The sequence below is a fragment of the Pinus tabuliformis genome, chromosome Q, assembly GCF_031772625.1.
Source record: "Pinus tabuliformis cultivar Carrire ecotype Pingquan chromosome Q, CPIR1, whole genome shotgun sequence".
Taxonomy (NCBI): Eukaryota; Viridiplantae; Streptophyta; class Pinopsida; order Pinales; family Pinaceae; genus Pinus; species Pinus tabuliformis.
Window position 1 is genome coordinate 202,084,069 of NC_142296.1, and position 72,089 is coordinate 202,156,157.

Sequence of the window (72,089 nt, forward strand, 5' to 3'; positions counted from 1 at the left end):
AGAAGATAGGCAAGGATGTCCTCTCTCACCACTGTTATTCCTCATTGTGGTTGAGGATCTGGGCAGTGCTTAACATAGACCAAAAAAAAAGTCTTGCGCATTTTAAAGGGATTTTAGTGGGTAAGAGCTTTGTGTATATCACATTTGTTTTTTGTTGATGCTATCCTTTGTTTTGTGATGGCTCTAGAACGAATGTTCAGAAGTTAAGGAGATTATTGATCTTCATTGTCTTGCAACTGGGATGGTGATCAGTTTGAGTAAATCAACTATTTATTAGATGGGTATTGCTTAAGATGATAAACTATTATTCTTATAGCTATTTCGTTTTAAAAGATAGAGTTGTAGACAAATTTGAAGTATCTGGATTTCTTCTTTAAAGGCCCAAAGAATATGGAAAGTGTGACTAGGATTAGTTGATTTCAAAGGTGGAGAAAAGCCCTGGTATGCAATCGATGGCTATTGCAGGGAGGTATATTCTTTTGGTTCGCTATGTTCTTGAAGCAATTTTGGTTTACTAGACGACTATTGCTTGTATCCCAAAAGGAGTTTTAGAAACTTTTGAGTAGGATATGTTTAAGATTCACCTAGTATGGCGACAAGGGGAAGAAAGGCACAATGTTGGTAAAGTAGCAAAAGTTAGCGATTCCAATGTAGATGGGGGGATGTGGTATAAAATACATTCATATGCGTGCAAAGATTTTGGCCCCGAAGAGTCTGGAAATGAATTTCATATGAGGGGCTTTGGAGTAATGTTAGCTATCAAAAATATTTAGAACCTATGAATATGGAACAGTAGATTCATCATCCTTCAAATCCTTTGTACAGGCGTCTAATTTTTGGAAAGCAATAGTGTTGGTATTCCCATTGATTGGGTGATGACTTATTTGGAGGGTTGGTAATGTACAAAATGTCAGGTCTGGTGAGGATCCCTAGGTGGGGGCTAAAAATGATTACCCATTACTTGAAAATCTCATTATCGCTCTAAGGTTAAAGAATTTGTAATTTTTAAATTAAGTAGCAGACCATGAAAACTCCATGATTTGGATAAAAGAGTGGAAATGCACTAGAGAAATTGCACTGGCTATGAATTCCGCTCAAAGATAGGACCATTATATAGTAAAACTCAAAATGAGCCATGCTAGGCCAAAGGATGAAATGGCAAACTAATATGGTTAAAGAACCCTACTAGGGGTCGCTATTCTCTAAACTTAGTTATAAGGTTTTTTTTGTAGTGATGAAGGAGATAGAGAGCCTTGTTACTGGTGGAAGTAGGTATGGTCTTTTAAGTTCCCTTTGAAAGTCAAGTTGTGCATGTGATTTTTTCTTAATGGCAAAGTTCTAACAAGGGAAAATAGACAAAGAGAGGCGTATTAGGGCCAAATAGATGCAAGTTGTGGGACAGTGGGACTAATAGTGACATTGTTTCCCATTTATTCGTTTTCTGCTCCTTTTTTGTGCAAGTATTGAAGGAATTACAAACCCCAGTTGGATTTAAAATATCTTGGAGTGGTCAAACAATGGAAGAATTCCTCAGACGTTGGTGTGGATCTTTAACAGTGAAACCCCTCAAACTTAACCTCTCCTTATTATATGAGACACTTGCTTGGATAGGAATAGGGTCACCTTTGAGTGCAGAGATATCACGCATTTACAATGTGTTGTTCAAAGCTTTTTTATCTTAAAATTTTTAAACAAGATGGAAGTGGAAATGTATCTAGGTAGAGCATAGATGAAGACATTGTTGATAAGTCAAATGCGAGTAGATATTTTGATGGCTAGCTCAAGGAGAACCCAAGGTCTATGGGGTAAGAGGGATTTTGTATCTTGACTACCATGTAATGAGGTTCAGAAGTGAGCTTGGGAGAGGGTCAAATAATTATGCAGAGCTCTTGGTTTTAAAGCTAATTCTAGAGCTAGCCTTCGAAAAAAGGAGTTAATAAAGTGCAAATTTTAGTGATACACAACTAGTAATGAAATGGATGCAAAGGTTCTATTCAATGGATAATTTCTCTCTCGCCCAAAGGGGTTGGATCCAATGGTGGAAAGTGAGGAGTTTTTCACTATTGGCAAGGTTCAATTCCCATGAGGGCTTACTTAGAGCCATGGGGAGGTAGTGGTCGAACGTGTGTTTGCACCCAGAGAGACCATATTAAATGGTTTTGTGACTTGTGCAAATATAAGTGAACCAAAGCCCACCCTCACGTCCTGTAAAAATTGGGTAAGGTTAGGGCTTCCTTGGAGCCATGGGGTCATCTGGAGGTAGTGGTCGAACATGCAGTTGCACCCAAAGAGACCATATTAAATGGTTTCGTGACCCATGCACATGGAAGTGGATCAAAGCCCACCCCCATGTCCTCCTTTAGAGATCAAAGGATCTTAGCTCAAGTTATTTGTTGAATAATTTGTTTTTCCAACTGCATGGGTTCAAGTCTCTAGAGACATGTTGTATCTGGTCAGTTAGTGGCATTTATGAAATAATTGTATTTGGTGTAATAGTGGCAGTCAATCTTTTGAAGTTATCAATTCTCCATAAATTCTCATTATTGTTATAAGAAATGGATAAAGTTTGTCTTAGGGCCTTTCTCAAGGAGATTTGCACTATCAAGAACTTGGATACACCTTTTCAACATATATAGGGAGAAATGTCATAGTTGATGGCATCCCCAAGGTGGGGCTTTCTATGGTCACTAGACGTTGTTTTGTATGGGAGGAGTTAGATGGGCAATCCTTTGGATCCCCACATGCTCCTTTCTTTTAGTTCATTGTTTTCTTACATATGTAGATGAGTTGTTGTAAATACTAAGGGGATATTTTATACCTTACAATCTTGTAGATCCTTTTGCGAACTTGTTCTATATTAATTTAGATATTATTCATCAAGACACGAGGGATTGGCCAATACTACTTAGTAGGGTTGGGTTGCTTTGATCAGATGTCCTTTTTGTTGGCATTATGATGCATGTGTTGTACTTGATGGCAACCCCTTGTATAAGAGCAACTCACTTATATATAACTAGATGAATTTGCAGAAGAGATATCAGATGTGACAGAATACATGGGATGCAGGGCAGCTCAAAGGAATCAATTCAGATGTAATGAACAATGGCAACTCATTAAGATGACAATTCTCAGTATGGCAAGTTAGTTTTGCCATCAAGTCCAAAGGGGGAGATTGTTGGCATTATGATACAAGTGTTGTCCTTGATGGCAACTCACACAGATGACAGATCATAGTGCAGCAGGTCAGTAGCAAAGAATTGATAATCAGACTACAAAAATGAAGAAAGAAAAGTATATACGCAGGTTCACTATATACCAAGTCGCATACATACGTAGGTTCACTATATACCAAGTCGTGTACACACGCACTTTCACGCAATGAAAGGCGCGTACATGTCGGAAAACTAAGTTTTGGGTCTATGGTATTTGGTCCATGATATTTGGTCCGAGGTATTGACCCCAGGTATTGATTCTAAGTGGTTTTGGACCATGGTATTGAGTAAGGCCTAAGACTATAAAAGGAGAAGAAGATCATTAGGCAAAGGCATTCAAAAAGTCTTCAATATCTGATGAAGTATGAGATCTAATATGCAGGTTAAGGGTTCATAATGATTTGTTTGATCTGAGCTAAGGAGGAATCTCAGCAGTTGATGGAGAACAAGATCTAAGGATAGATCAGGATCTAATGGCATGGAATGACTCATCTCTATACGGTTTGATCACGCTTATTCTAGATCTGTATACTGACGTATGTAATGTTCTGTAAATATTATGGTCTGGGTATAACTCAAGTTTGGAATAGTTGCAAATCATGAATAAATATTTACAGATGTATACGCTGGTTGACTATGTTAAAAGCGCGTACATACGTAGATTAGATACATCTAAGCAGTGTATACCATATGAATTATGATGTTTGAAGTTACAGGTGGTTCTGGTTGTTGATGAATTCTGGTGACTACTGATGTCAATATTCTAGATATTCAAATTGGTTGATTGTGTTTAGTTTCAGTGTTGATGGATGAAATCTAACAATGGATCAGGATCATAATGACCTATCTTTATGTGATATTATGGACTAAGATATGGTTGCTAACACACGTATTATCCTTGTATATGTAATGATCTGGGTATGTCTGAAGTCAAGAAGTGCAGCGAAGTTACGAGTAAGTAATTGTTGACATATACACTGGTTCACTTTGGTGAAGTTGCGTATACACGCTGGTTCAGCTCTTCTAAGTAGCGTATGCACTCTGATGCATGGTTTCTGATGATATAGTTGGTTTTGAATATTGTTGCAGAGTTCTGTGTTCTGCTTTGTGTTCTGTTGACTGCAATTTGTTGACAGGGTTTCAGTGATTCAGTGTTGGGTGATTCAGAGATTGATGATGCTAGTATTGATTGATTGTGTGCTTCAATGATATTGATGGGTCTAGTATGAAAATTGGAAGAAATGTGGCCTTCAGATTATGATGTTGTGTTCCATGAGTATCCAGTGTGAAAATTTATGAAACGTGGTACCTGGGGGAAGAAAGAGAAGGTTATAGTCTTCTGTAGGTCAGCACCTACGTACTAGTACATCAGCGAGTACAAGAGCTAAAGGGGTGGTAGCTCCTTTCCAGTAGTAGCTGGAAAACGAGTGAAAGTTGGAGCATTCAATAAGCCGGCACCTACGTACTAGTAAAAGGATCCGCTAGTACAACAGCTAAGGGGATTGCAGCTCCCTTCCAGGAGAAGCTGGAGAACGAGAGAAAGTTGTAGCCTTCTGCAGGTAGAAGCCTGTGTACTGGTATAAGACTGCACCAGTACAGAAATATTGTAAAAAGAAGTTTCTTATTAAAAGAAGATAGAAACGACTTGTAACAAGTGGTTTTCACCCACATTGGGTTTCCACCTTACATCATGGTGTTCATGTGTGCTTCTTGTGTGTGATGATCTGTTCTGTTTTACTACACATGTTTACTGTTCATATGGTTAATAAGAGTTCTAATGCACTAACTAAATATCAACATTTAATGGATTAACTGAATCATAAGTTTACTGGATATACACTAGTTGCATGAGACAGTTGCATGTACACGCAGGTTCCCTTCACTGAAGTAACATATATGAATCTGAGTATGGAAATGAAAAAGAAATTTATTTGATAATACTGATTCCCCCTCCCCCTCCCGCCTCAGTATTATTTCCAACACTTTTATGACCACTAAAAATGGAGGCTATTAGCATAGATATTTTGTTGGAGAAAAGAGGCATACATCTTTTGATGGAGTTTTTTAATAGATTATGGGAGTTAGAAGTGCATTATTTTTGGCATGGAGGAACATTGTAAAAGCATTATGTAGTATGCAATTTCAATATTTTATAAAATGGAATTTTGAATTTTATTTTTTTTGTAGAAAAAAGAATTGTATATATATATCCTCTAGGGGTAACTAAGGTAGCTAACCCAGTTCAAGTACAACATCTTACAATTTACATAGGTTTGATTCCTCTAGTAAGGATTGCCAACTATCTACATGGACGATGGGGAGAAAATTCCATGATTGGGTCCCAAAGGGTGAGGCATGCTAGTGCACATCAACAGATTTACTATGGACATTGTCCATAAAATGTTGGGAAGCTATAGCAAGGACTGACATCGCCACAGGGCATATGGAGGCTGCAGATTACTATGGACAACTTCACCTGCCAGATCCAAGATTTCTCCATGACGGTTTCTCAATTCACTATTTTGTGATGACAACCAGATAAGATTTTGGTTCCCCAACTTATATCTCATACATATGTGGTTTTTCATACAATACATTGGCTCATTGAAATCTATTTGAAGATAGGTCCGATGTTATTTTTCTCCTCATACTCTCTATGTAACAGTTTTTTTATCAGGATACACATATCCTTCATGAGGTTTATGGTTTGATTTTTCTCCAACCAGAACAGAAGCCATATCTATAATGATGTAATTTTTTATGTTTTGATTAATACAAAATATCTATATAGCTTTTTTTCGTGCTAAAAAAAAAGCATAGCACACACATACACATGGATTCTTTAGTTATCCTACTTTCCAGTACATGAAGGATAATCCATGACGTATTTAATCAACAACATAATAACATGAAACAACAACCAACATTCAAGTAATGTAACTTGCCTTCTAGTACTCATCAAAAACACTACTTTTGTTGATATGACACATGATCGTCTCTTCCAACAACGAAAGTGTCCCTGTAGGATACAACACCAATGGAAGCATCACACTTGCCAACATTTGCATCACATGCATTCACGTTACTTTTCTTCCTCGCATTCACGTTACTTTCCTTCCTCTCATAAACTTTCAAATTTGTTTTTAATAGAGAAAGCCACACACTTGTATTCAACCCAAAACCCACCATGCCATTGTCTTTTACATCATTAATAATATTGAATTGAACAAATGAGTTGGATTGATGTTGTATACGCATGAAGTTTTCTAGTGTCCTGTGACTCCTTCACAACATGCTCATCCATCTCTATCAGAAATTTTACAAAATCAAGAGAGTGATCTTAACAAGTAGTACATCTTATCAAAGGACAATAGCTCAAGTGGTAGCTAGTGAGTTTAACTCCCCCTCCACCTGGGTTCTATTCTCCAAAGACATGTTAACTTGTGTAGCAAAAATTTGAACATGTTGAAAATCATGAGCAATTCCTATAAACCCGAAGGGACGAAAAATTTTGAATATCTTGGTTTGAAATGAATAGTGGCAACCATTGTGATTCAATCATAGGTCTTGCCCAAAATAGTTCTCAAGTTACCGATTCACCAATTACCATTAAGAAAAACAAATACCTCATCTTGTGTAAGAAGTTCATTGTCATGATTATGATTTCTTTCATCTTTTGTATTACAAAGGGCCTCTATAATTGCCTTTGTAGTCACAAAGGCATGCCTGGAGTGTGAAATTTTAATTTTAACTTGTACTCTAATTTATCGCTTATAATTTGTGTTTTGATTATCCATTAAGCTCATTTGAATGCCAACATACTCTCTCTTCTTGTCTCTTTTCCTTCTTCACTCCCTAATCTTCAACATGCCACAATTCAAAACTAAATGTCATGTTTAATTTAACCGTGTACACAAAGTTTTGGGAATAAATATTGGCTGAAAGCTCTACAATGCATTTATGACACTTGAAATAGAATTAACAACATCCCTAAATAGCTCTTGTCATTAACATATTCCTGGCAAAAATTATCAAAAATTATACTCCACAAATAGAACAATATCATCTTCAAACTAGAAAAAATTGTCTATTATACTCCACCTAAGAGAGCATTCAATGTTTACCTTCCAAGACTTGCCTAACTACAACAATGTCTACAACATCCTTGTAGGAGGATGTCCACAAAATTCATACCATTATTACATACATCAACCTTTTCCAATACATTTAATTATTTAAGATTAAATACAAGAGAGACTAACTCTATCAAATTGAAGAGAACGAATGTTTTTGTTTCCATTGATAGTACATCAAGGCCTACAAAGTGGAGAGAAACAGTACCCGTCTATAAAAATGTGTTTATTCTAAAATGAAATTATGAATTAAATGGTCAGACTAGTGGATTTTATGATCCAAAGTGGCATTTTCTAAAAATCTATCTCAATCTTTGATTGCATGAGCTCAACACAGTGTTACACAACACACCCCACACTTTTAGGATGTGAGGGGCACTTGGGGAAGCAATTCCTCACGTCCTCCTTTGCGTGAAGCTTAGGGAAACACAGAGGGAAATATTTCCCCAGTGTGGACACATTTCCCCAAATGGGAGATCCCTAGGTGTCCCCCTCCCCCACAAGGGGGCCTCTAAGGGTGTCCACCAAAATTTTATGTCCAAAAACCCTTGTAAATAGAACAAAAATGGGGGTCGGACTAAATTTTATGTCCACCCAAATTTTATGAATTAAATGGTCAGAGTAATGGATTTTATGATCAAAAGGGGCATTTTCTAAAATTCTATCTCAATTTGTGATTGCATGAGCTCAACACAGTGTTCCACAACACAACCCACACTTTTAGGATGTGAGGGGCACCTGGGAAGCAATTCCCCACATCCTCCTTTGGGAGAAGCTTAGGGAAATATTTCCCCAGTGTAGACACATTTCCCCAAATGGGAGATCCCTAGGTGCCCCCCTCCCCCAAAGCAAGGGGGGGGAGGGGGGCTCTAAGGGTGTCCACCAAAATTTTATGTCCAAAAACCCTTGTAAATAGAACAAAGATGGGGGTTAGATCTTTGTCGAGTCTATGATCCTAGTAATTAATGGTAATATTAAAATTTTAAAGTAGAATGATAGAAAAGCTAAGATAGAGGAGAATGTCACTTTTGGTTGAACTTTTAACATTACAGTTAATTATTTCGAGATATTTGGGAGTGGTTTTAAGCTCATCAAACTTCATATATAGAGAGTAAAATTTCATGTCCCATTTATGATTTTACAAACTTCATAGTTTTTAAAATTTCAAGATTCTTAGGATCACAGCCTTTCTACTAGATTGCACGATGATGAATTTATATGAGATTAATTAAATTTCTTCGAATTTTATCATTACTATTATTTTTTGTAATTTTAGAAATGCAGGACCCTATGCAAGTGACCTTGACACCCCATTCTCCCTGATTTTCCCTAAAATTTGGGGGTGCTTCCACATCCTTGTGCATCTCCCTGCTCTCTCCCCCATCGTGTATATATGATATTACATTTTGATACCAAAATATGTTGCATGCAATTTTCTATTAACGTTCTTGTTTTATAGTTTATGAAAACAAAATTTAAAACATTTTTATTAATAAATAGAATTAGAGAAGTCTAAGCATTCATCCTTAAAACGTTGAGCAAATAGAAAAATTGAAAAGCAATACTTCATATTTCAATTTGTATCATTTATGATAACACCATCTTGACATTTTTGACCTACAAATTTCTTAAAGATGCCATTCCCAGTCCATCCCATTTCTCATTTTCCTTTTCTATTGAAGCATATAGCCCAAAATAAATATTTTATGGTAGTATCATGTCTTTTGATTACAACGTTGTCTTCATTAATTTATCTTTTTAAGTATGAACTTCAAATAATAATTTGAATTATTTCTCTTACAGAGTTCCAAGGATTTTTAAATACCTAATCATTAAATTGGACAATATCCATATCCATAGCCCTTTCTCCAAACAGGCCAATATATGGATCAATCATATTAGATATGGCACTTCACAGAAAATTGCTATCCTAATCATGACATAATTCTATCACAGCCCTGAACTAACACAAAGCGAAAGAAAAAGCAAAAGCAAAAGTCCAAACTCATGAACCTCAATAGACCAATCTGAGATGTAATCCAAATTATGACGATCCTATTATAGATATAACATTCTTGGGAAGGATGACTAAAACACTCAAGCAATATTTTAAACTTAAGAAACTCATTAACAATTTTGGATTTATCATAAAAAAATAAACATAATCATTAAAAATATCACTATCTCACTCAGGACCAGACCACACCCACAGCATGCTCATGTGGAGGATTTCACCCAGATTTGAACCCAAATTGTGCCAAGCACCCACACCGGGCAATTCAAAGTTTGTTTTCATTTCAGTAGTCACAAAAAATCTCTGCATTTTTAAGCTTTTAAAGTTGGAAATAATATGTGTGTGTAACAAAAATAGAATTTTAGCAGAATACTTTATATCCCTTTCATAACCCCACTAAGGCAACTACTCTAGAATTAAAAAGAAAAAAAAAAATCACAAACATATTTTTACGAAGGTGAAAAGCAAACCCAAAATTGAAAAGAGCATAGGTTTTCTTACAGCGAGCTAAGTATATTTTCTTCGACATTCACAAGTTCAAACCCTATTTAGAGTATTTCCCATTTTAATCAATTTCCGAAGAAGCCAGCCCCAAGTTTTCCACCCTGAATAGACCCTGGCAATTCAGGAAAAAGCTCATTTCCTATATCCAGTTTTACACTTTTAAGACTTCAGGCGTATTGGTTTGAAAATGTATATATGCTTTAGGAGCCAGTACAGTTTAACATACTTCACTGCAATTTTTCTTTGCTAGTTCCCTATGAAGACTCTTACAAGTATAAAACAGTATAGGACCAAATAAAAGCGTTGAAATAATGTCCCAAACTGTGCTTAAACACGACCATTCTTGCAATCCTGATATTATTGCTATACACTGGCCATAACAGCAAGATTTCCTTAAAATTGAAATCAAATCTCTTAAAGTTTTACCCATGAGAACAATCTACAGTGGTTCACCGCGACACTCTGGTAAAACCTTTTCATGAATGATATCAAGTGAAAACTTGGTCCTCTTGATATGTTTGATCGCATCCTCGTTACCATAGAAAGTAATAGAAATTTATTGGAGAACCTAGAGAAAATTAGTGTATTAGGATGCATTTTTTATTATTTTCTTAGAGCTCTTAGATAATTTCTCCATAGTCCAGATTTCTTACGAGGAGAAGTCAAAATAAATGAATTACCAAAGATCGCGAATTTCTTCTAGTATGGATTATGCCGCAAAGCACACTCACACGTGAGCGTATAGTTTGACACTATATTTACCATATTGCTATTTTCCAATCATCAGAATTAGCTCCTAAAATCATTCTACCAAAAATCAATCAAATTCCATATCAAACCAAAACTAAATAAAACCTGGTAGAGACCAACTCCCAATCATCACTCGTCCCAAATATCAAACACGATTCCAGATCAAATCAAAATTTAATGATTGTTTACATGGTGGGTAAAATTTAAATGATCGCTTACTAGTATGAAAAAATGAACCCAGCTAAGTTTTAGCCTGGCTCTCAGAACTCACTTCTCTATGCCCATAGAATTAATCTACAATATTTGATATTTGTTAATCATCAAAGTATTTGTGCAACAGTGTTCAGCTTCTCTGCCAAACAGAGTTGGGTCCTTGTGAGCCCAGCTAAATAGTTCACTAGTAGCAGATCCTGCCACATTATTTTAAGACCAATTTAGAAATTATGAACTGTAAGCTGGGAGTAATGCGAAAAAGAAAATAACAATGAAACCAACAAGCAGGCTACAAGAAGTGTTTATCGAGGGAACTATGAAGATACTGTACCTGTATGCTGTCACTAAATAGTTTATCAAAAGCATCTGGTGACATCTTTGGTATGGTAGCCAGTGTGTCCATAAGATATCTTCCAACTGTCTGATCGGGAGCAACTTGACCTCGCTGAAAATTTTGAAGAAATAGTAAAAACTTAAAATAGGATGAGAACATTATACAGACTAACCTAGGCATAATGATCAACTTTTAACAAAATTAGCTACTCTACATGAGAGCACCCTCACCACTACGTCATCAACATATTTAAAGACATCCTCTATGAGAGCATGTAAACCCTGCATGGAAGCCTCTAGCCCCTCTAAATCATTTGGAAGTTTGTCCACAATTGTCTTCTTCAGAACATCATCTGCCATACAAATTTTCATCTAACTTCAGCACTGGCCCTCTTAAATAACACAAAGAGAGATTCAGAGGACAAGAATTGAATTACAAAGTTACATCAAATAGATGTATGTAAAAGATATGATATTTACTGAACAAAATTTTAAATTTAAGCCAAGCTTTGTGGATGACCACCTCTGTGTAATTAACACAAAAACGTAATAAAAAATAACAGTAAACTTACGTAAGGAATATAAGTGAGCATGTTATAACTTTTCGTTAAATGTAAATATATTAAGTACACAATGATCAATTAGCATAACAGCCAACCAAAACTACATAAGCTACAAATGCAAAAGTACTATCTCATCAATAAGCAACTTTATGATGTAGTTGATGTTAAAGAATTTCATGCATCACACAGAAATGGGGAATGCGTACCTTAAATCTGGACTCAGCATACAAGTTCAACTCAAAAAAAATTCAAATATGCAGTATAACTTTGTGATATAAAACAACGAAAATTCAAAGACTTTCCAGTCAATCCCTGGCACTAACAATCTCTTCATATTAATAAGAAATTCAGTGGAAAAGGAAATTTTGAAAGATGACCGTTTTTTAAATAAATTGGAAAGAACAAATCAGTGTATTGAAGAAAAAAATCCAAATCTATAAAATAACAATCAAATATAAGATTAAAAAATTATGTTGTTATGAAGAAAACTGGGTTGGCTATTTTTATTGCAGTTTGAATCCAATTAGATATTCAAACAAAACACTTTCATACAAGAATATATATGCCCACCCCTCTCAAATAGATTGTTCCAAATGAGATATAGGTTCACTATTAACCAATAAACTTGTAGCCTAATGCTGAGACTAAAACCAGCCTAGATCCAACTTAACTCCAGATCTACCAAGCACCGAGAGGGATCAAATCTCTTGAGATGCAAACCTCTTTTAAAGTGAGACAAGATTTGATCCCTCTCGGCGCTTAGTAGATGCGGAGTTAAGATGGCTCTAGGCTGGTTTAATTTCCCCCTTTAAATAGGCTACATTCCACATGAATACCATGGCTTCCCATAAACCTCGAGCTCAAAACCATTGGTAATTTGACCAAGTAATTATAAACATAATTATTAATTTTTTATTTTTTATTTTATTTGTATATAATATTACCCAATTAAAACGTTTTATTGATAATTATAATCATTAATTATTTTATTTTATTTTATTTTAACCTAGTTCAAATGTTTACCGGACATTACATTACATCTCTATCATACTGGGCTGGAGAGCACCTCTCGGTGCAATAAGCCATTCTAATTTACTTTAACTAAAAATGCAGGGAAAGATGTCATGGTAAGCAGTATTCCCATAAAAATAGCAGCTTAAGAGTGTCATAGGCAATATTTAGAGAGGCTGCTACAGCCAAACAAAATGGTCTAAGTGGCAATTGTTTCTACTCTAAGTAATGTTAATAAACCATGATAGAACATAATACCTAATAATTGTATGTCTTTGTACCCTGAGTCTTACCAACTGAAAATCAGAAAACAATACTCGGATACTAGGAAAACGATTATTCCAGTTAATACCCAATCAGCCTCTAAAACTGCCAAAAACCTTAGTACCAAAAATGGCTAAAAGAATATGCAAGTTTTACAAAACAAACAGCACAAGCAAGAAAAGAAGCCTAGTAGTTCAATGTCAAACTCTGAACAAACAGCATTATTCAGGTTACAGTAGGGGTATAGAAGGTGCATAAGGGTGTTGATTAGAAAAACAAACACCATGTAGTTCATCATTAAAAGACTTACATCCAACTCTTTCAGCTTCAACCATCCGGAGATCAAGTGGAATTTCATGAAACTGTGCTGCAAGCTGCCGATCTCCAAGAGATAGGGTGGTTGAAACATAAGCTTTAATGGTTGCTTGTTCATTTAGAAAACTTGTATCCACCGTCAAATGAACTGGATTTGTTACTTCCCTTGCATAGAAATCTTGAATCAAAGCACTACTACCACTCACTCCTGCACCTGTGGAATACCTGCACAAATAAACCATAGTTATCATAAAAGAAACACTTACTCCGCAAGGCAACAACATTTATCTTTACATAAACAATTACCTACACAAATCAGCAATGCATATCTTCAGAAAAAGAATTTCCCAAATATCTTTGCACACAAAATAAACAAAGTATTACAAAATAAACAGAAGTATATGTCAAAAAATAAACTCCTAATCTATTTTGTAAGGCGCATGTCCTTCCTGTATTTCCAGGCCCAGAAATGCACCAAAACACTGAAACACACACAAAACAGCCCTAAACACAGGCCTGCATTTCGTACATGATTCCACCTGGACTGAGTATGTTTCAGACCCACAAACTCTCTTACACGCTGCATGCAATCCACAGGCACAAAACACTATTTAACCCTTGAGCAATGACAACTTAACATTAATCTCATTTCTAATACCCACTAATCCATTTTTATATTGCACTAAAAAAGAAAACAAAAGACACCTTTTAAAAACCCCAACAGCCCCTAATTTCATAAAAGAAGAGCCAGTTCTCGCTTTCTTCAAGAGCAAGGCCTTTTTACAGAAACAGCATTTTTATTGAGTTGTGGACATCAGGACAAAGTCTTGGTGTAGCTCCTTGGGTACTTGTAATGACATACAGCTATTTGATACATGAAACTAAAAGCTATAATACTAACTAGTTGTTTTAAATACTTTACAGCAAGTATTGGACCATAGACTACAATACTAACATTATTCCTTTTCAAATACTTGAACAGGCTGAATTTGTGGCTTCAGTTGCAATATATGGGATAGCAGGAACCAAAACTCTTCCTTGTCTCTCCACATGTGATGTTATTTTTTCCTCATCTGAAAGAGGAATCCAAATAAATTTTCAAGAATCAGCATTCAAAACTCTTCTCTGTTAAGAGAAAAGTAATGCCTATCCTCATATGTCTACTAGGTCTTAATACGCTGCTAATTACAAAGCAAGTACTTATCATTTCACTAGGAACTAGCAACACTAGATGGTCGAAAATGTTTCAACTTTCACCCAATGATATACAAGAAGACTGCAAAACATGTGTTGTTTCCTGACATCCATGTGAAAATTTCAGTGAATGCATGCATTCAAATTTTCAAATTTTGATAGTTATACTTTCCTTGCATGCACTAAAGCATCAAACAAGAGTGTTTCGGTTCAATAATAATATTTGATCTGATTCCTGTTATTTCAGCTATAGCAACAGTAAATTTAGGTTATGCACAAGTATACACAATGCCAGTCAACAGTGCAAGGAGTGAACTCCTCGACAGTATTTTGATATATTGAGGAGGAATAGTCATTAAAATTCAGCCTGCTTCAAAATTAAATCAGAAAGTACAAGCATGCTTGAAGAGAACATTTATACAATCTCGGTATACATTAGTTGTATGGGACCAGAAGGGATTGTCTACTAGAAGAATTTGAGCTAAGTTCAAAAATCAAAGGACCTCCAATTCAAGGATTGCACCTTTTCCTTGATGCTACCTGCAAAATGAGATAGGTACTTCATCCAAATTGATACCAATTAAAATCCCCGTAGATTCTTCTTTAATAAGAGCAAAATATCAACCTTTTTTTGTCTGTGTTTGGGTTCCAGATGCTCTCAATCCCCATAACATGACCAATGTTTTACAACTCGGAATCAGCTTTGGGTCAGACCGGACTCAGATCAGAGTCAGCTGATGACTCCACTTATAAACCAGTTCACTAAAACATTCCATAAAATATAAAAAATTTAATCAATAAATCATTCAATGTGAATCCAAACCATTAGAGACCAAATATGCAAAGTTTGTTCATGTATATACCATGTAAGGGTGAATATAACAAAATAGCACCGAGAGCAATGCATATCCAAAACAAAATACATAAATAGTGAGGCTCTAAATGGCCTCTAGAGTCCAAAAAAAAAAAAGCATGCTACTCATCTATATGCCCATTGCCATGTAAGGGTGAATATTGCATAATGGCACCAAGTGCAATACAAATCTGAAACGCAATACAGAAGCAGTGAGGCTCTAAGTGTCCTCTAGAGTCCAAAACACAACATGCTACAAGCTGCTACATAGCAATGTTTTAGGGTTTCAAAGAGCTGAGGGGTTTTGGTTTTTCTTTTTTTAAATTGCTTCATGTTCCATATTTTGCAGCAACCACACCCAGAGTGGTTTGGTGCAGAACCAGAACCAGTTAATCTGACAGAATCAGTTGCCAAACTGGCCATTTCAGTTTGGAAAAGATCATCGAACCAGTCAAAGGGCCAGTTTAAAGGGTTCTAGTGTCAAACCAACCCATTACAGTTCCAGTCTTGGCCAGTTTTCAAAACGCTGAACACGACCCAATGTTAGAAATAAAATAGAGCCTGAATGCTTTAGAATCAGTCGGGGAGAATGAAAAAAGGGAATGAGGAAAAAATACAGGCCCATCACCTAACATGATTAGACATTAAGTCGGCTGAAATGTGAAAGCATCTGAAACTTCTGAAATAATTATAATAAATATACTAGTATGTACTAAATAAAGGTAGAGAAGGTAATACTTCAACTTTCAATAATCTCATTAGATGACTAAACAGTTATGTTGCATATTGCCTCCAAATGACTAATGACATTTATTTGATGGCAATTGTAGTCCATCATGTTTCATAGTTATAACTAATGATCCACACAGAGATTTTCATCTTCACCCTTTCAGTGTAGGATTGTCATGTCAATATGTAAGTGGTAAGTAAATTCATATATCTATAGTCTTTAGTTAAATTGTCGCCATTTTAGTTCTACATATTCGAATTATTTAGATTTTTGTCACAATTTCTTATAGTAAGTAATAAATATATAAACAATGATTTAACACTTGCATTTTCGTATTTTCCCTGGAAGAGTGGTTATAAATTCCTAAGACAATAGTAAACCTATTATTATATGATTATTAAAAGACAATACAAGTGTTCAGACAATAAGCCAAAAAAAAGGAAGAAAATTACCATCCAATAATAACTTCTTTTGGATTCACCCGCTGGTGCAAGTCATACATAGTACGATGGTAGTCAATATCCACTGCAACCTGAGTTCCAAATATATTATTAGCAAACAGTAGAGAAAATTACCAAAATGTGAAAGCAAATAACAGTAATAGTTTGGTGTGCACACACAGGAATTATATGAATAGTAAATTAGCTATTTTTAGATTCTACCAAAGTTAGTCACAGCAATGGCTTAGTAGTAGCTTAATGGCTTGCAAAAGAGGAAAAATAGTCAGTAGAGAATGTATAGAGACTACACAAGACTTGCAAGGGTTAGAGCACAGGTTGTTATTATTGTCAGAGTGGCAGTTCAAATAGAAACAAGCACAACAATTAAAGCAATAATTACATTCATGGAACAATTCACCTTTTCTCATAGGATACATGCAAATATAAAGATGTGACGACCTTTCATTTTCTGTTACCAACTCGACACATTGGATACAAGAGAAGTTTCTAATTTGTTTAATACTATATTAAAAAAACACAGGTACACACTTTATTTGAACTTTGTATATAATAGCTATGTGCATTACATGAGTATTCCAACACTACCAACATAAAACACTGCCTAGAGACCACAAAAACCAAGCTAATACTAGAGCCATGGTACCATGCATGTGCACCTTCGACATGCTCCCTTATACATGATGCTCTGTCCATGCCATGTACTTCTCCACAATACCCTTCACCCTTATCTAGCACGTAACCTTTACCAACAACTGTGCCCTGTAGCAACAGATGTAACCATTTATCGTACTACAATCATTCTAGGTATCTTCTTGTGGTGGTCAATATCCAATCAACTATGACTGCTCCTTGGGGACTATGCAACCTCAAGTCGTGATTTCATCCTGAGAAAAGCAAAACATAAATGCCTCTCCATTGTCTTTATTGTCATTCTCTGCGACCTTAGATTTGATTCTTCTCAGCAAAATCCCTCTTTAGCTTCTCACAACCCCAACTGAAGTTGATTCTGCTGAGCTAAATTCCTCTTATAGTAACCTAGATCCCCGCAGTGGTAGATAATCTTTGGCTTCTTGCTACCCAAGCCACTTTCTTATTTTGCCCCTTGCCCTCACTTGGCACTTTGTGTTTCATCTAAAGCTTATCCTTCTCCAAACTTTAATGAGCTTGTTCCATCAACAACTCCTTGGTTAGATGGTAAATCTGGGAAATTTCATACCCCACCCCCCCCCACCCACCCCACCACCAAGATTCAATCCTCCCAAAGATATGTTTCACCCTTCACAGGCCATCTCACTTGTGCAAGGGAGGCGTTTCAAGTGGTTGGGATATAGGTGCAAGCCTTCGGAGAATTTAGCGGAATGGATAACGTCACACCACATCAAAGGAATCTCTCAAGAGTGTTGCAAGCAAGATGTAAAAGCCTTCAATAAACCTCTTAAATTTACTAAGAAATTGGACAATATCCTAAAGCTTGAGCTCTCTTCTAGAGGTCCAAAGAGAAAATCACCATTATTTGTGGAGCAAGTTCTGGTAGGAAAGCTCATGAAGCCATGGTCATATCATTAAACCCTCAACTCTTTTATCCACAAATGCAATGGGCTCCCAACTTAAAAGGAAAACTCAATTTTAATTCTATGGCAAGGGTTTTTATGGTTTTCATTTCCAAACAGAGAAAGATAGAGATATTTTCTTTTGTAACAGGGCCCAGCTTTTAGGAGGTAGTGGACAAAATATGAATTGAAAGTCTTTAGACTTCAATTCGAAGGAGACTCCTATTGTTTTTCTGGTGTGGATCAGGCTCTCAAATCTCCCTCTTAACCTCTAAGAAAACGATTTGCTTGAAGCAATAGGAAACAAGTGAGGTAGATATCTAGATAGGGCTAAACCATGTTCAGACATGTTCACTTGTGCCTATATTTTGTAGAATTCACCCTCAAAGAAAGCCTCACTCAAACAATAGGTCTTCAAATAGACCACTAGACTTCTGAGCTTTAGTCATCACCTTCGCCAAGCAAGTAAAAGCCTTCAATAACCCTATTAAATTTATTAAGAAATTGGATGAGATCCCCAAGCTTGAGCTTTCTTCTAGAGGTCCAAAGAGAAAATTCCCATTGTTTGTCGAGCAAGTTCTGGTAGGAAAGTTCATGAAAGGATGGTCATATTATTAAACGGCTTCCACCTTAAAAGGCAAACTTCAATTTTACTTTCTATGGAAAAGGTTTTTATGGTTTTCATTTCCAAATAGAGAAAGAGATATTTTCTTTTGTAACAAGCGCTAGCTTTTAGGAGCTAGTGGACTATATATGAATTGATGGTCTCTGGACTTTGATTCAGAGGAAGAAACTCCTATTGTTGTACTAGTGTGAATCAAGCTCCCAAATCTCCTCCTTAAACTCTAAGAAAATGATTTGCTTGAAGCAACAGGAAACAAGTGAGGGAAATATCTAGATAGGGCTAAACCATTTTCAGACATGTTCACCTGTGCCCGAATTGTTTAGAAATCACCCTGGAACAAGGCCTTCATCAAGCAATAGAACTTCAAATAGGCCACTAGACTTGTGTACAACAATTGAATTATGGGCACCTTCCCTTCAAGTATAGCAGTTTCAATCAACATATACACTTCCCTCCGGAATGCCCAAAGAAGACCTCTCACTCCACCACCCAACAGAAAGAAGAGTTTCCAAAAGTAGACTCTAAATCCTCAAGTAAAAGAATGTAGCCCCACCTCTTGGAAGAGCCAAGGCCCCAAACTAAAGTGTGGAAAGTAGCTTCAAAGTGTTAAAAATTGATTATAGAAGAGGAGGCCCTCAAAAAGAACAATGAAGGTTTAACATGTTCTTGATTCATATTCTAGAGAGAAGTTTGTACAACAATTGAATTATGGGCACCTTCCCTTCAAGTATAGCAGTTTCAATCAACATATACACTTCCCTCCGGAATGCCCAAAGAAGACCTCTCACTCCACCACCCAACAGAAAGAAGAGTTTCCAAAAGTAGACTCCAAATCCTCAAGTAAAAGAATGTAGCCCCACCTCTTGGAAGAGCCAAGGCCCCAAACTAAAGTGTGGAAAGTAGCTTCAAAGTGTTAAAAATTGATTATAGAAGAGGAGGCCCTCAAAAAGAACAATGAAGGTTTAACATGTTCTTGATTCATATTCTAGAGAGAAGTTGACTCAATGGATTAGGAAAGGCAAGGAGTTCAAAGAGGTGAGAATGAGGAAATAGTAGTGTCTAGCAAGGAAGAAGTGAGCTAAGAGTTCAAACACAAAATAAACAAGAAGACCAAGATCATCAAAAATAGACCAAGGAGGAAGATCTAGCATAAGTCAAGCTGAAAATCCCACAACATCAAGAAGTAGTTAGTCCAACAAAAGAAAATACGAACAATTTTTGGCCAAAAAATAACAAGTACCTATAGAAACATCATATGCAAGAACGTTGAAAGCCACCTCTTTTAGCTCCCTAGCACTCATGAGAGGATGGAAAACCCAAAAGAGAGCTCAAAGGAAAATAGGCAAATCTAAACAAAGCCATGCGCTCCAATCTATGTTTCCAAATATGGCTATACATTTGGAATTCCAAACAAAGTCCAAATATGTTTGTAGATGCATCTTAATGTGTGAACAATTTGTTAAACAATATACATATGGACAAATTAGTAGTAGTTGGAAATATGGGAGTGGGCCGTGGCATCTCCACTATACTCCTATGTCGATTTGAAATTGGAGTATAATTAGATAGAAGACCAAATAGAGCCTCCTACAAAGGACTAAAGGTGTTAAAACCTATGTCACAAGGTTCGTCGAACTTTAACCTTGAGGTTCGAATTTTGGCAAGCCTTAAGAAAATTTTGAGGTTCGGCGAACCTCATCGAAACTCATAGCCAATGACCAAGTTCATAGATCAAAACTCATAACCTCATGTCACAACTCAACCTTGTAATTTATCCTTGCAGTTTCCATGTCCGTGATAACATTTTTTTATGTTTACTGATGTTGATTTCTTACTATTTTATTATATATATATATATAGATAGATAGATAGATAGAGAGAGAGAGAGAGAGAGAGAGATAAACAAACCTAATGGCGAACCTCATCTGAACCTCATCAAAAAATTCGAACCCAAATCGAACCTAATCATTGTCGAACCCAAACTCAAACACGAACCATGTGACATTGGTTAAAACTATGCCTTGGCCAAAACAAGTTTGTCAATGATGATGAAACATATAAAACAATGAAGGTCAATATTGTTACATACAATGTTGCAATAATTGTCCCCCCCCACGGATTCAGGGGGCAGATTTGTGTCCTGAATGGCTCTGTTAGTGATCCTCGAGCGAAACCGGGGTTCCACCTTTTTTCAGCGGTTCTTGAGCTTTTGGAACCATGTCGGTTCTGAAACGCAATTCCACCACGGTTCCAAAACCATTCACACAGTCTCGCGGGGCTTTCTTTTTTGGAATTGTCGAACTGTTATGTAAGGAACTACGCTTCCCGAACACTCCCAAGGTATCACCTTGATGCTCCCTAGACACTTCTTGGATGCTCCCTCATGGTAATGGCATTCTCCTTTATCTTTCATTTTCACCCTTTTACTTAAATTTTTAAAGTTACCATGAAATGACTCAAGATGTTTGAGAGTGGTTTCAACCTCATCAGACTTCATATGCAGAAAATATAATTTCATATCCCATTCAAAATTCAATGAACTTAATAGTTTTCAAGATTTCAAGATCAATGGGATTGTGGCATTTCATTAGATTAATATCATGTATGAGGGTATGTTATTGGCATTTAATCAAGAGCACCAAGCCCTATATGTACCCCAATGTTGGTGGTGTTGATTGTTGAACTCCTTTGTCATGGCCTTAGCAAAAATGTACCCTTCACTCAAGTCAAAATCATTGATCGAGCATGTTAAAATTGGCAACAAAGGCCAAACTCCACATGGGTCATCTTATTTATGACCAGCTTATATTTTTCTTGGATTCCCCTCTCCAAGAGGTGTAGGATAGATCTAAAGATCATCCGATTCCGACATGTAAAAATGAAGATATGAATTTATTTGTATTATTGACAAATTGTCAAGGTCAACTAGCAAACAAAACAGGCATTTTTACCCCGCAGCTCATCATCAACGTTGCATATAAAAGGAGGAGACCTCTCAAGGCATTATTTCATCATCTCATCTTCACTCATCTCTCTCTCCTCACTTGATTGGGTACGCAGATTAGGGCAGCCATCTCTTGCACGTGCGAAGAAAGAACGAGTTGATTGTGTTGACCAGCATTGACCGAGCTGCAAGAAGATTGTCTGATGCGTTGACTTGTTTTGATTGTAGATTGGGTGAGGCAGCTTCTCCTTGGCTGGCCACAAATCTGGGCACAGAAACCGAGGTGATCTGACCTCTGGTTTGACCAACGTTGACTACCCTAATTGTTGGCTGCAGTTTGACTTCAGTTGACCAAACTTGAAATGATTTTTTCGCACTGTTTTATACTGTTTGGGTTTGTTGTTGGACGTCGAAGTTGGCTATGTTTGACCGAGTTGCCTAGAGATTTTCTGTTGTTGTCATAAATTATCAGATTTGTAAATTTTTACTATCTCTCTCTACTGAACTATTGAAGAATATAAGAAGAATTGATCAAGGGTTTCCCCACATTGGGGTTTGTCCCTAGTTAGTGCCACATCTTGTGTCCTCTTGTCTTGGCTTGTCTTCTACTGTTTATGTTTATGCTCTATCTGCATTTTACTATCATGCCGATGTGATTGCTAAACTGGATATTGATATTGGGCTAATAAATAAATTGAAGTAAATTGCTCTTAAGCATAGAACATACCAAAATTAGCATGGTATCAGAGCTGAGGTGAAGACAAAGCCCAAGCAAGAGTGAAAGCGCAATTACCGAAGCTAGTTGGACAAGGACAAAAGGCTCAATGGATTCCTCATCCCACTTCCCGGTTGAAGACAAGCTCCGTGAAAAGTCTGACTATCATGGATGGCAGATGTCTCTTGATCTGACATTGGAAGAACAAGAAGTGTTGGATTATGTGAAGGGGAAAATCCCTAAGCCTTATTCAAATGCATCGGCTACTGCGAAGAACAAGTACAGTAAGGCTGAAGGAAGAAGATTATCAGAGATTCCATTGACAAGCGTCTAGCGGCGTACATCTTTGATTTGAACACCTCCAAGGAGATATACGACAAGTTGGTAACATGTTCAAGGTTAGTGATGCAAATCAAATTTTGTTTCTCAAAAATAAGTTGAAGGATATTAAGAAGGGCAAGGACGAGGATATTCAATCCTACTTCTTAAGGATCCTGAGATAAGAATGATCTTTTGTCGATTGGAGAGGTCATTCCTAACAGGGAACTTACTATCACTACCCTTGGAGGAATCCCACCCGAGTGGTATATATTTAGAACCACTATTCTCAATAATGATTGAATTCCAAGGTTTGAAGAATTAATGTCGAGATGCATTCAAGAAGAAACAAGAATGGTGGAACAAGAAATGCCTTCTAATAGAGGCAACCCCACTGCTTTCTCCGCTCATGCCAAAAGGAGAAATAATGCAAGGTCTAAAGGTCATTTCAATGGAAAGCCTGGATCTAAGGGTGGAAGGAAGGGCAGGTGCTTTGTTTGTAATAAGCTTGGCCACTATGCAAGGTAGTGTCCAAATAGAAGGGACACATCACATGATGATGATCACAATCATTCCAGGGACGACTTCAACAAGAACGATCAAAGGAATGGCGGGTTCAATGGCAAAGGAAAAAGGAATGCGGGACATCAAGGAAATGGTCAACCCTCCAAGAAAGCAAGGAACCCTAGGAATGAAGAATCAAATTTTGTTAACAATAAGCAAAAGGAGTACTATCTTATATCGGCCCTCTCCACAAAGTACATATACCTTTAAATCCGCGCCATTTAAAAAAAAACATCTAAACAACGAAGTGTCAGTTTAGAAAGAATGTCACCAATTGATAAAAAGGTCAAAAAGTTCAAAGAGAAGAAAAATAAAAATAAAAAAAGTAATCATTTTTTTTTGCAGGGGTTAATTTCACTCAACACAAAGTTGAAGGATTGAAGATGCACCCTAAAAAAAATAATAAACATTTTTGGAAGGTAATAACCTTATGCTAATCAATACTGAAGTTGTGGGTTCCTACGACTCTTACATTAAGTTGTGGTTTCCTACAGTAAACCCCAACTGCTCTTACATTAAGTTGTGGTTTCCTACGGAAAACCCCAACTGCTCTGACATTAAGTTGTGGTTTCCTACGGAAAACCACAACGGCTCATACATTAACAATTCCCAAATAAAAACTACACGCAATAAGGAACGAGCACACGAAGTTGAGGTTAGGGAGCCAGGGGGCAGCGTTGCCTCAGTTGTTGTGGTGCCACTCGTCCAGGTGATACAACGGTGGACCTGAGGGGACTAACTTGACTCCCAGTCCTTCCTTGATGATTAGGGTGTCCCAGGTTAGGGAGTCAAGCTGTCGTGCCTCTCGTATGTGGTACCACTCACTTCAGGATGGTGGGCCAGAGGGGACAACCTGGAACCCAAGCCCATGGTGTGTCCCAAGTTAGGGAGTCGAGCGCATTGCATCAACGATGTGGTTGCCACCACATGGACAAGATCATGGGCGGGCCTGATGGTGCCTACCAGCTCCCAGCCCAATCGGAGGATGGAGTGTCTCTCAACAGGGTCCTGACTAGGGTTAGGGAGCAAGGCTGCCTTGCCTGAGTCTCATGGAGGCCACGTACCAGAGTGGTCCCTCAGGGGACAACCAGGTCTTATCTCCCAACCCATCCTTGTGGGATGGGATGTTCCTAGCCTAACCTTGAATATGATGTGTTCACTTTCATCTCTATCCCTAAAGGGTCACACATTTGCCGGGGACCCGAACACTTTGGGGAAATAGCTAATTGACAGTGGTGCCTCAAGGCACTTCACCGGATACAAGGAAGCTCTCTCTAATCTGATAGAGAAGGAGACAAACTTGGAGATTATTCTTGGAGACGATGCCACCTATCCCGTGAAGGGAGTAGGAAATGTTACCCTTCAATTGAATCAAGGTAACACGATTCATTTACAAGAAGTTCTATATGTACCTGATCTCAAGAAGAACCTGTTGTCCATTTTGGCAATGGAAGACAAAGGATACAAGGTGGCATTCATCGATGGAAAGGTAAGTCTTTGGAAAAGAAATTTTAAAGATGCTTTTACTCTTGGGTTCAGGGTTGACACTTTGTAACAAGTTGGAGGAAGTCCATTGGGAGCCATGTCTTGAGACGCATCTCTACAATCTGAACTATGGCACCAGAGGTTTGCCCATCTTCACTATAAGGCTCTACCCGATGTGAGACAAATGGTGACAAGTATGCCTAAGTTCAAAGTAGAGCATGAAGGTGTATGTCTAGGATGCGCCGAAGGAAAACTTACACAGGGGCCATTCCCCTCTAGTAATAGCAAGACCACAGATATATTGCAGTTGATCCACTCCGACATATCTGGTATGATGCCTGCAAACTCTTTGGGATGATACTTATATTATCTCACCTTTACGAATGATTATTCTCGCAAGACTTGGTTCTACTTCTTGAAAAAGAAGGATGAAGTGTTCAACTGGTTCGTCACTTCAAAGCCATGATCGAAAACCAATCCGAGAAGAGAATCAAGATATTGAAGACTGATAATGGGACTAAGTACAAATCAAATGAATTCCACGATTATTGCAGAGAAGCTAGCATTAAGAGGGAGACTACAACACCATACACTCCCAAGCATAATGGTGTGGCTGAAAGGAAGAACCGTACTATTGTGGAAGTTGTTCGTGCCATGCTTCGATCAAGGGCTTCTGAAGTTTCTATGGGCCTAAGTTGCAAATATTGCCGTGTATGTTCAAAAACAATGCCCTCATCAAGCATTGGAGTCCAAGACTCCCAAAGAAATGTTCACTGGTAAGAAACTTGATGTCTCCCATTTTAGAATTTTTGGAAGTCCCATATATTTTCATGTGCCGAAAGAGAAAAGAAGCAAAATGGGTGCATCAGGGAAGAAAGGAATATTTGTGGTGTATAGAAAAAATTCTAAGGGCTATAGAATTTATGTAGCTGGTCAAAGGGAAGTTGATCATGATGTCACCTTTGACGAAGATATGGCCCTCATCAAGATCAACAACCTTCCTATCCCAAGGAAGGACAAAGAAGCTGACACCGGAAAACAGGATAAAAAAGAAGACGAAACGATGCCTGATATTGATGAAACTATGGATCATATTGATCCTCCTCCTCATGAGCCCTCCTCCTCCAAAAGGAGACCCTCATGACTTAGGGAGACTCTCGAAGATGTCGAGAGACAATGCACCAAGGGGGACTTTCCGTGAGAGTAAGAAGCCAAATAAGTATCAAGGATACTTGACCATCATGACCACTATCATTCAAAATGAGCCTTCATCATTTGAAGAAGTCGTGAAGCAAGTATGGAAGGATGCTATGAATGAAGAATACGAGTCTATTATGAAGAATGATGTCTGGGATGTGGTTCCTAGACCCCAGGACAAATCGGTTGTCACCTTTAAGTGGCTCTACAAAATCAAACATGGAGCTGATGGAAATACTAAAAAGTTCAAGGCTCGTTTTGTTGCTCGAGGCTTCTCTCAAAAGGAAGGTGTAGATTACGATGAGATATTTGCACCTGTTGCCCGATACACCACCATCCGCTCGATCATAGCCCTTGCTGCCTCGCAAGGATGGAACCTACATCAAATGGATGTCAAGACCGCTTTCTTACATGGTTCAATTAAAGAGGAAGTCTATGTGGAACACCCTAAGGGGTTTGAGGTTCATGACCAAGAATCTCATGTATGCAGGTTGAAGAAAGATCTCTATGGCTTGAAGCAAGCACCCTGAGCTTAGATGAGAGGATTAATAGCTATCTGATGAAGCTGAGATTCACTAGAAGTAAAGTCGATCTAAACCTCTACTTTAAGGTTGAAGATGATAAACCTCTCACACTGGTACTTTATGTGGACAACCTCTTTCTGACAAGTGCAGACCCTCTCATTCACAAATGTAAGAGGGAGTTGGCTTTTAAAATTGAAAAGAAGGACCTAGGACTAATGCACTACTTCCTAGGGTTGGAGTTCTAGCAAAAGCCAGGAGATATTTTCCTATCTCAAGGAAAGTATGTCGTGAAGATATTCGAAAGATTTGGGATGGTGAACTGCAAGCCTGTGACTACCACGATGGAACTTAACTTCAAGAAGTTATGTGGTAGTGTTGCCGAACCTGAATTGGGAAATGCTTCTGAGTATCGTCAACTCATAGAGCGCTGATATTCTTAGTGAACTCTAGTCCGGACATGTTTCGCAGTGAATACGTTGAGCCAATATATGGTTGCGCCTCACCATATACATTGGATTGGTGCCTAGAACCTTTTGAGATATCTTCGGGGCACAACCACTCATGGATTGAGATACATTGTCGGAGATGTGAGGCTACATGGTTATTCTGATGCTGATTGGGCCGACAGTGTGGTGGATCGCAAGAGCACTTTTGGGTGTTGTTTCTCTTTGAGTTCTGCTTCAATATCCTGGATGAGCAAGAAGCAGAAGTCAGTTGCCTTGAGCACTGCCGAGGCCGAATACATAGCTACAAGTATGGCCTCTTGTGAAGTTATCTGGTTATGGAAGCTCTTCAGTGAGTTGTTTGGACAAGTGTTGGATACAACCGTGATCCTCTGCGACAACTAGAGTGGGATCTGATTATCAGAGAATCTTGTATTTCATGATCACTCCAAGCACATAGATATCAGGTACCACTTTATCTGGGATATGGTACAACGAGGAGCAATAAGGCCCCATCACATTGGGACTAATGAGCAGGTCACCGATATTCTAACAAAGCCCCTAGGGAAGGTCAAGTTCTTAGCATTCCAAGAACGACCTGGAGTCGTGGAGAGACCCTCTTATGAAGGTCCTGTATGATATGGACATTAAGCTCTGGGAGCTCCGGGGGGGCTTGGGGTACTTCTTGGAGCAATGAGCAACCATAGGGTGAGTAGTTCAGCCTTCCCCTAGTGGTTTGTTGTGTATAGGGTGAGTGGTTCAGCCTTCCCCTATGATACCCCATGGTGACATGTAGGCAGGATGAGAAGTTCATCCTTCTCCGGCTACGACATCCTACCCATGCAGTCTGGGACTCATAGGAAGTACCTCTCATCTGGCCAATGAGTAGGGAAATGAGGATAGGGACCATAGTATTACCGATGGACGCATCATGTACTACCGTACTCCCTATGCTAGGATGACCGATATTGATCTGGGATCAATTGGAACTGACTTTGGGTCAGTAAGAGTGGTATGACACACTCTCTTTTGATTGGAATTGACTTCGAGTCAGTAAGAGTGGTATGAGACACTCTCTTTTATCTGGGACTGACTTCGGGTTAGTAGAGAATGGTATGCTACATTCTCAATCACTTCTTCTTCATAGTTCAGCGGAGCAAAGCAGAGTAGTGCATTGATGGCAGAGAGAGTACTGACTGGCAAATTGATTAGCATATGGAGTTCTCCCTACTTGAGAAGGAGTGTTAAAATTGGCAACTAGGGCCAAACTCCACATGAGTCATCTTATTTATGACAACTGATATTTTTCTTGGATTCCTCTCTCCGAGAGGTGTAGGATTGATCTAAAGATCATCTGATTCCAACATGTAAAAATGAAGATATGAATTTATTTGTATTATTGACAAATTGTCAAAGTTGGCCAGCAAACAGAATAGGCATTTTTACCCATCAGTTCATCCTCAAGTTGCATATAAAAAGAGACCTCAAGGCATTATTTCATCATCTCATCTTCACTCACCTCTCTCTCCTCACATGATTGGGTACGCAGACTAGGGCAGCCATCTCTCACATGTGTGAAGGAAGGAGTTGACTATGTCGACCGAGCTGCAGGGAGACTGTTTGGCTTCATTTACTACTTGTGTTGACCTATTTTGACTGTGGATTGGGTGAGGCAACTTCTCCTTGGGCTGGCCACAAATCTGGGCACTGAAACTGAGGTCAACTGACCTCTGGTTTGACTAGCGTTGACTACCCTAGTTGCTGGCTGCAATTTACTTTAGTTGACCAAACTTTGCCTGAATTTTTCGGACTATTTGGGTTTGATTTTGGAGGCTGAAGTTGACTATGTTTGACCGAGCTGCCTAGAGGAAGGATTCTGCCTTGTTTGACCAATGTTGACTTTTCTGGTTAGGGCTTTTTTGCTATTGTCATAAATTATCAGATTTGTAAATTTGTACTATCTCTCCTACTGAACTATCGAAGAATATAAGAAGAATTGATCAAGAGTTTCCCCACATTGGGGTTTGTCCCTAGCTAGTGCCACATCTTGTGTCTTGTCTGGGCTTGTCTTCTACTGTTTATGTTTATGTTCTATCTGCATTTTACTATCATGTTGATGTGATTGCTAAACTGGATATTGATATTGGGCTAATAAAGAAATTGAAGTAAATTGCTCTTAAGCATAGAACATACCAAAATTAACAAGCATGTTAAGCTTTCTCTACCATATATTATAAGGCTTGGATTAGGTCGTTTGATCAAAATTGGGCAATGGTGACTAGTGTCCCTAGAGAATTTAAGTAGTGGCAAACGCTAGACAAGAGTAGAGGAATCTAGATTCTAGATGGTTGATGCTCAAATAATTAATCATTGATGTACAATGGATGCCATATCTATCTTGATTTATGTAAAATTATGCTTGTTTTCATATCTTCTACAACTAATTTTGTATTTTGGATGTTTTCTAAATATAAACGCATGCATATACATATATATATAATAGACGCTTCACTACCAAAAAACGTCCACACTTTGTCTCTGTTTCGTGCAACATTAGTTCCATCTAGCAATGTCAAGTAGGAAAGAGCTAGTCCTCTTTCTCAAAAGTAATAACTATAAAATTATCACCAAGTACCTATTGGAGAATGTCTTTTATAATGTCTCATAAGCTATCATATCAACTTATATCAGTGCATCTCAAAAATATCAACTAGCACTGTCACATAGCAAGGCCTTGACTAACAGCTCTATCTCTCCACAAGATTAGAGCACAATGTTAGGGAGACCAACGATTCATAGACATCTTCATCATTGTCTCTTAAGGAGACCAACGATTCATAGACATCTTCATCATTGTCTCTTAAGGCACATACCCCATTCGAATGTTCACAAGGTATGTCCTTTTAGGACCATTCCTGTCTTGGAATAACACATCCTTACAAAATTTCCTCTTCGACTACTCTTGCCTATTGGATGCCCTACCACATCCTCAAAGATTATCAGAATCAATCTCAAATGCTTACCCAATCCTCTATTATTTCTTCATAACATGAAGACAAGAATGTTGTTTTTATCTCTCCCTCCCAAATAGGGAGGATCTACTCATTCCTATAAAAGGAATATTTTCAAGCTCCCTTTAACAAGGGACTTGCCCAAGCTCCCTCTCAACTAGCAACTTGTTTCCAAAAACAGCGATCTGTTGCTTGGTGGAGATCATGGTACTATCAGTTGCTTGTAGGGCTCCTCTTTTTGCATCATGTCATGAACTTCATCTTCTTCATCATGGAGCCTTCTTCATCATCACTTCTTTGTAGGGCATCAGCCATCATTACTTTCTTTTCAACAAAACATAGTGTTGAACCAATAGTCATGTCATCCTTCTCTTCATTGGAAAGTGATATTCTAGTCCACATTTGATTTTCCTTCCTACTACCTCTTCCAAGTCATGTTTCTTTAACCCTCTTTCGGTAGCCTTGTAACACCCCAACCATATGCTTTCAAAAATCAAAATGAACAATATATTATATTATATTAAAATTTAAAACTTAAAAAATAAAATAAAAACAATAACAAAAATAAAAAAACTTAAAGTATATTAAAACTTAAGACTTAGTATTTATTAATATTATTTAGTACTTTTTGAGAAATTTACTAGTATTGCATTGCTCAGTGCTTTCTAAGTTTACTTTTAGTTTAGTATTCTATGGTGGGGGACGTGCCCCGGGGTGGGGGACGTGCCCCGACGCTCCACCACGCTCTGGGGACAGGGAAACTCCTGGGGAAACGTTTCCTCCACGTCCCCTTTTTGGGGAAACTCCGAGGGGGGATGTTTTTCTGGCAACCAAAAACGACTCCTTTGCAAGGGGGGCGGGGGGGCATCGAGGGGACTCATATGCATCCCCCATTTTTTTGCCTAATAATTTTTATAAAACGTTAAAAATTTTAAAAAATACAAATTTAAATATATGAAAAAATTAAAACACAAGGAATAACAAAAAAAAATGAAACTATATTAAAACTTGATTTTTTTAATAAATAAATAAATTATATTATATTAAAATTTAAAACTTATAAAATAAAATAAAAACAATAACAAAAATAAAAAACTTAAAGTATATTAAAACTTAAGACTTAGTATTTATTAATATTATTTAGTACTTTTTGAAAAATTTACTAGTTAATGCTTTCTAAGTTTACTTTTAGTTTAGTATTCTATGGCTATTTTAGAATTCAACATAATGTCAATGTCATTGTGTTTGACAAGGTCTTGGAGGGTCTTTATGACACTTTTGACTTTACAAGATGCAACATGCCCAAAGGGGTCTTACATGTATGACAATGACTCTTTTGACTTCTTAATCCTATGAAAAACCTAGGAGCACTCAATGGGTGCTTGACCTACAAATAAATTTATCTTGAGCATGAAACCAGAGTTCCACAAGGACACGTCCCCCAGGGTGGGGGACGTGCCCCGGTGCTCCACCACGCTCTGGGGACAGGGAAACACCTAGGGAAACATTTCCTCCACGTCCCCTTTTTAGGGAAACTCCGAGGGGGGATGTTTTTCTGGCAACCAAAAACGACTCCTTTGGAAGGGGGCAAGGGGGCGTCGGGGGGACTCATATGCATCCCCCCATTTTTTGGCCTACTAATTTTTATAAAACATTAAAAAATTTAAAAAATACAAATTTAAATATATGAAAAAATTAAAACACAAGGAATAACAAAAAAAAAAAATGAAGACTATGAAAATACTGCTTTCAGATGCAGGCTTTGCAGACAAACAGGACACCTGCAAAGCACATGCCCAGAAACCAAGAAAGCAAACAGTAAAAGAAAGCAGAAAGGGAAGCAGAGGAAAGGATGGCTATTCTCCCCCCCTATCTCAGAGGATGAAGAATCAGAAGCAGAAGAGGACGATACCCCCACAGAGAATGCTGAGGCACCCCAAGCAATGGGAACTCAGAAGGAAAATACATCAGAAAACAAGATTCCACAGTTCTACCCAAATCAGGCAGAGAAGACAAACGAGGATCAGAGCATGGGAGGGATTAAACGAACTCATCAATCAGATACTTCAGATTCAGACAAGGAATTAGGTCCGCAGAGAGCAGAAACACAGTTAGTCATAGCTTCGATCGAGCCTACTCAAGGAGAGTGGCGCAAGGTCGAAAAGAAAAAGGGAAGGAAAACGTGAAGATCAGAAATTCAGTTTACCTTCCTCTTTTTTCCCTTTCTTTCTCTTCTTCTTCTTTTTCATTTTTTCATTTCTTGCACGCTAGTCGTGTATCGTTACGAAGGGTGCGAAAGCACTTGTGCCCAATGGGCAGCTTAAGGAAATGCTCAATGCATCTGCAATTGTAATTTTTCATTTTTTAATAAAAGGTTACAGATTTTTCCACTAGAAAAAAACAAAAAAAAAAATGAAACTATATTAAAACTTGATTTTTTGTAATAAATAAATAAATTATATTATATTAAAATAAAATAAAAACAATAACAAAAATAAAAAACTTAAAGTATATTAAAACTTAAGACTTAGTATTTATTAATATTATTTAGTACTTTTTGAGAAATTTACTAGTATTGCATTGCTCAGTGCTTTCTATGTTTACTTTTAGTTTAGTATTCTATGGCTATTTTAGAATTCAACATAATGTCAATGTCATTGTCATATGATGAATTTATTTTTTATCGTTTTAGAAAATTTATGTTTACTTTTAGTTTAGTATTCTATGGCTATTTTAGAATTCAACATAATGTCAATGTCATTGTCATATGATGAATTTATTTTTTATCGTTTTAGAAAATTTAGTGAGCATTGCATAATTTCAATTGTCAAATGATGAGTTTATTAAATTAATGTAGATGTACCTTGCATCATGCCAAATGATGAATTTAATAGGAACATTGCATAATGAATGATGGATTCAATTTAGTAATTTACTTTTAGATTTACAATAAAGAAATGTCAAATGATAATTCATAAATGATAATAGTCAAATAAGTAATGATGATCATATTTAGTCTTTAGATGTACATTTCATAATTATTAAGATTTTCTATTTAGTTATTGACGTATTTTTGGGATTTTTTTATTTTATTTTTATATATTAAAGAATTATAGTTTTATAATTTTTATGACTATGATGTCCCCCTGTTTCCCTAAAAATTACCTAAATTTTGGGATTTCTTATATAAGTCCCCCTTGTGCGTATCATCGCTCCCACGTTTCCCCGTCCCGGAAACTCGATGGAACATTGAATGAAACCCATGCATCAAGAATGACAATAATAAATTTCTTTTCTCTTTAATATCAAATATATAAAATCATGATTGCAATAGACATTATGAAGACCGAACCTAGTTACACATTTCAACATAACGAAATTGCTGACTGCCATCTCGTTCTATCGTCAAACTAATGAAGACTCCACTTAACTGAAGCTCCTCTAGGAATGAACTCATGATTATTATTCTCATAACTGGAAATCAACTCACCACAACTGAAGTCTATCTCCTGAGGACAGATCGAGGTCTTCACTGGCTAAGGCATAAGCCAGAAGACCTTGCACGCTATATTTTCAACACAATAATTTACTGCAAGTACTAAATAAAAACACTACTGCAATATTCACTAATTAAAATTCACAGGAACTAAGAAAACCACACACATAAAATAAACACCAATGTTTTTGGACAAATGTTCCTTGAAAAATCCCAATGCGGGGAAAACCAGTTCTGCAAATGAGGATTTTTATTATTCTTCAATAAATATGTGATGGATAAATAATACAACCGCTTATCATAAATTGGCAAAGCTCTGACAATTTATTTTTTCTCCAACTACTAACACATCAAAAATCCTTGGAAGGAACTCAGCCCTGTTGCACAAGTTTACAACCTCCACACATGTGGCCTCTCACGAAGGAAATATGGCCTCACGGCCCCTAGCAAACTCGACCTCCTCCGACAAACAACTCGGCCTGACCTCTCGACCTTCCCTAGAAGAATTTGACCTCTAGAATGGTCTCTCTCCCACACATGCGAACACTGTAAACTCAACCCCCCAGAAAACCCCTACGCACTATAAGAAAATTTCGACCTCTAACAATAAAATCACACTGACAATCTCTCCTCCTCCAGACCTAAGAAACTGGAAGAGAATTGATGAAGAAATTCTCCAAAAATGCTTCTCGCTCAATCATTGTTGAACCCTTGTCAGTGTCAAACCCCACACTAGCATTGTGCCTCTACTGAATCGAATGGTCTCCAAGATGCCCATCGACTTCCTCTTATAATCTCTCATTGATAATTAAACAACCAAGTTGTAATATCGATCGATGGCTAAGATCATTTTGACTCCATCAAACACTTTTTCTAGAAGTCACTAAAAAAAATCGACTTGTCTCAATTAATATTGATTAATTAACATTTTTCCTTAAGTTAGACTTAAGAAAATAATTATTAATTGCTTAATAATCTAATGAAGACATTTTCCCTTAGAAAAATTAACTGGGCTTGGAGAGAATTAATTTTCTTGTTCTCTTAGCCTCATTGACACCTCCTGAGACTAAAACACCTAAGCAAGCTACAAAATCTAGCAAATCTCTTGGCTTGTATACCCAACAATTGATATTGACTTGGGACAACATCTTATGCTCTCAACGATTTCCTTAAGCCCATTCGAGCACTATTGTACACTTACATAAACAACAAATATGGTTAAAACATCGTGACTTTTCTCTATGCAACCTTACTTGTTTTTCAGATGTATTGTTTGGGATATACATATATATAGTAGTCGACATCATAATGGCTTATTTTAATTTCTCTACAACACATTAGTTATTTTGAATTGGTGACTTTTTTATTGAGAATATATGAGCACCAAGTCTTGGTTCGAAAACAAATTGTAGTTTGAATTTATATCATCTATATTAATGAATAGGGCAAAGCCCTCACACAAAGTGGTCCCATGCTAATAGTTATGTTGGCCCAAGCCCTACTTAGTAATTCTTGCTTGCCATCAATATTTTGAATGGTGTTGTTGCATTGGGATTGTAGAATCAAGAACACAAGGTGTTGTTGCATTGGAATTGTAAAGCGAACAATATAGGGTTGTTCTTACTTTTAGTCCTGTAGCAAGGCAGTTTTGGTCTTAGGATTGGAACTCATAATGGAAACACAACTACACAAAGGTTGGCTTTAGCAAAGCATACACAAAGAAGTAATAAATAGTCCTTTCTATCAACGAGTTGAAGCAGTTAAGGCATAGACTCAACCCACTAGTGAACACAAAGACAATTACATTATTTATCTCTGCAAAGGTTCACGCCGACAAAACATGTGCTCTATAAGCCCCTCACTTATAAACATATTGATATCACAGTAGTTAAATCGTGGCTTTCAAGAAATCGTCATACCTTAAGGAAAAAGCAAACCCATCATGGGAAAATCACTAAAATTAAATGAGGTTATAAGGCCTAAGAGTCACCAATGTGCAAATCCAATAAGAGTAAAAATTTAAGTTACCAGGAAATGGATATTTGTAGGGAAACAATATTCGTATCTAGATACAGATCCACCAAAATTTTGAAAAGTTGAGATCCAAATACATTGGGGAACCACCGTGTACAAAAAAGACAATAATGTTTTTTATTTTAAAAAACATATTCAAAGTTAAAAAATCAAAACCATTCAAGAATAACAACATTAGAACTAAAACCATTAGACAATTTATAAATCTAAAGATCGAAATCATGATGCATCTTTCCTTATACAAAAGGATAACCATAAATACAAAATAGAGTGCCTAATACAGGATCACTCTATGTTGACTTTTCAAGACTTTCTAATCTGATAATTATTTCTAATGATTCTTTAGCCAATTCTTCTTGTGTCAAATTTATCATTAAGCAATTACACATAGAAAATCTCAACAATGAAACAATGATGACAATAGGATCATGAAGAGACAGCAAAACACAAGAGAAAAAAAATATTTACCTTGGGGAAACCCTAACTAAGGAAAAACCTAGCAACCTTTTCTTAGAGAAATTGTACAATTCAACAAGAGATACAATCTGATTCCCAGTTAGAATCAAGGTCAAACTGACCACAAACATACGAAGGACAAACCTAGTCAACTAAAGATAATTTCGGCCTCCTATAACAGCTAGTCAAACATGTCAAATTTCGACCTTTACATCTGCCTCAGAAATTCGATCAACCTACCCATAAAAACCTCAATCAACGTTGGTCAACGCAAGTCAAAATTTGTTTGTCTTGTCTCTCTCTTCCCTTTGCATGTGTGGACAAAAACAGAAGAAATTGAGTGATCTGAATTGCCCTTCGAGTGAGGAAGTTGATTGGCAATATATAGTGGTTTAATGAGCCCGAATAGATGTGTATTTTGGGGTTGGCCAACTTGAACTTTTGTGGGAACAACTTGACTTTTGGAGACAATTTAAAGTCAAAAATTAAATTCAAAATTCTTCTTTTATATTTCTTTTGTGGATCGACTTAGAGTAGCTACGAATATTGACCGTAGCTACCCCGAAAATTCAACACTCCCTCTTAGCTAGGGAGGTATTCTCTTTGACTTCTTCAAATGATCTCTTGTTGAAAAAATTTATCTTTCCCAAGAAAAGGTTGAATGAGCTAGCTATGTTTATGAATCCATCCACCTCATGTTCTATACCAGAACCATGTGGAAAGCATCTCGCATCAGCATCATTCAAAGGAATCTAAATACCCACTATACATATTCCCTTTACAAATGGATCTAGTCACCCACAAGCCAATTACCCATTGGTTAGTTCGGCACCCCCTAACATAAGACTAGTCCTTGTTTTACAATCCACCAAGTCGTCACTTAGAATCGAGCACACCCTGACACATGGTGAAACCATGGGCCTATTTACCATTCCCACATGTCGTCACATGTTATTGAATGGCAAAACACTTTCCAGATGCTATAGGCACTCAGTCAACCTAGTAGCCAAATAACCATTGGCAATATGGTCAGGTAACCGCTGACCGAGGGAGCACTCACGGCCTTGCTACTATTTGGGACCATCTCCCTAGCTGCCTTGCTATTATCTGGGACCATCTCCCTGGCCACATTACATGGCCCCAATCAATATCCATGACTTGTCAATATCCTGACCTAAGGAGAATCTTCATCCCTTGACGCTATAACATCAACACTCCCTTTAACCAAGGGAGGCATTCTCAACCACTCCAGGCTTGTCCCTAAAGTATACAAACTTCATCTGAGGACATAGGCTTTGTGATAATGTTAGCTATCCTGCTCATTTGTAGAAATGCATTGGAGCCTCATTGCTCCCATCTATACCATGTCCCAGTAATTGATCTCAATGTGCTTCAACCAATGTTGCAAACATCAGTATCGAGAATCAAGATTAAATCGGCAAGGGCTCAGCAAACCAAAAAATCGTAAAAATCAGGAGAATATTAGTAAACATCGGCAAAATTAAGATACTATCAAAATATCGGTAAAAATCGACAAACATCAAGTAGGTCAAAAATTTGTTATTTCGTGATAAAATCGGGATGTTCACAACACTAGGTTCGACCTGTCATCACAGTAGTCTCCAGCATCTAATCAAACAATCCAACGAATAGCTTTTGAAGCCACACTGCTTCACAACTCGCTAAACTAGCTGCAATATACTCAACCTCTGCAATCATGAGTAACAGATGTTTGCTTCCTACCCAAAGCAAAATCCAAACTGAATCATCACCCTGTTGTGTTTTTCCTGTCTTCAACACTCTCTGCCCAATCTGAATCTGCATATCCTTACAGTTCTACTTCATTATTTGAGGCATATCTCAATTCACATCCAACAGTACAATGTCGGAAGCATATGTTGTGCCACAACTACCTTTCGATCACCCTGATTGGGTGCTCTTACTAACACTGAAACAGAGCCTGTTGTGGAAATCTTGGTTGCTCCCTCTAAAACTTAGCTTCTTCAAATTGGTAAACATGGGAGTGGCCATGGACTAGTTGTCCATCATCCCAAGGATCGTAATAATATGCTTCCCTTCACCAAGGAATATCTCACCCAACTTCCGCCACACTTCTAGTCCTGAGAAGTAATGTATCCATCCAAGATCTTTCATCTCAATCTCAGATGTCAACTCCCTCTGACATTGAAGAAGGTTTCATGTGATAATCCTATGTTCTAACTGCTCCCTCTATCACAGAAGCAAATTCTCTTACCAATGCCACTAACTTTGTCATGTGATTCCTTCAGCTTCCGTCAGAAATAAGTCATATAAAATCAACAAAGACTCATAAGATATCCATCAATCCAAGAATAACAAGCCCGAGGTTCGCGAAGTGCAGCCAATCATGGGGTATGAGAATCATCGACAGCCTCAAAGAACAAAACTAGCTTGTGCACATGCAACTTTTTCGTCCAGTTTATCAGGTTGCATGGCAGCTGTACTGGATTCTGACATATATGGCTGTTTAGATTACACTATTATTCCAGATTCTAGTATGACATAGCTGCAACTTGCTACAAGATTCTGGCATGATATGTCTGTTCTGGATTCTCCTACAACATTGTTCTTTTTGTTTCAATACAGTATAGCTGTTCCAGATTCTGGCATGACATAGTTGATCCAAATATCAATAAGACATTTCTGTTTCAGGTTCCAGCATGGCAGTTGTTCCAGGTTTCAAAATACTGTTGAAGGAACATAACTATAACAATTGAGCATGGAATCATGGCTATCTGCAAAGAGAAATATGCGACGAGGCACTTGCCGTGTCTCTGAATGAGCCCTCGCTGGTTTTTGTGTCGGTGTCTTTTGCTAAGTCTTAATCTGTTGATCATTATCAAAGTCCTAGTTGCTGAGAATGCTTAACCTTGCAATATCAGGCATGTAAAGACTCGGGAAAAATGTTAGGGACGCAATTTAGTGAACCAGTTTTTCTTTGCACATACTTCAGTCTTGAAATCAATAAAAACCACAATCTAACATTTCCAAAAGAAAACATAGTAGACAGAAGGTATTTAACAGTATGGTATGTAGACACCATCAAAGAGGACAAAAATGATGCCTCGTCTCGGAACCCCTAAAATGCCTGGGTAAGCACAATCATGATTCGGCAATAGAGTGGTAAAGCATATAAACGCTATGTTCACTGTATACTGATTGATCTCGTGAACACCCAATCCCACCCACTACACATTCTACTAAACCCACATCATCCCATTCACACTCACACGAACTACAACAAACCCAGTTCAGCAGCGGCCTGAAAACAGAGTAGATCCACAATCTAACCCATTTGCATAAGATAGTTGCAACACTCAATACGAGCTTCACCAGAGTCACACAAACTCGAAATTTAAAAGAAACCTTGAGAAAAAGTGTGAACAATACTCTAATTGCCGCTATATGTAAATCCTTTTGCGACATAAAAAAACAACATGGACAACATGTATACTCTCCCAAAACAAATAAATGCAGGAAAAGGGGGGACCTGATCAGAGGACTCGTTGTGAGGAACAGAGTAGGAATTGCGAATGTCCACAGTGCCATCTGCAGAGATAGAACCCAGGAGGGTTCCGATGACGCGGTCGGACTGGTCATTACGCCTCACATAGGAATCGCATATATTGAAGAGCACCGTGGGATGCAGCCTCGCCGTCAAGCCTGTTGAAGACGAGGGAATCTGCAGCACCGTTTGCCCATTCGCCATTTCTGGTCGTCTTCCCCCTCTCTTCTTCAGCAAACGTTGGTTTTAGGGTTCCGGAGAATGAGCTGTGAAAACCAAAATTTGAAAGGAGAATGAAAATTGCGGTATGTTATATATACCTACATAAATGCTTTTGAGGATTTTGTTTTGTTATTGTCATGGGTGGCATGTGAGTTGTATGATATCTCCACACACCTAAATGCTCTTCTAACGATTTTGTTATTATCAATGGTGATATGTGAATGAATGATAGATATTTTAATGTTTATTTGATTAAAAAATAGTTTATGGGATTTTAGCTTTTTTGTTTTTTGTTTTGTGTAATTTTTTTAATCAATGATGCACTGGCCCAATTTTCGAACAATTTCTTTGCTGAAAAGACAATGTCAAGGGACTAATGCTAACATATTGCAATAATTGTCCATGGTGTTTTTGAAAGCATCACATTCCAAAATGAAATGTTTTTCTATTCCACTGCCCCAAAAGTGCAAAAAGTACACACCCATTCTTCTCAAATTTCTTTAGGTCTTTTCCACCGTCTTGTTTCACACCGAAGTTGATGTGAGCTAATTCTTAATTGAACAATAAGAATCTTTGCTCCATGAAATGTTAGCTCCAATGTACTCTTTTTGTTGGATATCACAGGTGGGGTTGAATTCTTCAACATAGTACTTCTTCTTTCTACCTAACTATTTTCCCTATATATGCTTACAGAACTTCCCCATAACAAAATTCTTTAACTCCTTGCTACATGAGGAACACGCAATCAGGTAGATATCCCATTTTTGCATCCATTTGTTGTTTTGTCTTATCCATGTTTTCTTTCTTTCACTCATGTCTTCATTAAAGATAACTTTAGGCCATCTACCTACTCCCAGTTGCTAAATTCTTTTTTAGATATCTTATAAGATGCACCATAGCTTTTTAAGAAGTGGTTTGAGTAGGTTAAGTGATAGTTTTTAAAATCAAAATGTTAATTTATGAGTGAGTATATTTAATTATTGTTAAAAACAATTAATACGAAATGTGTTTTGTAATTGTAAATATGGCAAAAACTTTATCTTATAATAAATTTGAATTTTTTTTACAATTGCAAAATTGTATTTTATTTTTTATTAAATTTTAATAAGTTTGTGTTCGTAAAAAAAATCAATTAAAGATTTGTAATTAAATATATTAGTTGCATTTTTTCCTTAAATAAGGTATATTAGTCACGAATTAGAGGAAATTGGTTATACATAGTTTAAATGGTAAAAGAAGCCAGCCATCCATAAAGCATTATGAGTATTAACAATTTTAGAATCATAAACAAAGAGTAAAAAATAATATAAACTTGAGTTTAAGAGTCTAAAAACCATAATGCACAATACCAAATTATAATTGATAAGAGATAATCATGTTTACTATTGGTTGCACTTTATCATGGTTATTAGAGGCAAGGACCCGTCTAATGGCTCAGGTCCCACAAGCTACTCAGTGGCATAATTGTTAAGCTTATCAGTCTTTGGTTCTCTTACATGGTTAGAACCACAGTCATATATTGCCTATATTTCTATTGAAAGTGGGTTGCTAGATATACCCACATTCCCATCACTCTTGAACTTACTTCCCTATCTTGTGCAAGGTTAAAAGGAAGCATATACTTTCTACCATAATCAATGAGAAAATAATATGCATGGACTCTAAATAAATAATTGCAAAAAAAAAATAACATAGAAACATGAAACCGTTACATGGTGATTTTATAGGGAAAACTTTTTTGAGGAAAAAACAAACCTAACTTTAAAGCAAACTCAATGTATTATTCAATAGCCAACTTTAAAGCAAGCTTAATGTACTATTTAATAGCAAGTTATAATACATTTATAGAGTTGTGGTTTTAACTAAAATGATTAACAACATTAAAGTTCTAGGGAATTTTTGATAGCATAATGATGCCTTCAATAACCTCTCTCACTACATACCTCCAACCCAAATACTCAATTTATAAACATTAAGTAACCATAAACCATTTTTTGTTTCTATTTCCACAAGATTGAAACCACCAACATTTTTTGGCTTTTTCTATAAATTATTATTTCATGCATGATTTTTAGATTTTACTAAACATATTACTCCATGCATGTGATAGTTGCCACAACATGGGTTGGAAACCTCCAACAATTTTGGTATCTTCTAAAACTATTAACTTCAAAGTGTACAAGACACCTTTCCTAACTTTCTCTCACTTGTATTGTGCCTTGCAAGAGCATAAGGGAGAATGCACCAAACTGTAAACTAACAGTCAAGGGTCACAAGGTTCATAGACTCGCAACACCACCTCAACTTATCCATACTCGTTAGCTTTGTCAATGCATCTACGACAGTTTGCAAAGTATTGACTTTCTCTAGTATAACCTTTCCATCCTCTACCATGTTTTGAATAAAATGGTATTCGATCTCTATATGCTTTATCTTCACATGGAAAGTCACGTTCTTTGCGGAGCAAACAACACTATTACTAGGGCATCGAATTATAACAGCTCTCTTAGTTGTCCTGACATCTTAACACAATTCCATGAGCCATATGGCTTCCTTACGACCATGAGTAGTTGCAATATACTTTACTTCTACAATGGACAAAGCAAGCACAACCTATCGCTTTTCAATCTAACTCGTTGCTCCACCAACAATTGAAACATATCCACTAGTATATATCCTCCTATTTATGTCCTCAACCCAATTAGAATCCAAGTAACCTTATATATCCATGGAGCATTAGTTCCCTGAAATATCATCGTGGTAACGAGTGGAATACTCCAAAGTACCTTGCAAATACTTGAAGACCCTATTCACTACAACCCAATGCTTATGTCTAGCTTTAGCCACGAATTGGCTCAAGACTTTCACTACTTGGACAATGTTTAATCTAATATTGATCATAGCATAGTCAAACTACCAACTATAGTTTCGTTATTGGACAATGTATTGTCATTGATGACAACCAATGTCATGTCATTGATGTCAAAGGAGATATGACAGCTTGGAGATATTTGAGCATTTGTTGGATCTATGTCAATCAAATGAGTATTCATAAGGTTTGGTTAGATAGCCTTCTCCGAAAACTTTCCAGTGATATACTACACTTCGTTAAACTCCTCTGGAACGAGAAGAAAACTTGACTTGAAAATCAACAATGGTGAAAAGGAGTCAAACACCATATTTGTTAAACATTGTGCAACTCCAAGGTGGATCTATGTCTTTATGGGCAATTTATGGTTGATGGAGTGCTAACATGTACAATGTTTAATAGTGGGTCAAACCCATCGAAAGTCACACTCACATACCACACTCTGACCAATCAAACAAGTGTAATGTCGCAGGTGGACCCTTTGACGACATGAATACCTCTAACAAATCTAACAGTACAACATGGTAAGTGGACCCTCCGACTAATGACATGGATGCATAATGGAATGACACATCGATGTCCAGGTGAATGATGAGGATGATGTAGCATGTTAGGTGGCAACATGAGATTGGTGCACAACTACATGTGGACCAACATGTGGATAATGATGTAGATGATGATGAGGATGACGTAGCATACCAAATTATGGCATGAGATTGGTGCTCAGGTACAGGTGGACCGACACGTGGATGATAATGTGGTAGTACAACTGGCATGTTGATTATCACAATTGGGTGGCTAAGTGGGCCATATTTGAGTAACAGATGGCACCACTCACAAGTGCCACATAACATAATGAGATCATGATTACATCAACACTTGTTTAACCATGGACAATTAAGCTCTCAGTCATCTCACACTGTCACATGAGGAAGAAGGTCAAGCCCCTAGTGCAGACCCACCAATGGTTTCGCGTGTGGTTTTGGGCCTAATGGTTTTGCCCATGGTCTTTTATAGATTTTGTTAAGGGAACTATGGTTATGTTCTAACATTGGGTTAATGGATTGGGGTTTATGAATGCTTCGACATGTCTGTAATGTATTGTAACATTGAAACGAATATAAAAATGAAAAATCAATATGGTTTTACTGGTTTTGGATTCTATAAGAAAAATCTCTATGTATATTTTATGTTCTCGCCATTGTATATTTAATGTTTTTTAATAACTCATTTGCAGTTAATTTATGTACAGGGTTAAAACTTTAAGGCATCGGCTCTAGGTTGAAACCCCAAGTTATGGTTGACCCAATCAGCATGACATTTCAATGTCACATGTATAAATGCATGGATGATGGAGTTGTATGTTTAATAAAATATTGCAATAAGCATATGTATGGCATCGTGGTTAGTGTAGGGCATTAAAGTTGATAGGTTGTGGTTAGTTGTGAGGTCGAAACTGGTAGAGGTCTGCAAAATCGTGTTTGTTTATGGTGTGGCGATATGATTTTGCAAAGGGTATTGAATGCGGAGCACTGTAATAGAGGTTGTGTCAAGCTTGTTTGTTAGTTTTGGTAGCGTCAAAAGTGATATAGCCTTGAAAATTGGTGGAGAGGCTTAAGGCACATGAGTTATAAAGAACCCAAAAACCATTTGGTGAAATTCCACCCAGATTGTATTTTATTAAAATAATTAATATTTTTAATGGAGTTTCTAAGTCTAAAGTTAGGGAAATTAAAATATTAATGGGTATTAATCAAAATATGGGTGAGAATGATCTAGAAGGCGGATCAAGTCATGTTTTAATCTTAGCCATTGATTAGAGACTTAATCTCGGTTGTTGAAGACTCAATGGGAAAAGTATAAAATGGAGGTTTGAGGTTCATTTGGAAATACACAAAAGAGATTGAGGAAATCGGTTTTCTGAGGTGAGAAGTTCTCATGAAAACTAATTGGGGAGATCTTGTAGCAGAGGGGCAGTGAGAAACCAGGAGAAGGAATTTCTAGAGAATATTGATAGAGAAGCATCGCAGTAGTCGGGAGAGTTGACACAAAAAAGTTGCCTGTCACGCAGAATCCAAAACTATTGAAATAGTCGAAACTGTCGGGAATTGTCAGAACAGTCGGGAGTGTTGATGCAAAGGGAAGAGAAGGTGATGTAGAGCCAGCACAAAAATAAGTCAGGGTTAGCCTGTCTTGTGTCAGATCAACCAGAATTATGCCAGGTGAAGTGAGGTAAAACTCACTCAGATTTTGCACCAGCATTTTATCTGTAAAGGATTTCTAGATGAGCATCCTAGATTTGTATTCAGATATTTCTCCTGCATAATAATAAACCCTCATAGATGTTGCACCGATTTTATCGCATTGGGTTTTTCCAGGGACTATTGTGTCCAAAAATAAGTGTGTCCTATGTATCTTGTTCTTTGCTCTGTTTATTGTTTCATGAGATCAAATATTTAATTAGTGTTGGCTACATAAGTAATTTGCTTCAATATTCAGAAGAATAACTTGATGAATGTAGTTTAAAAATCAAGTAGGTGTAGTAGATTCAAATTTGCTGCAGTTGGGATTCCTTCGAGTCTAGGAATTTTCACATGTTATCATAGCATTGATTTTGAAACAGGAAGAGTAGATCCAGTGTTGAGCAGTAGTCCAAAAGCTACACTTGGCAACAACTCGAATCCCCTTGAATGGATTGCGCAGTCCTTGCTAGGAAGCAGATCTGAGGAAATCTCTCTCTGAGAGAGTCAACCGAGAGGTAAAATTTCCGATTCGTGAGCTTGGAGAGGCAGAGGGAGTGACGCAAAGCCTTAGTGCAGTGCTGGAAGGGCGCAGTTTCTGTCGAGGCAGAAATCTGCTGGAAAAGAACGAAGACACAAAGAAGGGGAATTTTCTCCTCATAGAACTTTCCACCAGAAAGTTCAAATTTCTCACTTGCTAAGCAGTGATAAACAGTGACTAAAGGAGTCAATTAGACAATTAGGTGAGATGGCATCGAATGGGGTGAGAGATCATGACAGGTTGGAAGGAGCTTCCAACTATGTCATATGGAAGACCAGAATCTTAGATGTTCTGGAGGAATATGATCTCAAGGCCTACGTCAAAAGTGGTGTAGTTGTTCTTGCTGACAACGATAAAAAGAAGAAGTACAACGCTAAGCAGGGGAAGGCAAAGAGGCCCATCCTCGATGGAGTTCAAGATCACGTAGTCTCACACTTGCAGGGAAAGGATAAAACCTGAGAGATGTGGGAAGCCTTGTATTATTTGTATGAAGGCTCTTCCAAACAACGGAAGATGTATTTAGAGCAGAAGTTGCAGCGGACTTTGATGCAGAAAGGAGAAGGGGTGAACCTCTATATTCAACATCTTCAGGTCACTCGAGACCAACTTGTCGCAGTGGGGTCCACTCCTCAACCAACTGTGATGGTGAGGATAGCCCTGAATGGAGTCTCAAATGAATAGCAAGTTTTTTTCCAAAGCATATTGGGCAGGGAAAAACTACCTTCATGGGATGAGATGTGGGCGGCTCTTCAACAGGATGACTTAAGGAGGGACCTAGTGAAAGTCAACTCAATGGCAGTAGTGGCAGTGGCACAAAGACGAAGGAGGAGGAGGAAAACACAGCACTGACATCAAAGGGACAACAGAAGCCGAAGCGAAAGAAGGACATTTCGAAGGTGAAATGTTTCAATTGTGGCGATATGGGCCACTATGCATCCCAGTGTCCTTTGAAGAAAAAGGATAAGGATGAGAAACATGATCCTAAGGCTGCTTCAACAAAGATTAACAAGGATGAGTTTGTCATGAGCGTCCATGCATCTTCAGGAGAGAGATGGGGTGATATTGAGTTGTAGTCAGGAGGACTACATATGGGCAGGATCCTTGAGGAGTCCACCTCTTGGATCAATTCCTTGTTACGGGAACCCAAGATTCAACAGTAGCGAGATGGAATTAGTGTCAGATGATGCAGTGGAGATTTTGGAGGACATATGTAGTAGCTTGGGACCAGAGGTTGATTAGCAAAGCAAGGTTGGCAACGGTGTAGTTGGCACAGTGCAGGAGTCAACAACAGTGTAGAGGATTCAGAGGGTCAGTAGTAGTCAGATTCCAACATTCATTGTATTATGTTGAACATAGTTAATTTCAACTAATTTTGGATGTTTTTCAGTTGCTTCTTTCAGCAACTGAGTTGCAGTACAGATGCAGTGTTAGCAGTGGCAATGTTAGCAGCATAGCAGATGCAGCGTTTAAGAGGGAGTTGTAGTACAGATGCAACAGTGGCAGTGGTAGTGTCATGGGCAACAGTACATTAGCAGCAATAACACATCGTTGGTGGCGGTAACAGTCCAAAAAGGAGGTGCTTAAGAAACAAAGCAGCATGCAGGTGGACATTGTTGCTAGAACACTTTCCTCGCTAATAGGGAGTGTTAGTTTCTGGTAGCATCGAAAGTGCTCTAGTCTTGAAAATTTATGGAGAGGCTAAGGAACATTAGTTCAAAAGAACCCAGAAACCATTTGGTGAAATTCCACCCCGATTGTATTTTATTAAAATAATTAATATTTTTAATTGAGTTACTAAGTCTAAACTTAGGGAAATTAAAATGTTAATGGGTATTAATCAAAATATGGGTGAGAATGATCTAAAAGGCAAATAAAGTCATGTTTTAATCTTAGCCGTTGATTAGAGACTTAATCTCATTCGTTGAAGACTCAACATGAAAATTATAAATTGGAGGCCTGGGGTTCATTTGAAATAAACATAGAGAGATTGAGGAAATCGATTTTTTGAGGTGAGAAGTTCTTAGAAGGAAAATCAATTAGGGAGATCTTGCAGCGGAGGGCAGTGAGAATCTGGGCGAAGGACTTTCCGGAGAATACTAATAGAGAGGCATTGCAGTAGCCGGGAGAGCTGATCCGAATTGGATCCATGAAGAGAAGTTATCAGCAAACCATAGTTGTATCAGGTCGGGACAGGCTTCAAAGAATTAAGAGCAGCGATCAAAAACACCTCTAAATAGTGGCAGTTAGCAGCCAGCGTGGAACGACGAGGACCTCGGTCAAAGCGCGTTGACCGAGGCCCATGGAGACTGCGCAGGAGGCAAAACTAGCCCCTGGGAGGCCTAGATCGGGAAAAGGAGGCATTTTTTGATGTGCGATTAGTGTGCTGGGCAAAACGCCTCGAGAAGAGAGGCCTCGAGCGCTCGGTCGCATGGGAGCAAAGAAAATCATGGGGAAAAGGCTAAAGGCTAAGGTGAGATCTGCGCTCCAAAAACTGACTGTATTTATTAGGGGCACCCTTGGGCGGTAAGCAGTTTTGGTGAAAATGGAGCAATTCCACTCAATGGTTGACGCATGGCAAGTGGAGGAGAGAGAAAAACGCTACTCATCACGTGCTAACGGTCAATAAGTCAACCGTGCGAAATGTGCGAATGGCGTCGGATCTAGAGGCCCCAGATCTAACGGCTGAGATTGCACCCGATGGGAAAGTCGAAATCGACAAGGGATTAAGCCACGATCTATAAGAATTTGACGTCCGATTTGACCGCCAAGGTGGCAGACGACTCATTCCACGACGTAACGGAAAAACCGAATCGATGAAGCAAGTTGGCGCAGTTGCAAGAGGACAAGTGGCCACTCCCTGTGAGCCTAATGATGACGCCGAAGCAGGGAGCTCCAAGCGAAGCTGCAGTAGGCAATCCGACGGAAGTGGAAGGGGAATCGAACAACCATGGGATCGAATGGCTTTAAAGCCATGAACAGACGAAGTAGAAGACACCGAACACTGAGAGGGAGACAGAGAGGAAAATGAAGAAAGACAGTGAAGCAAAAGAAGCAGAAAGAAGACAGAGGGCTGAGCTGACCAAAGGCAGCCTCGAGCACTAGAGAGCTTGAGAGATTCAAGCTATCCCTAAGAGGATTTGTCAGGACTGAGCACCACACTGGGCTCTTTCCATCAAAGACCAGAGAGGTCAAAGAGTTGGTGAGGAAAAGAGTCTGTGCACTCTAGTGGCTTAGGGAATCCAAGAGCCAACTTGCCAAGCAAATTCCATTTCAGGAGACTCGTATTGAGCTCCTTCATTGTAATTCTCTGCTTTAAGACACAATAAAAGAAGGCCACCACTAAGAGCTGGACCGGAGATGTAGCCCTAGAGGATAGGGTGAACTCCTTATTAAATTCTTGTGTTCTTATGTTTGCTTACTATATTTCTCTGTTGTTTTCCATTTCAAGTGTCTGTGTATTCGCAATCTGATCGATCCGTTGCCTAAATAACATAGACACACACACCAGCACATGAGTCTGTAATACCTTCATGTAATAAATATTAACTGAGATCACTCATAGGGTGATTATCAAATCAAGAGCTGACGCAGAAAAGTTGCCTGTCGCGCAGAATCCAGAACTGTCGAAACTGTCGGGAACTGTCGAAACTACCGGAACTACTGGGAACTACCGGAACAATTGAGAGAGTTGATGCAGAGGGCAGAGAATGTGACACAAAGCTGGTGCATAAATAAGCCTGGGTTAGCCAGTCTTGTGCCGGATCAGCCGGAATTTTGTCGGGTGAAGTGAGGTAAAAATCACTCAGATTTTTCGCCAGTATTTTCTCTATAAAGGATTTCTAGATGAGCATCCTAGATTTGTATTAAGATATTTCTCCTGCATAATAATAAACCCTCATAGATGTTGCATCGACTTTCCTGCATTGGGTTTTTCTAGGGACTATTGTGTCCAAAAATAAGTGTGTCCTATGCATCTTGTTCTTTGCTCTGTTTTCTATTTCATGAGATCAAATATTTAATTAGTGTAGGATGCATAAGTAATTTGCTTTAGTATTCAGAAAAATAACTTGATGAATGTAGTTTAAAAATCAAGTAGGTGTACTAGATTCAGATTTGCTGCAGTAGGGGTTCCTTCGAGTCTAGGAATTTTCACATGTTATCAGAGCATTGAATTTGAAACAGGAAGTGTAGATCCAGTGCTGAGCTGTGAGGCCAAAAGCTACACTTGGCAGCAATTCGAATCCCCTTGAAGGGATTGCGCAGTCCTTGCTAGGAAGTAGATCCGAGGAATCTCTCTTTGAGAGAGTCGACTAAGAGGTAGGATTTCTGGTTCATGAGCTTGGAGAGGCAAAGGGAGTGACACAGAGCCTTAACGCAGTGCTGGAAGGGCGCAGTTTTTGCCAGGGCAGAAATCCACTGGAAAGAACAAAGACATGTAGAAGGGGAATTTTCTCCTTAGAGAACTTTCCACCAGAAAGTTTGAATTTCTCACTTGCTGAGTAGTGCTAAACAGTGACTAAAGGAGTCAATTTGACAATTGGGTGAGATGGCATCACATGGGGTTAGAGATCATGATAGGTTGGAAGGAGCTTCCAACTATGTCATATGGAAGACCAAAATCTTAGTTGTTATAGAGGAATATGATCTCGAGGCCTACGTCAAAACTGTTGTAGTTGTTCCTGGCTAACAACGATTAAAAGAAGAAGTATAAGGCTGAGCAGGGGAAGGAAAAGAGGCTCATTCCAATGGAGTTCAATATCACGTGGTCTCACACTTGCAAGGAAAGATACAGCCTGAGAGATGTGGGAAGCCTTGTCTTATTTGTATGAAGGCTCTTCCTAACAACGAAAGATGTATTTAGAGTAGAAGTTGCAGTGGAATTTGATGCAGAAAGGAGAAGGGGTGAACCTATATCTTCAACATCTTCAGGACACTCAAGATCAACTTGTTGCAGTGAGGTCCACTACTCAGCCAACTACGATGGTGAGAATAGCCCTGAATGGAGTCTCAAATGAATGGCAAGTTTTCGTCCAAAGCATATTGGGCAGGGAAAAACTACCTTCATGGGAGGATATGTGGGCAACTCTTCAACAGGAGGAGTTAAGGAGGGACCTAGTGAAAGTCAAACTTAATGGCAGCAGTGGGAGTGGCATAAAGACGAAGGAGGAGGAGGGACATTTCGAAGGTGAAATGTTTCAATTGTGGTGAGATGGGCCACTGTGAATCCCAAAGTCCTTTGAAGAAAAAGGATAAGGATGAGAAACGTGATCCTAAGGCTGCTTCAACAAATATTAACAAGGATGAGTTTGCCATGAGTGTCCACACATCTCCAGGAGAGAGATGGGGCAATATTGAGTTGTAGTTGGGAGGACTACATATGGGCAAGATCCTTTAGGAGTCCACCTCTTGGGTCAATTCCTTGCTACGGGAAACCAAGATTCAGCAGTAGCGAGATGGAATTAGTGTCAGATGATGCAGTGGAGAGTTTGGAGGACATATGCAGTAGCTTGGGACCAGAGGCTGATTAGTGCAAAGCAAGGTTGGCAGCAGTGTAGTTGGCATAGTGCAGGAGTCAGCAGCAGCGTAGAGGATTCAGAGGGTAAGCAACAGTTAGATTCCAACATTCATTGTATTATGTTGAACACAATTAAGTTCAACTAATTTTGGATTCTTTTCAGTTGCTTCTCTCAGCAACTGAGTTGCAGTACGAATGCAATGTTAGCAGTGGCAGTGCTAGTAGCATAGTAAATGCAGCGTTTGAGAGGGAGTGTTAGTTTTTGGTAGCATAGGAAGTGATCTAGCCTTGAAAATTTGTGGAGAGGCTAAGTAACATTAGTTCTAAAGAACCCATAAACCGTTTGGTGAAATTCCACCCCAGTTGTATTTTATTAAAATAATTAATATTTTTAATGGAGTTCCTAGTCTAAACTTAGGGAAATTAAAATATTAATGGGTATTCATGAAAATATGGGTGAGAATGATCTAGAAAGCGGATCAAGTTATGTTTTAATCTTAGCCATTTATTAGAGACTTAATCTAGGTCGTTGAAGACTCAAACAGGAAAAGTATAAAATGGAGGCTTGGGTGCATTAGGAAATACACAAGGAGATTGAGGAAATCGATTTTATGAGGTGAGAAGTTCTAAGAAGGAAAATCGATTGGGGAGATCTTGCAACAGAGGGGCAGTGAGAATCCGGGAGAAGGACTTTCTATAGAATACTAATAGAGAGGTAGAGAGAGCTTGCAGAGAGGCATCACAGTAGCCGGGAGAGCTGAGGCATAAAAGTTGCCTGTCACGCAGAATCCAGAACTGTCGGAGTAGCCGGAACTGTCGAAACTGCCGGAACTACCGGGAACTGTTGGAACAGCCAAGAGAACTGACGCAGAGGGTAGAGAAGGTGACGTAGAGCCAGTGCAAAAATAAGCTGGGGTTAGCCAGTCTTGTGTAGGATCAGCCGGAATTCTGCCGGGTGAAGTGAGGTAAAACTCACTCAGATTTTCCGCCAGTATTTTCTCTATAAAGGATTGCTAGATGAGCATCCTAGATTTATATTCAGATATTTCTCCTACATAATAATAAATCGTCAAAGTTGTTGCACCGGTTTTCCCACATTGGGTTTTTTAAGGACTATTGTGTCAAAAAATAAGTGTGTCCTGTGTATTTTGTTCTTTGCTCTGTTTTCTGTTTCATGTGATCAAATATTTAATTAGTGTAGGTAATTTGCTTAAGTATTCAAAATAATAAGTTGACGAATGTAATTTAAAAATCAAGTAGGTGAAGTAGATTCAGATTTGTTGTAGTAGGGGTTCCTTCGAGTCTAGGAATTTTCACATTGTTTGCATGGAAAGTGGTCATGGTTTCGAGTCCCATGGAGTTTTTTTTTTCTCATCTTGATAATGTAATACTCGTTAAAAGGATCTTGTTTGCATAACGTAATAAGCAAGATTGTGCAGCGGAGGTGGTGATGGGCTTCTTCGTGGTGCAGATGGTCTCAGGTTTGAGTCTTGTGCCTGTGTTTGTGTGTGTGGTTTTTTTCCTTTTTAGCAGCTTGATAACACAGTTCAAGTCAAAAGTGACTTGAGATTATAGCAAGGAACAACACACAATGTAGGTGGTGTCAAACTTGGGTTGCATAATATAAGTCATAGGTTCAAATTTGGTACCAAGGTCAAAAAAATTTGGAGCTTGAAACAAGCATGCATTAGTGGGGTGCATTTTTTCCACTTCTGAGGGTGATTTTATCGGCCCTTTAATTTTTATTCAATTTTATTATGTTTCGAGGTTTGTTTTGAAGGGACAAAATGCATGGATGTTTTATGTGACCTTGAGGGTTAATATGAAGAGTCAAGAAGATGAATGATTTAAGGCGAGAGATTGAATTTTCCTTTCATAGGTTTTGATTTGTTTTGGGGCTTTCATACAAGGTCAAATGTCAGAGACATTTTGGAAGATGAAAAGGGGTGTTGCTATTGATGATTGAAGAACCATTTGATGTTGCATTGATATGATTGGATTTTTAGAGGTGTACATATTTGTTTTTGAGCTTGTGGATCCAGTTTGAAAGATTGTGAAAATTGATCCACTATGTTTTGGTGAAGGAGGTGTGTGCCTCCATTGGAGGTTAATGCCTCATCAGGTTGGATCCTACTTCAGGTTGGTGCCTACATAAGGTTGAAGCCTACAATAAGTCGATGCTTGCATATCTTTAGGGATTGGTGTTTGCAAATTGATTTTGAAGGTTGGTGCTTGCAAATTAATGTAATTAAAGATTGAAGATAATAAGATTTGTGGTTTTCTCCCACAAAGGGTTTCCATGTACATTTGATATTTTTAATTTGTTAATGTGATGATTATTTCTATTAATGTAATGTTATGATTACAATTATGATGAAATTGCTTTAAAATGTTAAATTGGCCATTACACTAATTCATTGCGCACCCCCCCCCCCCCAAATGTAATCATAATTCTAGCAATTGGTATCAGAGCAAGTTCCTTCAGAAACAATTAATCACTAGAAGGTTGATCACAAGGAACATGGCCAATCTCGAGGGATCTTCAGGCAAAGCTCCTCAATTTGATGGAACAAACTATGCTTTTAGGAAAACAAGAATGGAAACCCACATCTTGTCTTTAGGTATTGGTGTATGGATGGTTGTTGAGAATGATTACCAAGTGCCTGCAACTACTCCCACTTATGTAGTTGGTAAATCTCTCTATACATTTAATGCCATGGCAAATAATGTCATCTTGAGCAGTTTATTAGATATTGATTTGTCAAAGTGATGCATTGCAAGTCAACCAAATATATGTAGAACAAGCTTAAAAGATGTTATGAAGTGGATGACAAAATAAAGGAGGCCAAGCTGCAAACTTATAGAGGTCAGTTTGAAAGTTTTAAAATGGAGAAAAGATGAAAATATTGCCTTATATTTCCTTCGAGTAGACAAAATTGTTAACACAATCAAAGGTCTCGGTGAGACTGTCAAGGAAGCTAATATTGTTCATAAAATACTAAGTCTCTTCCCTCAGGGTTTAATCCTGAAGTTTCATCCATTGAGGAGTTATTTGACACTCAAAGTTTAAACATGGATACCCTTCATTGAACTCTTACTGCATGTGAAATAAGGACAAAAAAGGAGACGACTTGATCCATAGAAGTCACATTCAAAGCAATAAAGGAAAGAAGCAAGCATAGGATTCAAGAAGACTCCATACATTAATTAGACAAAGAGGAAGCCAAATTTGTAAGAAAGCTAAAAAGTGGAACTGGAAAGTTCAAAGGTAAGCTTCTATTTAAATGTTTTGAATGTGGAAGAATAGGACATTATGCTTCTAAAAATTCTCTTATGCAAAAGTAAATGATAGTGATGATGAAGTAAAATTCAGATCTAATGATCGTAAAAAAGACAAAATGTTAAAATTAGAAGCTTGTACTTCGAAGAAGATAGTGATTGTGAAAGTAATTAAAGAATGTCTAATGATGAAAGATGAATGATCTTGTTCATAGCCATGACTGATAAAAATACTAAAGAAGAGATTGAAGTAGAAGTAGACTTTGAAGGAGAACTCTCAAGTGCCTTGGAAGAACTAAGAACTTTAAGAAGAAAAGGTAGATCAACTAGAACAACAACTATAAGAATATAAGGATAAAGACTATGATGCAAATTATGTCATCCATTTGAAAATTGAATCGAGAGAAACCAAGAGGATAAAGGAGATTTTGTCAAAGTAGTTAAAAGAAAAGGAAGAATATTGTGAAAAATTGGAAGAAGAAATTGTTTTGTTAATAAAAGAATTAGAAAAGAACTAAGATCAACTTAAACAAAACTTGAAGCTCATTAAAGGTTCTGAGTCATTAGATCACATCCTCGGCCTTCAAAGATCACCGTTATTCAAGACAAGCTTTTGGTATGAAGAGAACCCAAAGAACAGTAAGGGAGAGTCAAGCTCATCAACAATAGAAAAAGAAAACAAGAAACCCACTAGCTATGTTGATCTAGGATCTTTCCTTTGGTGGTGTTAAGCAGAATTGCTTAAAGAGCATGAAAATACCATAAATGCAACATTTATGAAGAAACAACACAAAATGAAGACAATATAGACAATGCACCAAGATTTGTTAACGAAGTTCACTCACAATGTGTGGGTTACGTCTCCGGACCCAGTTTCAAAGTCAAGAGGCCTCTATATTATCTCAGTAAAACATGGCAAGTACATGGAAATACCTCTCTTCTAAGAGTGACCTAAAATTTTACTACTCGAAGACCAATTCTTCTTGGTCTTTTCCTTGTTTGCAAGCACACAAAAAAACTCATTTCATGAGCCTTCTTGAAGTTCTTTGGCCCCTTTTGCATGTTGGATTAACTATCATCTTTTGGCATGTTTGATTGTCGTACAATGTTTGCAAGCTTTTTCTAGTGGTTTCAAAGGTCAGTCTTTGTGTATGTGAGTTGTCCCAACCATGTAAAATCTGTCACATCCATACACAAAGTCTTGAGAATTGTCGCTCAAGTGTCGTCATAGTTGTCCTAAAGGCTATCTTAAGTGTCACACTTGTCATATATTGTCATGAGACAATCATATAGAGGGAAATGATTTGTTTATATGTTCCGATGATCTATGTTGTCATGTCATCAAAGTATGCTAAGAGTGTGATCACAGTCAAGGTTCTTCACAGTTCATCACCCATCTCGCACTTAGACATTTTCAGAAAATCTTCCCAACTGGGCAACTTAGCTTCATCGGGCCCCAACTGAACTGCCCTCTATGCAGTCTTAGCCCTCTAGGATGTGACCCTGCTGCTTGGAACTGCGTAATGCGCAGTCCCTGTCCTCCAGGACTATTACTTTGCAGAATTCCTGAGCCCAGCTCCTGATCTTGACCTGCAAAATTGCACAGTTGTGTCTCCCAGTTTGCCTTGAACTGCACACTTCACATCTTCAACCCTCAATATTTTCCCTTGTCTGTTGGAACTGCACAATGCGTAGAAGCCCAAACCTCCCTTGGCACCCAAAACTGTGCAAATGCTTCTCCCAATGTCCTTTCCATCAATTGGACCTCACTACATCCAAAAACTACGCAGTTCTATCCTTCAAGCCTCCCTAAGCTGTGCATTGTGCAGTCTCAGTCACCCATGCCCATTGCCTCTAGAAAATACACAGTTTGTCCTCCTAGGGCCCCTTCCCTCAGCCTCCACTACTTGTTTGAACTGCGCAATTTTTTCCCTTAGTGGGGATTGTGCAAAATTTTCCCTCAGTGGGGACTACACAAAATTTTCCCTCATTGGGCACTGCACAATTTTTTCCCTCAGTGGGCACTGCGCAAAATTTTCCCTAAGTGGGAAATTCACAATTTTTTCCCTCAGTGAGCACTGCGCAAATTTTTCCCTCAGTGGACACTGTGCAAAATTTTACCTCAGTGGGGGTTGCGCAAAATTTTCCCTCAATCTGGCCTAAGCTGCGCACTGTGTAGTCTCAGTGATTAAGCTTGACCCTTGGCTGCTTGAATTGCGCAGTCACTGGGCCTTTTCTCTTGACCTGTCACCCAATCCTGACCAAGTTCATGAATCCAAAATGCTCTATCTTAGGCTAGGGTTTTTTAGACTGATGTCGTCTCGTCATGAGTGAATTGCAGATGTAGGTACTCTCTTACACCATGACAGGATGATGAAGAGGGAGATGCAGAAGGGAGCATGTAGAAAGACATATTTGCAACTGAAACATGCAACCTCATATATCAAAGTAAAGCAACGGGACACAAGTTTGCAACTCCCATCCAAGACTAAAGATCATTGAAGACTTTGCATCATCAAGTCATGCGAAGGAGAAGAGGAATCATATCCAAGAAGACATCCAACACTCAGCAACAATAGTGACTTGACATTGCCACATCACCAAGCAGTCCATGTCAGCAGTGTCATGTCATGAGCGATCATATGCCACATCACTATTGTGGACCGTGTATATTATATTCAAATGTGTTGTAAAGTGGAAGTCCAAAGTACACACGTGAATATGGAGAGTCATGTAAGTTGAAAAGTCATAGGAAGTTGAACAATCATGAGGGTAGTCAAAGAGTCACAAAGGGGAAGCATCACCCCTTGGTTATATATACCCCCTCATTGTATGAGAAGAGGAATTTTCACCTTGGCTCCTCTCGCAATGCATTAGAGAGAGATCAACTAGTTCTTTGACGCCAATGTCCCACTATTTGGGCTAGTGATGTACATTGTCTTAGAACTTTTGCTTAATAACAGAAGCTTGTAAGGCCAGCATGTTCTTCATGCATGGACTATGAATGTTTGTAAGAATATTTTGTGGACATTTATATTTCATGATTGCTTTCACATGTACTAAGATAGTTGAACTATTTCAGCTATGTTAGTGCTTATCTTCTTGAGAATGTGTTGTAACGGTTGTTATTGTTGTCCTATCCTAATGGACTATTCTGCGGGATATTAGACAGATCTTTCCCTGTTTGCTAGTTGTAAAGACTGTCGCATCCTTTGTGGACTATTTTGCTAGATGTTAGACAGATCCTTCTGGTTCATGTGTATCTCTTCCTGAGTGGTACTATTACCTCTCACTTTTCTTCCCCCTTTGCATTAGAAGAACCTTGACACAATCGCAAATGCACACTCACTAGGCACACCTCTGTTGCTTTTCGAAGACACCATTCCACCCCTCTCCGATGTTGACAGTTAGAGCCAAGCCATATCTTTGAGATACATGGAAACTGGGTCAATATTTTGGATGGGGCTCCTACACCAAACGGTGTGAAGTCTAATTGGGAATTCACATCGAGGATCCCCCCTTGATTGACGGATTTCCAGCACCGTCAACAAAATGGCACTAGAAGGAGGGCCAAACAACAAGTTGTGCTAGTTGAGTCTAGTTTGAATCTCTTATTTAAAATGGCTCTTCCCCAAATCATAATCCCGAGATGTTTTTCTAAAGAGCTTAATTGTACCATCCATGTGGAAGTTATTCATAACATGTCCGAATTTAAGTTCGATGGTGAGGGTGAATCAACTTTTCATGAAAATATGTGTCAAGTTGTCTATCTGTGTCTTTCTAACGGAATATATTGCAAAGATGTCATGCCTAGATTACTCACCCTCAAATTCGAAGGTTGTGTTAATCGATGGTGTCATACATTACCCATTGCTTTTATCCATTCATTTGACCCGCTTGCACATAATCTTCATAAATCCTTTGATAAGTATAACTACTGAGATGTTTGTAGAAGAATCAATCTTTTAAGAAAGAAATCTGATGAACCAATTAAAGATTTTTCTGATCGATTCCTTCAGCTATGGTATGAAATTCCTTAAAAATACATAAATTGGGATTTCTTAGAACAAGAGTTTGAGTGCTTAGTTCTTTTCTCTTCATACGGTGAACCTAAACCCCCTGATTTTCATACTTCCCCAACTCTTGTGAATCATGATACACCTCAAATTTCAGAGGAGGAACTTACTGCCCCTTTTGTTCTTTGTCCTCCTTCTTTTCCAGTCCCGATGTGGGTGCCTCCTTGTGGTGGTTGTAAAATTTGGAAATTTGCGAATCAAATCTCCAATCCATATTCTCATTCTTCTTCCATTTTTCATGATTCGGATTCAATGGAGAAAAGTCCAGAATGGCTCATGAAGCCTACGGTGACAACTGACTCCTTTGTTTGGCAAGATGTTGTCACTATTCATAACTCTAGTCTCCAAGTTTATCTCGATTTCTATCATCCACATGCCATGACTATTCGTACCATGATCTGCTCGACCAGTCTGCTCCACCAACTAGTTTTCCACACTCCCTTGGTTTTCAAGTTGATAGCCCAAACTGAGAGCAGGTACAAGGCAATCACATTACACAGGTAGAGGAGAAGAAAGGTGAAGATGCTTTCAATATTTCCTCTCTTTTTCATAATCTTCCATTTCAAAACAATGCAATTTCCGTTGTTCGATGATTCTCAATCTGCTAATCTTGGTAGAGAATCCAATGCCATCAATTCTTTCAATCAACCCCCAGCCTTAGGTAGTAATAATTCCAATGATGATGACTCTATTGTTGTATGTCGTGATGAATGCCCAAGCACATCATATGGTCTTTTGGTTTCTCATGAATATTTTAATTTAGATCTAGAATTTGGTTTGGTCAAAGAAGATGTTCATATCAAAACTTCCTCTTCACCTCACTATCCCTTGTGTCCTGTTGTTTGTAATGCATCTACTCGCGACGAAGATACTCCATGCTCTTCAGTTTCTTCATCCGATGAGTTATCCCCTCGATTGACACAAGGTGGTGAGGTTGTCAATGATGAAATTGAAAACAGTCAAATCATAGAGTACCCTTCCCAACCCTCAACATCTCTTTTATTGCAAGAAGACGACTTTTGAGTAATCTGATTGTTGAAGTTGAAAAATCCGGTGAAACTTGTGATAGAGATGGCTGTCATCCGGTGAGCAGTATTAAAACCAACAACAATAATTATCCTCAAACCACGCATGATTGGGTTCAAGCTTCAAAATGTGATTCTACAATCCTGGAAAGTTTTGAGACCTACCGGGAGTCAAGGCACTTCAATTTTTGTTGATGGTTATTGTTGGGTTGTGTTATATTCTTTCCACGTAGTTAATAGGGGGTTTGAAGGGCACCCGTAACCCCACTTTATGGGGCCCGGGGCAGCGCCCTGGAAAATTTTGGTTTTGGACCATATGTTAGGTTGGGCGGACCCACCTATGGTTTTGTGCATGATTTTTGCACATGTTTTTGGACGCGATGGTTTTCGGTCCATGGTATTGGACGCGATGGTTTTCGGTCCATGGTATTGGATGCTTCGGCATGTATAAATATGTATTGTAACATTGAAATGAACATAATGAAAAATCAAGCTGGTAGTCCCGGTTTTGGGATCCAGGGAAAAATCTCTGTGCATATGTGTTTTATGGGTTATGCTCTCGCATTGTTTATTTTCTTTGTTTAAGAATTCGTATGCAGGTAATTTCTGTACAGGGTTAAAACCTACATTATGTCAGGATCTCGCGACTCTGGTAAGCCCCCTAAACTAAGTCAGATCTGGTTTCTCTCACACAATCCTTATTTTTGCATGGTTTCATTCAGTGTAAATATCTTTCTCAAATATGTTTGGTATTTTGGATGTAATCTTTCAAACTCTCGAGATTTTACTTCTGACTGGACTCAAGAATCTTTTTTGGTTCATTCGTCTTCATGCAAGTCTCTTGCAACAAACTCAGGTTTGGAATGTGTACCTCTCGTGGAAGTTGATCATTCCAAAGACCATATTTGGCCGAAGGAATCATATCTATCGTATGTATTTCATGATGAGAAACTCCTAGCTTTCCTTGTGAATATCATATCTCGAATCTTGTCCTTCATTGCACCTGAAACCCTCTTGAGTGCGAATGTATGCACGAGTTATTGTGTGAATCAATCTCCTTTCTGTTCATTCCATCCTGACTGGTGTCATGTGTTTGTTGTACTAGCCTCCCTTCCCACTTCTCCCGATGATTATGATGCTAGTACAGTGTGTCACCAGTTACGAAGAAATGGACTGTCACATTCATCACGTGAAGAAGATGATTCTATTATTCAAAATGTTCGCGAAATTGTTCAAATTGATTTATCTTTGTTGATCGCAAACTGGGAATTTGATGCTTCAATAATCTCATCTGATCATTCTTTTGTCCTTAATGACTACCATTTATCTTATCATTTTCCCATCAGCATATCCAAGAACATTGGTTTTACATCTCTTGACCTTCATCGTTCAATATCTCACCGTTAAGATTTGTGCCGAATAGTTGAAACACTTTAGCCTTCGTTGAGAGTTATGTCAGGTCCTCACTGTCTCGACATGATTGTTGAAAATGATCATATCTATTTTCCCCTACAAGATCCTCATCATAAACCCATGCTTCTAATCGAAAACTCATCTTGTCAAAGATTTCAAGAGGGTTGTCATGAATTGTACGGTCCAATCATTGAATGGTTGGAACAATCTTACCTAGCGAGCTTTGTCGCGAACAACAAGTTTCAATCTTCCATCGCGCTTGCTAAAGAGTTCACTGTAGATGGAGACACGTCAGCGAGAACCTTCCAATGTTTGTTGAAATATGGTATTCATTAAAAAGGTAAGAATGAAAATTGGACAAAAGTAGTGCTTGTGACACATCTTTTCACCCAGAGGAAAGACCTTCCTTTTCTTGTGCAAGTTATTCAAGTTCTTATTTTTTCTGTTGCACATTTCTTTATATCTGTTTTAATTGTTCATAACTGTGTAAATGTAGGTCGAGAACAATTACGATGACTTGACTATAAATTTCATTATATGTGACACCGACCTTCTAGCTGTTAGGTTAGGAGTAGGATTAGTTTCATCTTAATTTCCCCCTCTTGCACTCATTATGCACTCGTTCCTTGTAGTTTGTCCTCATTTTCTTATTCTAGTTCTACATCATGTTTTCTTTAGCCATTTTGTTCTCGTCTTCTGTTTTGTTTCTTTGTTGTGTGTTTTCTTTCTTATTGAGTTTCTCCTTTTGTTTTCATCATGCGAACAAGTCTTGTGCCTATACCTATTTTGGCTTCTCAATATGTGTGTGCCCGAACTATAAAGAGTCTTGTGACACTTCGGCATTCAGTTAGCCTTGTGTATGTCTTCCTTGTGTTGGTTACATCTTTTGGTCGATGAAGTTCCGACGGAATATACGATCCTTCCGTAAGGAGAGTTTTGGTCCAACCATGAACCCACATCTAGTTCGGAAACCTCGTGCCTATACTCGTTTTTTTTTGCTTTGGTGTTATCAAGATTATACAACTAGTAGAAATGGAGAAGGGGAAATCTAAATGAGCAAACCTAAATCAGAGGTCTCTATATGCTTCTCTGAAGGAACAACCTCTTCTGCTCTCAATAAGTCAGGATCCCTCTTCCGCCCTAAAATATATAAGTGTTGATGCACAATTCTCTTTAAATAAATAAATAAAGGTAAAAGAAGAGAAAGGCTTCCTGCGCAGAGGGGCAAAGCAAGAACTCTATCGGGGTACTGTCCAGGCCTGCTAGTAGCAGAGCAACACCAAAGATGAAAAATTATACTTTGAAAAATATTGAGCTCTTGAGCTACACTACCCTTCCCAACTCGAAACATTGTGGTTACATTGAATCTTATGTTGTGTTCAACTAAGAAGTTATAGAGGGGACAATGCATGTCCATGGGGTAAGTGGCAAGGCCAAAGTGATCTACACGATGAATCAATAGACCCTGAGGAACCAAGCCCCTGCACAGAAGAAATTAACCAAGATAGAGAAGTTGGAGTTCAAACAGTGTATTGCCAAGTGTTGTAGCTGCTGCAATACCCTCCAAAATTTTGACTTGCACCCAAATTTCAGAGCCTTCCTTAGTATTTTCCTTGTTGTTGCAAACACAAAAAAGCTCATTTGATGAGCCTTCTTGAAGTTCTTTGGCCTCTTTTGCATGTTGGATTAACTATCTTCTTTTGGAATGTTTGATTGTTGTACAATGTTTGTGAGCTTTTTCTGGCTGTTTCGAAGGTCAGTGTTTTTGTATATGAGTTGTCCCAACCACGTAAACATCTATCACATCCATACGCAGAGTCTTGAGCGCTGTCACACAAGTGTCATCACGATCGTCCTAAAGCCTATCTTAAGTGTCGCACTTGTTGTATCTTGTCATGAGGTAGTCACACAGAGGGAAATGTTTTGCTTACATGTTTTGATGATCTATGTTTTTGTGTCATCAAAGTATGCTAAGTGTGTGATCACAGTCAAGGTTCTTCACAATTCATCACCCATCTCGCACTTATCCATTTTCGAAAAATCTTCCTGACTGGGAAAATTAGCTTCATCGGGCCTCAACTGAACTGCGCACTACACAACCTTAGCCCTCTAGGATGTGACCCTGTCACTTGGAATTGCGCAATGTGCAGTCCCTATCCTCTAGAGCTGCTACGCTACACAAATCCTAAGCCCAACTCCTGATCTTGGCCGCTAGAATTGCGCAGTTGTGTCTCCTACCCTGCCTTGAATTGTGCACTTCGCATCTTCAACCCTCAATCTTTTCCCTTTTCTGTTGGAACCACGCAATGCACAAAAGTGCAACCTCCCTTAGCACCCAAAACTGCGCAGATGCTTCTCCCAATGTCCTTTACCTTCGTCAGACCTCACTTCCTCTAGAAACTGCACAACTCTATCCTTCAAGCCTCACTGAGTTGTGCATTGTTCAGTCTTAGTTTCTCACTCCCCATTGCTTCCTGAAACTGCACAGTTTTTCCTCCCAGGGCCTCATTTTGCAGCCTCCACTACTTACTTGAACTGTGCAATTTTTCCCTCAGTGGGGACTGCACAATTTTTTCCTTCAGTGGGGACTATGCAAAATTTTCCCTAAGTGAGCACTACACAAATTTTTCCCTCAATGGGCATTGCACAAAATTTCCTTTCAGTGGGCACTGCGCAAATTTTTTTTCCCTCAGTGAGCACTGTGTAAATTTTTCCCTCGGTGAGCACTGCGCAAAATTTTCCCTTAATGCGAACTGCACAAAAATTTCCCTCAATCTGGCCTGAGTTGTGCACTGTGCAGTCTCAGTGATCAAGCTTGACCCTTGGCTGCTTGAACTATGCAATTGCGCAGTCACTAGGCCTTCTCTCCTAACCTATCAACCAATCCCGACCTAATTCATGAACCCAAATCCTCTATCTTAGGCTAGGGGTTTTCAAACCGATGTCATCTCGTCATGAGTGAGTTGCAGATGCAGGTACTCTCTTACACCATGACAGGATGATGAAGAGGGAGATGCAGAATTGGAGCATGCAAAAAGACATCTTTGCATCTGAAACATGCAAGCTCATCTATAAAATCAAATCAAAGGGACACAAGTTTTCAACTCCCATCCAAGACTAAAGAACATTGAAGACTCTGCATCACTAAGCCATGCAGAGGAGAAGATAAAACATATCCAAAAAGGCATCAAGCACTTAGAGGCAACATTGACTTAACATTGCCACATCACTAAGCAGTCCATGTCAGCAGTGTCATGCCATGTCATGTCATTAGTGGTCATATTCCACATCACTATTGTGGACCATGTACATTATATTCAAATGTATTGTAAAGTGGAAGTCCAAAGGAGACACATGAATATGGAGAGTCATGTAAATTGAAAAGTCATAGGAAGTTGAATAGTCATGAGGGTAGTCAAAGAGTCACAAAGGGGAAGTTTCACCCCTTGGTTATATATACCCTCTCATTGTATGAGAAGAGGAATTTTCACCTTGGCTCCTCCCGCAAGGCATTAGAGAGAGATCAACTAGTTCTTTGAGGAGTAAGGAGTGGCTCCAATGTCCCACTATTGGGGCTAGCGATGTACATTGTAAACACATGTCGTGGAAATTTTGCTTAATAACATAAGCCTGTAAGGCCAACATGTTCTTCATTTATGGACTATGAATGTTTGTAAGACTATTATGTGGATGTTTCTATTTCATGTTTGCTTTCATTTGTACTAAGATAGTTGAAATATTTCAGTTATTTTGGTGCTTATCTTATTGAGAATGTGTTGTAATGGTTGTTATTGTTGTCCCATCCTTGTGGGCTATTAGACAGATATTTCCCTGTTTGTTGGTTGTAAAGACCGTTGCATCCACTATTTCGCAAGATGTTAGACGGGTCCTTATGGTTCATGTCTCTCTTACTAGGTGGTACTATTACCTCTCACTTTTCTCCCCCCTTTAGAGTAGAAGAACCTTGACACAGTCGCAACTGCACACTCACCAGACATACCTCCATTGCTTTTCGAAGACAACATTCCATCCCTCTCCCATGTTGATAGTTAAAGCCAAGGCATATCTTTGATATATATGGCAACTAGGCTGATATTCCGAATGGGTATCCTACACCAAACAGTGTGAGGTCTAATTGGGACTTCACATCGGGGATCCTCCCTTGGTTGAAGGATTTCCAGCTATCAACAAGAGCATATTTGATTGGTTTCAAATTCTTGCTTTCTCCCTTCAACTTGTCCTTGCTGTTGTGAACCCATACTCTGTCTCCAACCTGGAACTGATGATAAACTCTATGTTTGTCATTTTAGGCCTTATATTATGCCTAACTCTTCTCCAAATGTACTTACACTGCTTGATGTATCATTTGGATCATCTGAATGAATTTGTGAGCCTTGTCTTCATCACTTCATTAATTGGAATCCCCATCTTTCCTAAAGATCAAATCTAAGGGTGATTTTGGTGGGTACCCAAATCATGTCCCAAATGGTGAACTTTGAGTAGAAGAGTGAAAATCCCTATTGTATGCATGCTGAACACAATGTAGCTATTCATCCCATAAATTAGGATGTTTGTTGCAATACCGTCAGAGAAAATGAACCACTATCCTATTGACGACCTTTGTCTCTCTATTGGTTTGTGGATGGAAAGTTGTACTCCTCTCTAGTTTGGTGTCCATCATCTTCCACAAGCTTGTCTAAAACTCTCAAAGTAATCAAGAATCTCAATCCGAGACAATAGATGTGGGTAGTCCAAAATGGATCCATACATGTTGAAAAAGAAAGTTGAGCAGTCAACTCAACAGTAGTCTGCTTTTTGCATGTTGAAATTGTATCAAGGAAAAGGCTCAATTTTGATTTGTGCCATAGGAAAATTGAGTAAATCAAATTTCCACATCAGCAGGACAACTCGGAGGTAGTTAACTAGTGTGACATGGATCTTGTCACTCGGTTAGGTCAATGAATTTGAGTTAGTGGGCTTGGAGTTTAGTCATCCATGTGTTGATTGCTAAATTTTAGCAATCTAGTTTAGTTATTTTCAATTGTACTCAGTTTACTGATCTCTAACAATTAATAGGGTCAGTTGGAGGTCAGTTGAGCAGTGAGACAACAGTCTAACTAAGAGATTTGTCAATTAATTGATCAATCATCCCAAATATACTAGACATGCATGGAATTCGAATTCCTCAGTTGGAGTGGATAAGGAAAAGGCTAGTGTAATGTTAAGTGTATACTAGTTGAGTGTATTGTTGCATGTAGGTAGGAGATCAATTCCATGGGAATTGCGCAAGGAAATAGGGACTTCCCTATTGTTTAGGAGCTTGAATTCGCTCATATTTGTGCAAGGAAATAGGAGGTTGGAGGAGGTATAAAGTGGCTAAGTGTTGGCCATAGGTCCTCATTTAGTAGGGAGAACAATTTTACCTTTGTAGGTGGTGCTCAGAGCTAGAGCATGCAATTGTAATAGTTTCTCTGTTCAATTGATTAATGAAAAGAGGCTTGAGTGGTTTTTCCCAGTTGGGTTCCCCTATAAATCATTGTTTACTTGTGGTTTTTCTTGTTTCATGTTTATGCGTGTTGTTCTAAATTGTGATTTTCATTCTACAGATTAGTAGAGTAGAATTTGTGTCTCCTAATTCCAGTTAGAATTCTTAAGTAGTTGCAATTTCTACCAAATTTATACATGGTATTAGAGTCAAAATCACAATAGTAACCAAATGATAAGTTCAAAATTTTGAGCTTGGAACAGATTTAGGATCATCACGAGTACCCTAGGAGCAACATTCTAGAGCAACTTGACAAGTGGTTAGTCCTTGAAGTCCTTATGTACAATGATCATTGAAGAACTAATGAGATGTTAGGAGGCAGAGTTATGGAGCCCTAGTTTAGGGTAGATCCGGAAAACCCTATATGCAGATTTCTTAATGGAGTTAGAAGGTTGCTAGTGGGTAGACCAGTGAGCCAGAGTTTAGTGACACCAAAGGAGTTGTGATCAATGATAATGGCAGATTATGGAGTTGTGAGTTGCTAGTTTCAGAGGGAGGAGCCCTATGGAAGCTTGTACTTCAGGATCTAGGGAGATCAAACTTATTATTGCAGTAGTTGCAACAACAATGCGAAAAGATCAACAGAGCAATAAAACAACATTATGGGTAGATCAGAGTTTGCCATGCATGCAACCATACCTCCAGGAGTGAGGCGGGGTGATGTAGAGCCCTAGTCTCAGATTTGAAATTTTTGGGCAGGGTCCATAAGAGAGTAGTAGCAGTTGCAATATACTCTTCTCGTGGATCATTACCCTTGCTACAGGGGTCCACAATATTCAGTAGCATAAGGATCAATGTCACTAGATGCAGTTAGATCTTGAGTGACAATTGCAATACTAGTTGCAATCAGATACTGAGTAGCACAAAGCAATATTGATAGCAGGGAAGGATGCACAATGCAGAATCAACAACATTGCAGTTTTCCCAAAAGATAGTGCAAAGACTAGTAGCAGTCATATGCTCATGAGACAATCACAATTAGAGACATAGTTGATTCAATATTTTGGATGCTTCTTAGTTGCATTTGTTTCAATAACAATAACAATAATGAGAAGGACTCTTGTTATAATACATTCCTACAAGCACTGGATTGGAGTGTGCAGAGCCCTTTTATTGCTAAGAGGGAGTGTTGAAATTATAGCAAGAAAAAGGGTCAATTTTTACATGTTTCTTAGACAAATTGAATAAATCAAATTTCCATATCAGCAGGACAACATGGAGGCAATTAACTAGTGTGACATGGCTCTTGTCACTCAGTTAGATCAACAAATTCAAGTTAGTGGGCTTGGAGATCAGTCATGCATGTGTTGATTGCTAAATTTTAGCAATCTAGTTCAGTTATTTTCAGTTGTACTAAGTTAACTTACCTCTAACAATTAATAGGGTTAGTCGAAGGTAAGTTGAGTAGTGAGACAACAATCTAACTCTGCAATCTATCAATTAATTTATCAATCAACCCAAAATAGCTTATACATGCATGGAATTCGAATTGCTCAACTGGAGTGGAGGAGACAAAGGCTAGTGTAACATTAAGTGTATACTAGTTGAGTGTACATTTGTTGCATGCAGTCAAGAGATCAATTCCTTGGTAGTTGCACATGGAAATAGAGACTTCCCTATTGTTTAGGATCTCAAATTAGCCCATATTTGAGTAAGGAAATAAGAGGCTGGAGGAGGAATAAAGTGGCTAGGTGTTGGCCAGAGGTCCTCATTTAGTAGGGAGAACATTTTTACCTTTGCAGGTGGTGCTCAGAGCTGGAGCATGCAATTGTAATGGTTTCTCTATTCAACTGATTAATGCAAAGAGGCTTGAGGGTTTTTTCCCAGTTGGGTTACCCTAGAAATCACCGTGTACTTGTGGTTTTGCTTGTTGCATGTCTATGCATGTTTTTCTAAATTGTGTTTTTCATTTTGCATATTAACAGAGTAGAATTTGTGTTTACTGATTTCAGTTCAAAGAGCAGTTGCAATTTCTATCAAATTTCTACATGGTATCAGAGCTTGAATCACAATAGAAACCAGTTGATAAGTTTGAATTTTTGAGCTTGGAACAAATTTAGGATCATCACAAGTGCCTTAAGAACAACATTACGGAGAAACTAAAATCTTGACAAGTGGGCAGTCCTTTTAGTTCTCATGTACAATGATCATTGAAGAACTAATGAGTTGTTAGGAGGCAGAGTTATGGGTCCCTAGTTTAGGGCATATCCAAAATACCCTATGTGCATACTTCTTAATGGAGCTAGAAGGCTGCCAGTGGGTAGATCAGTGAAGTTTAGTGACACAAAAGGAGTTGTGATAATTGATAATGACATATTGTGGAGTTGTGAGTTGTTAGTTTCAGAGGGAGCAACCCTATGGAAGCTAGTACTTCAGGATCTAGGGAGATCAGACTCATTATTTCAGTAGTTGTAGCAATAGTACGGAAGCAAGAACATAGCAGTAGTAGTAGTATGAGTATTTCAGAGTTCACCATGCATGCAGCCATACCTCCAAGAGTGAGGTGGGGTGATGTAGAGCCCTAGTCCCAGAGTTGCAAATATTTGGGCAGGGCCCATAGGAGAGCAATAACGGTTGCAATATACTCTTCTCATGGATCATTACCCTTGCTACAGGGGCCCACAATATTTAGTAGCAGAAGGATCAATGTCATTATATGCAGTCAGATCTTGAGCGATAGTTGCAGTACTAGTTGCAATCAGATGTTGAGGAGCACATAGTAGTATTGATAGTAGTGCAGGAGGCACATTGAAAAATCAACAAAAATGTAGTTTTCCCAATAGATAGTGTAGAGACTAGTAGCAATCATATACTTAGGAGACAGTTGCAGCTTAAAGAGACAATTGATTCAATATTTTGGATGCTTCTCAATTGAAGTTGTTGCAGTAGAAACAACAATAATGAGAAGGAGTCTTATTACAGTACGTTCCTACAAGAGCTATATTGGGGTGTGAAAAGCCCTTTTCTTGTTAGGAGGGAGTGTTGAAATTGTAGCAAGAAAAAGGCTCAATTTTTACTTGTGCCTTAGTCAAAGTGAGTAAAGCGAATTTCTACATCAACAGGACAACTTGGAGGCAGTTAACTAGTGTGACATGGCTCTTGTCACTCATTTATATCATCAAATTCACGTTAGTGGGCTTGGATTTTAGTCATGCATGTGTTGATTGCTAAATTTTATCAATCTAGTTCAGTTATTTTCAGTTGTACTCAGTTAATTGACCTCTAACAATTAGCAGGGTTAGTTGAAGGTCAACTGAGCAATGAGACAACAATTAGTAGGGTTAGTTGAAGGTCAGCTAAGCAGTGAGACAAAAGTATAACTCAAAGATCTGTTAGTTAGTTGAAGGTCAACTGAGCAATGAGACAACAATTAGTAGGGTTAGTTGAAGGTCATCTGAGCAGTGAGACAAAAGTCTAACTCAGAGATCTGTCAGTTAATTGATCAATCAACCCAAAATAGCCCAGACATGCATGAAATTCAAATTTCTCAGTTGGAGTGGAGGAGACAAAGGTTGATGTAACATTAAGTGTATACTAGTTGAGTTTACAGTTGTTGCATGCAATCAGGAGATCAATTCTTTGGGAATTGTGCAAGGAAATAAGGACTTCCCTATTGTTTAGGAGATTGAATTAGCTTAGATTTGCGCAAGGAAATAGGATTTTGGAGGAGGCATAAAGTGGCTAAGTGTTGGCCAAAGGTCCTCATTTAGTAGGGAGAACAATTTTACCTTTGCAGGTGGTGTTCAAAGCTAGAGCATGAAATTGTAATTGTTTCTCTATTAACTGATTAATGCAAAAAGTCTTGAGGGGTTTTTCCCATTGGTTTCCCTTATAAATCACTGTGTACTTGTGGTTGTTCTTGTTGCATGTTTATGCATGTTGTTCTAAATTGTGATTTTCATTCTGCAGATTAGTAGAGTAGAATTTGAGTCTCTTGATTTTAGTTCGAATTCTTGAGCAATTACAATTTCTATCAAATTTATACATGTTGATGCCTCGAAAATCGCTACATCAACATCGGGGATAACCACCTGGTCTGGACCTTAAAGGCAGCTCCTTTTCCGTTTGGTGTGGTGGCTCCGACTGGATATAATGGGACCAGTTTCCCAATGATTGGTAAATAAGATGGATAAGTGGTTGATTCTATGATATCTATTGATAATGGATGAATGATTTAATCTAAAAGTAAAATTATAAACAACTATCCTATCCCGGGAAATTTTTGCTTTTAGCGTAACTTTTGATGGTCTTCATCCACAAACAGGCATATAGATGACTCTGTTGGTAAACAAAGATATTTATTCATATGATAATTACTAAGCCCAAATAGTTGAACAAAGTAATTAAGCAAACATTATTACACTATTCCTCATATATATCATAGACATAGATATGATTGAAAGAATAACAGTCCTTAGACATTCAATAGTGAAAAGTACAAGGATTGTTGTTAAAACACATACATATATTCAATGATAGCAAAATTTAAACAAATGCCGATTCACATAAAAGACTGACACAAGAGCATAGGTAATAGAACCATATGTTATTTGAATCACTCCCGATATCAATCGCATTCAAATTCCTTCTTCTAACTTAGAAACACTTCCACAAAAGGCAATAGTGCACATGTCATCAAAGCTTTCTTCGTTAAAATTCAGAATACTGGCCTAGTCTTCATAAAAAAATAGATCAGAAGCACAATAGTGTGACTTGCTGATTTGAGTTTATACAAAAACTGAGGACCCTTTCTAAATGCATGAAAGGGCCTATAAATACTAATTAAGCTAACTAATTACAAAATAAAAGTGCTATTAATTGGTACAACTATATTATGAATATCTCCTCAAAATCGGCTTGTCCTCAGTCGGTAGCATGATTCATTGTTTCAGATGATCTCCCTTCGACTTGAGCTGGCAGATAGCTAGCATCGGTTGCAATTTTGGAGGGCAACTTAGACGAGAATACAGTTGGGCTGAATATGTGGCATCATGGATCTCGGGAATCATGCAACTGATGGCATCAGTTAAACATTTGAGTGCGGCCCTCTGACTGTATGGCTTAATTAAGAAAAACCAAAAGGCATCCCAAGTTAAACTTTGGATGCCAGCGATTAGTCTTCCATTCTTTTCCAATTCATGATTTCATGTTTGTTCCAAGGCTTTGGCCAATGTCAATTTACCTGGATTGCACTGTGAAATTATGTTAGACAGATAAAGAGTGTCATTGACCAATTCAATTAAATTTCTAGTAGATAATCGACATCTTGAGGTTTCTCTTTCTGCCTTCATGAGTTGTGACTGCCATTCTAGGAAAAGGATGTCTTTGTGTGACTCTAGAATTTTGGGCAGATTCGCGACTTGTCCTTCATTGGAGTCTTGCCAAGCAAGAAAGCTGGTTAATGTCTCATCGGCCTGTTCTAAATCCTGCCTGGCTTCAACTGATTTATCAACTATTGATGTAGTAATCTCACAAAGAGGCTCAACCAGAGAAATGTTATGACATAGCAGTTTTAGCTATGTAATCAATGCCTTATTGATTTGTAGAGCTTCGGTTCTGAACTCTGCTACTTGAGGAAGACTCTTGAACTTTTCTACTTCTTGTGACAGTTGAGCGATTTGCTCATCCTTAGTCTTGCTCATTTGTTCATTCATCGCCTTTAATCTGGCCAATGCTTCGGACAATTCCTTTTGTTTCTGTACTGCGCTCAAGTCTATCCTCTGTTTCTCTTTGAGTAATTGCTCATTTAATTGACTGTTTGTCTGCCGCTGTATTGATAGTTGTTGTTCTAACTGTTCTATTTTTCGCTGTGCTTCAGACACCTGTGACTGCAATGAAACAATTGTTTGATCTTTTCCCTTAAGTAGATTGCTTACTTCCGAGGCCTTATCCATGGTGGCTGCCGAAT

At 38.2% G+C, this 72,089-nt stretch overlaps 1 protein-coding gene across 1 annotated transcript; it reads right to left on the reverse strand.

Annotated features, from left to right (window-relative positions):
* Nucleotides 1-10,756: 10,756 nt before the first annotated feature.
* Nucleotides 10,757-39,755, reverse strand: EIF2 (eukaryotic translation initiation factor 2). Its single transcript, XM_089384172.1, has 6 exons — nucleotides 39,442-39,755; nucleotides 16,542-16,621; nucleotides 13,308-13,537; nucleotides 11,391-11,512; nucleotides 11,158-11,271; nucleotides 10,757-11,023 (listed from the first exon to the last, which is right to left on the reverse strand). The coding sequence occupies exons 1-6, from the start codon at nucleotides 39,658-39,660 to the stop codon at nucleotides 10,934-10,936; spliced, it is 855 nt and encodes a 284-aa protein (XP_089240298.1). The 5' UTR covers nucleotides 39,661-39,755; the 3' UTR covers nucleotides 10,757-10,933.
* Between the last annotated feature and the right edge of the window lie 32,334 nt (nucleotides 39,756-72,089).

Excerpts from the sequence above, each read along its gene's own strand:
- EIF2 (XM_089384172.1), bottom strand. The coding sequence starts at position 39,660 with ATGGCGAATGGGCAAACGGTGCTGCAGATTCCCTCGTCTTCAACAGGC. Across the intron at positions 16,622-39,441 it reads ACAACGAGTCCTCTGATCAG|GTTGCAGTGGATATTGACTA; the intron begins GTCCCCCCTTTT and ends TTTGGAACTCAG. Across the intron at positions 11,513-13,307 it reads TGAAGCTGAAAGAGTTGGAT|ATGATGTTCTGAAGAAGACA; the intron begins GTAAGTCTTTTA and ends TTTGTATGGCAG.